This window comes from Macaca nemestrina, chromosome 7 (genome assembly GCF_043159975.1).
Source record: "Macaca nemestrina isolate mMacNem1 chromosome 7, mMacNem.hap1, whole genome shotgun sequence".
Classification (NCBI taxonomy): Eukaryota; Metazoa; Chordata; class Mammalia; order Primates; family Cercopithecidae; genus Macaca; species Macaca nemestrina.
In genome coordinates this window covers 106488360-106549307 of record NC_092131.1, presented here as the reverse complement: position 1 = coordinate 106549307, position 60948 = coordinate 106488360, and the positions used below count along the sequence as shown (strand labels likewise).

The window sequence follows — 60948 nt, the reverse complement described above, 5'->3', positions numbered from 1 at the left end:
TGCACCCCACAAGACTGCTCCCTATCCAGAACTCACTGTGATCATGTGCTGGGTTCAGATGCCCACACAGTCTCCTGGTGGGAGCACCAGGTGTGCTAACTGTAGGCCCAGGACGGCCTACAAAAGAGTCTGCCCTGCTCTGCCTTGCTATGGAACTACTCCTGTTCTGCCTTTGGGGAGAGGTGTTCATTTAAACGATGACTGGGCTGGCCCCCATGGCACAGCTACCACAGAGAGTCTGCTGCTATCTATGGCTGAGAGCTCCAGTTCTTCTCTGAAGCCACCAGGATGGATGAATGGCAGCTTCATCCTCTTGGCCGACTCAGTTGCCTTTCATCAGCTCATCTGCTCCTAGGATCCACTCTGCCTCTGGCTGGCACCTGATCTGAATCCCAGGCTCACAACTCTGCCCACAGGCCCAGCAGCTGCTTCACCTTCAACTCCCCCACCAAGCACTGCCCCTCACCAGCTACTGGGGTGCCACTAGTGCCCCTACATGGTGCTCCCTCTCCAGACCCTCGGGTCCAGCTGTAGCTTCCTTTTGGAAGCCACACCCCAAGACCCCAGCCCTGCTCTAGGGTCCTGTATCCCCAACTTCCTGCATCCTTCTCTCTCATTCTGGGAAGATGAACTTGCCCTGCCAGCCAGATAGCTCCTGGAGGGGAGAACACCAGGGCCTGGACCATGGTAGGGCCAGCAGTGTCTGCTGACAGTGATGCTGGAGCTGGTGCCCATGTCCACATGATGTCCATGGCACAGCGGCCACCTGAGGCTGGGGGCATCTGAGCGGTGGCTGCAGAGTGGGGCCCTTACCTCTGGCTGAGTGAAGTTCACCAGGTCCTCCCCTGTGCTGTCATGCTGGGCATGGAAGAGCCGACCTAGCTGGGGGCCCCGCACCACAAAGAGCAGAAGCTGGAGGTTGGTGCCTGCACTGGAGCTGGCTCTGAGGCTCTGGCTGCTGAGTGGCTGGACGGACCCTGCCAGAGGCAAAAGGGGCCATCAGCCTTTGTGATCCAGGCCCAGGCCTGTGGCTGCAGAGAGGCAGCGTTACCCTGGCATGCCACTCTCAGCTCTGCCCTAGCCCCCAGCACCCAGGAATGCCCACAATCAGCACACCCACCAAGACAGACAGTGTCCGGCTGCCCTCCAGCGAGAGGAGCACTTGCTTCTGGGCCGTCACTCAGAAGTGTCTAGAGGAAGTGTGCTCACCGTCAGAGAGGCCAAAGTGGATGCCTCTGTCCAGGGCTTCTGGCGACAGGGGCATTGGGTCTGACTGACCTGAGCTGGCTCCCCACCTCGGGGTGCTCCTGTGGGCAGCAGGAACCCGGGGCTTGGCCCTCAGCACCCACCTCTGTGTGAGAACAGCACAAGCCTGCCGTCCAGCTGGGCCTGCGTGAAGCTGCACACCTCGGTGCCTGGCACCGCCCATAGCACTACCCGCCCATTGCTGGGCTGCTCAATGGTCCAGACCAGGTCCTTGGGCCCAGAGTAACCATCCATGCTCCTCAGAGCCTCTGTTGGGATGGGAACAGTGGCCCCCTCCCACATCTGGGGACACAGGCCTGTGAAGGTTCTGCCCTGCCACACTCACCCACCCCTTCCTCCCCGGCCCTAGGCTGCCCTGCAGCTCAGGCCCTCGGGTGGCATCGAGTCTGGCACTGCTCTGGCTCCCCTGCACAAAAGGACCTCTCCGCATTCACCTTCCCTGTCACCCCAGGGAAGGCCACCCTCCAGGGCCAGCCTCCCTGCTCTTCATCTGCCCTAGTCCTGTGTGTCCCTCAAGACCAGCTTGTGTCCCCTACCCAGGAAGGCCCCAGTTCTTACCCTCACCAAGTTCTCACCCCCCAGAAACCCCCAACGCTGACCAACGGTGCTCCTTAATCAGTCTCACTCGTGGGACAGGGGTCTCCTTTCAGACCTTCCATGTATGCCTGGCAGGGGCTGGGCACAGGTGGGAATGGTGATTTAGAAATGGGCCCTCCTTCCAGCTGAGGGAGGGGTGGGAGGTGCAGAGAGTTGGGGGCTGATGGTTGACGCTGTCCCGTAGCACAGAAGCAGTGCTGGGATGGGCTTCCAGAGCAGTTACGGGCCCTCCTCGTGTTGGGCAAAGGGGACCCCTTTCCAGGCCTCCCACTTGCAAGCAGAGCAGGCGCCTGTTCCTGAGGTCCTGGTACCAGTCTTGCTGGGTCAATTACTTGTGGGAAGTGCTACAGGGGGACTCACATGCCCGGAAAACAGCCCTCTGCCATTCCTGGGCTTCCTCCCCCGGCCCTAGGGAACCCTCAGGCCAAGCCTTGGCAGGAGGGGCCCTAGTGTGGGAAGCAGGGCCCATCGCTGGGCTCCCGGAGCAAACACGGGGGATGGTCCCATCTGGTGGCCACGCTGCCACACAGCCATCCCACCCTGTGGTTCCACGACGCTGTGTCCCACTCTTCTGTGGCCTCCACATCATGAGGCCACCCCCTACAGGCACATCCTAGACCACCAAAGCCCCCCGCGGTGCCCCATGTCAGAGACAGCCCAAGTCAGCCCTCTTGTGGAACCTTCAGTGACTCCTGCTGACTGGGGAGGATGCACCCCAGAAGCTGGCGTTCAAAGCCCTGCCATGTGGGCTTAGTAAAGCCATGCCCTTTCTGTTCCACCAGAACTACTTCTGCAACCATGGAGAAGTCCCATCCCATGTCTGGGCCTCAACTTCCACCTCTGCCAAATGGGGGCCCTGCTCTGCTGTGGCACAAGAACAGGAGTTTGGGGAGCCAAGCCGTGGCCTTCACATGCTGGGGTGAAGGTGGGAAGCTTAATGGTCCCACCCTGACGTCTGCCCTTAAGGGCTTGTAAGTGATTCTGTCAGGTGTTCTGGTCCTAAGCCACAGGAGAAAGAACAGCAGAGCCACCCGTGGCTGCTCAGAAGTCCGCCTACCGTATTGCAAACGTCCAGTAACAAAACCTCCCACCGGTGTTCTATTCCAGCACAATCTCACACCTCTCCCTCCAACAACTGCGTGAGGCACACGGTAGTGGCCCCATTTTGCAGAGGAGGATACTGAGGCTCAGAATGGGGGAGATCTGCGGTAGGAAGTAGGGGACGCTGGCCTCTTTCTCAAAGCAGACATGGGGGGTGGTCCCAGGAATACGCTCACCTGCAGGCCTGAGTTTGTGGTGAGGTCGGGGGGTTGGCCATTGACAGGCAGGATGGTGACAGTGAAGGCCACAGGATGGCTCTGGCGGTCCATCTCCGAGACATTAGCCATCAGGACAAAACTGTCTGTCAGTGTCTCGCTCCCCTCGTGCACATAGCAGATCAGCTGCTCTTCCACCGAGGGGCAGGCCCAGGGCTGGCAGTCAGGACCCAGCAGCACCCTTCATGCCCTGCCTTTGGGTGCAGGAGGAGACTGACTTTCAGGGCTTCAGCTTCCATTGGTGGAAAACGGGGATCCTAAGTTCTGGCTCCCAGAAGAGTTGTGGGGAAGAAAGAAGATACAGTATTTATTTTATTTTATTTTTGAGACAGTCTCGCTCTGTTGCCCAGGCTGGAGTATAGTGGCGCGATTTCGGCTCACTGCAACCTCTGTCTCCCAGGTTCAAGTGATTCTCCTGCCTTAGCCTCCTGAGTAGCTGGGACTACAGGCGCGTGCCACCACACCCTGTAATTTTTTGTATTTTTAGTAGAGACAGGGTTTCATCATGATAGCCAGGATGGTCTTGATCTCCTGACCTCATGATCCACCCACCTCAGCCTCCCAAAGTGCTGGGATTACAGGCGTCAGCCACCGAGCCTGGCCTGAGATACAGTAGTGAAAGCATAGGTGCTTCTGAAATGTGATTCCCTGTCTCCTCTCTGTGTATAACCCCCTGGACTGGGAGTCCCTGGAGCTCCCTCCACTCTGCCCCCAGAGCTGGGCTGCAGCCCCTGGGCCTCTCTCACAGCCATACCTCTCTCCAGCAGAAGGCGCTGAGGGTCTTGGCATGAGGCCCATCTTCCTTCTGCAGGGCCCCATGCCAGGATGGCTCCAGAACCTGCAGGCCAAGGCCCGGGAGAGTGGGGAAGTAGGGCCCGGTGATGCAGAGCAGTGGAGGGACCAAGGTATGGCTGCCACCCTCGGGGACGTTGAAGTTTTGCACTCCCGGTGGGGATGACAGTGGGCAGCACCTCCAGCTCTACGATACGTCCTCAAAGGGAGCACCCAGGCTGAGGCCACAACCAGCAAGAAGGCATCGCTCCAGGCCTCAGGGCAGGAGTGCAGGTACAGGATCCTGTCTGCGTCCACTGCCTCTTGAGAGAAGCTCTGCATGGGGTCCAGGCTGGGTGGCTCACCTGCCAAGGCGCCAGGCGAAACCATCACCAGGTAGTTGGCACTCAGTGGGCTCTTCACTGAGAAAACGATGTCTGCCTTCTGGGCTGCCTCCTGGGCTGCCTGGTTAACAGAGGTCATGAGGACCAACAAGGGAACACAGATGGGTCTCAGAGGGGCCCACTGTGCCCCTAGGCAGCCAGAACAAGCTTGATCTTGCTCACCAGATACCACTGCTCATTTAGTCACACACACACACACACATGGGTTTACACACACAGCAGCCAGACATGCAGCTGTTCACATTTTTTGTTTTTTAAGACAGGGTCTCACTCTGTCACCGAGGCTGGAGTGCAGTGGTGCAATCACAGCTCCCTGCAGCCTCAACCTCCTAGGCTCAAGGGCTCCCACCTCAGCCTCCCAAGTAGCTGGGACCACAGGCATGAGCCACCATGCCCAGCTAATTAAAAACATTTTTTTTGTAGACACGGGGTTTCACTGGGTTGCCCCGGCTGCTGGACACGTTATACCCACCCCACACACGGTTCCAGGGGGTTGGTCACACAGCTTGAGATGCACTCCCTCGGGGAGGTGCATAATCACATGTCCCCAGACTCAGTGACACAGACACACGAGTTCATCAGACACTGACGCAGTCACACATGTCCACATGCGCGTGTGCACATGTACACACACAGGCCCCCCTGCTCAGGATCTGTTCAGGCCTGTGGCTGGTTTGCTGGCAGTGTCTTCCCCAACCCCTGCTATTACCACCCAGGATCATGCCCTGCCCCGCCCCACCCCTCCTAGAGGCACAGGTGCCCCCAACACAGGCCCTACAGAACTCATGCCCCAAAGGCCACATGGGCTCCCTCACCTGATGGGCCATCCACAAGAGGCTAAACCACCCCCAAACTCACATTCCTGTTCTGTGCCTTTGCCCGGAATGTTCCTTTTGCCTGGAATACCACTCCCCATTCTCTGCTCCCAATGGCCTGTGCTCTTCAGAGCCCGGCCCAAACATGGCCTCCTCCCATGAGGCCTTCCTGATGCCAGATCTGCTGGCTTGCCGTGGGCCCCAAGCTCCAGACATGCAGACAAGAAGGGTCCCCAAAACGAGCAGTGTAGGAGAATAAGGCTGAGAGCAGGCAAGAACTGGCCTGAGGTCACAGGGCATGTCAGTGAGCTCGCTGGAGGGCCCGTGGCTGCTCTGTGGGGTTCCTGGGTGGGCAGAAGCCCTTGACAGACCCTCCTAGTCCTGGTCTGGGCTCCGAGAAGAGAGCGGGATACATGGGGGTCTGAGGCGCAGTGGCCTGTCTCCACGGCCAGCCATCCCCAAAGTTCAGGACCCGTGATGCCCTCCCAGGGAACTGACTGCAATGCAGATTATCGGGCTCCACTTCAGAGATTCTGCAGGCCTGGGTGGGGTGCAGGAATCTGCATGCTCAGCCACGCCATGGACACGAGTGGACACAACCTCTAGAGGCACACACAACTCCCAGGAGGATGGGTGTACAGCAGGCTCCCCAAAAACTCTTGGGAACACAACATATACAGTAGCACATCTGAGACACATGCACACACACAATCTGGGACCACCACAGCCACAGTCCAAGTCACATGTGTACCTGGCATGGAGGCTGGGCGGGAGGCCCTCTACCTGGTCCACACCCCTGCTCACCACCTCCAGCTCCTCACCTCCAGCTGGTCTCTTCTGATCTCAGCTGCCTCTCCCTGGAAGATGTAGATCTTCTTGTGCCGGGCCAGCTTCAGTGGGGCTAGTGGGCCCTCTAGGGCAATAGTCACTTGTAGTGTGGCATCTGTGTGCACTGGCCCTGCTTCCATTGAGAAGGCCAGGGTGCTGCGGGGTCTGAGGCTGCCATTGTGGCCGTAGAGAATGGCCCCATGCAGCAAGTACTGCTGGGAGACAACTGTGGCTGGCTGAGTGGCCCGGAGCAATTGTCCCTAGCGAGGACACTCTGTGACGTGGTAGTGGACCTCATCCCCACTGCGGATGTCGAGGTTGGTGTCCAGGTGGAGCTCGGCCGTGTTGATGGTACCCTGGCCTCCTTAAGGGACAGTGAGGCCAGAGCCACTGGCTACACAGAGGTAGGGCTCCGAGGCCTGCACCTCCAGCAGAGTGATGGTTTGGTGCTGCCCATCAGACACCTGCAGCTGGATCCAGCGTGGTCAGCCCCAGTGCGCAAACAGGACTCACCTCTTCCTGAGGTCCCTCCTGGATGAAGCAGTAGATGGGCTGCATGGGCTCATCCACAGCCATGATACTGCCAAAGAGGAGGTCCTTGCGGGTCAGCACCAGCTGGGCATCAGCAAAGCCCGAATCAGCACTGCTGAAGGCCACGTCGACTGTAGTCAGCAGCCGCCACCTACCCCGGGCCACATGGAAGACGTGGCTGATGATCTGCATAGGGGCGTGGTCATTCACGGGCTGGATGGCCACTTGGAAGACACCCCGTACCTCCTCCCAGGCCATGTCACCACTGCTCTCATCCTGGCGGCTAGCAACAAATGGGGTATCACCTTCTGTGACCTCAGAATCATCATGCTGGTAGACCAGCCGGCCACACAACAGGTCTCCATTGGTGAAGGATGTCACCACAGTGGTCTTGTCCTGTGTCCCATGCCAAGTCAACCTCCCATGGCGGGGGCCACTCCATGACCTCATAGAGGTAGCCGGCACTGTTGAGACTCTGGAAGAGCTGGTCAGTAGACAGGACACCCTCATCATCCTCAGGCACCACGAGGACATTGGTGAGGACAGGCATGTCTGGGTCACCGCCAGTATGGATGGAGAACGTACAGAGCAGGCAGAAATATGGTGGAGCTGTGACACAGAAACAGAAGGTGTCCTCCACTGCCACTGAGGTGCGTGCCGTGGCCCCACAGGTCACCTGGCCAGCCTGTACATCATCCTGGGTGAAGCCCTGGCCGCCTGACAGCCTCGTGCCTTGTAGTTGAAGGCTGCCTTTCCTGGGAGCCTGAACCACCTCATAGTGGAAGGTTGGAGGGCTTGGGCCTGCCTCCTCCAGAGTGGCCTCCAGGTGGGCTGTGGTGAGGGTGTCATGCTGGGTGTCCTGAGTGTGCAGTGGCTCCAGCCGTAGCATCCACACTGTGGCTCTCTGGATGGTCACTGGGAAGGACAGATTGCTCAGGATTTCCCAGCCCACCTGCACCTCCAGATCCAGGTTCTCCACAGTGTCCTCAACGTGGTGCTGTGGGTCAGTGCTCGGGTACCTCACGCGGCCCTACTCCACGTCCGGCTGGTGGAATGCCTGTGTGGCCCACCACTCAGCACCCTCCACCCCACTAGCCCCCTGCTTCTGCAGCTCCCTGAACTGCAGGGCTCCAGCGATGCGGAACAGCACGCTCACATCCTGCCACACGGCGCTGGTCTCCACCGACAGGTTGGTGGGCAAGATGGGCATGGCAGAGCCCTGGGCCAGGCACAGTCCTGTGCTGTGGTGGATCTGTATGAGCAGCTGGACAGCCACCACCTTCAGCGTGGCCGAGGGGGGCGTGGCCTGCAGTCCATCGCTGATCCAGAAAGTCAAGTGCTGTGCAGGGCCACCGCGGTGGTCATAGACTAGGCTGCCGGCCTCCAACTCCCAGGAGGAGAATTCGGTCACCGGCTCCCCAGGCTGCTCCACGGTCTCAGTGCTCCATGGGGAGGCCAGAGGGGGCGCCAAGGAGCTAGAAGGCGAGGCCCTCACAGGCAGAGTCCGGGTCATAGGCCTGGAAAACCTCAGGCCCCAGTGGCTTCTGCATGTGTTCCAGGAACACCATGAGGCTGCCACGTGGGAAGATGATGCCACGTGGGTCACTGACAGGGTGAACCTGGAAGGGCAGAAGGTAATTTTGGCCCTTCCGTAAGCATGAGGGCATGGGCACCAGAGCCGTCACTGACACCTCTAGCACCAGCTGGTCAGAGGTGTCCTCAGGGCCATCGTGGATGAAGCAGGCCTTGCGGTTCACCATATCCAGGAGGGTGAACATATTTCATGCCTGGGCACCCGGGATGTCCAGTTCAACCTCGCCCTAGCATGCCCCTCAGGTCACGCTGAACAGCACCTGGGATGTGCGCAGCTCAGCCTCCATCAGGGCCAGCATGGGTTGCACGTGCTGCCACTCAAGCCAGGCTGTGCCACCCTCAGCCACCACCAGTGGGCAGACAGTCAACAGCTGGGTGAAATTAGCAGACAGGGTGCAGCCCTAGCTTAGGCACGCATGGCTCAGCTAGCTCCATGGCCAGCCAAGCCTTGGGGGCCAGCATGGAGAAAGCTTCATAACGGTCACAGGCATCGTCCTCATACTCCTCCACCTCCTCCACCCTCAGCCAGCCGCCATGTTGTGCGTCAACAAGGCTTCCCGCAGTCCCCGCCTCTGGCCATCGACACTGAGGTCTTCCATGCAGCCATCCCAGCAGGGAGGCATTGGTGGCTCCTCGTGTCAGGTCTGGGCGGTATTCCTGGAGGTGACAAGAGGCTTCTGCAACCAGCCCCCCAAGAAGGAGACTGCCACGTGGCTCCAGGTAGCTGAGGACTCCTCGGTTCGAAGTACACGTGGGGGTACTGGTCCATGGAGATTTCCAGCTGGTGAATGTTGATGTGGACACTGACCTTGTGGGGCTGCCTGTCAGCCACAGGCACACTGCTGAGGAGCAATGCAGTACCCTGGCCCTTCTCGACCATGGCCCACAGGTGGCCCTCAAATATGTCCACATGGATGAAGTCCCCATGTGGGCCCCCTGCCTGGAAGGCCAAGGGTGCCCGCTGGCTCTGTGTGGTGAGTGTCAACTCCAGGGTTCCTTCATCCTGAGTGCCCCAGGCAGGGATGGCAGCTAAAGAGTGGGGCCCAGAGAAGCCCAGTGCCACATCCTCACTGGCAGAAAACTCTTCAGCACAGCCCTCACGCACGTTGGGGGTCAGAGGCCGGAGGAGGCTGCAGTCATTGAGGGTGGCTGCATAGGGGCAATCTCTCAGGGCATAGCTGGTTCCCCTCAGGTAGGGCAGGCCAAGGCTCCCAATGCTCCCAACGAAGAGCCCACAGGGGACTTCTACGGGGCTCCCAGGACTGCAGAGGAGGCGTTCAGAAACCCATCAACTGACAATGTGGCCCAGCCCTCTGAGACAGTCAGCACCATAGTGTGGGGGATGGAGTCGCTCAGCAGCATTTCTGCTGGGGTCTGCAGCCTCAGCTCCTCCTGGCCCAGGACAAGTCTCACCTGAGGAGAGATGCGGAATGGGAGATGGGGGGCAGCACTTTGAATCCATCATTTCCCTTATAAAACGCACAGTGGGTTCCCCACAGTTGGGGCCCCAGAGCAGAAAACCTAGGACAAGGGCCTCTGGTGCCACTCCTCTTGCTTTCCTGCCATCTCTTTATTCATCCTCCAAACACTCACCAAAGGAAACTCTGGGCCAGGCCTGAATGGGCTCTGGGGACCCTGATGTGAATCAGATGTGCTCCTTGCCCACAAGGAACTGACATATAGCAAGATGCTCTTCTAGAAACCCAACCTGTATTTTTAAATTCTCCTTCTCTTTCCTTGAGGGAGAGGTGCCAGAAATACTGTCTTGGAATCTAGATTTCACCCCGGAATAATGGGTAACTAAGAATTCCTTGATCAGTCCCCCTAAGTTTGGCAAAGTTTTTCAAGGTCACTGAGGGAAGCCAGGCTAACTGCTCAGGGATAGGGAGCCCAGGCAGATGCTCTGTGTTCGGAAAGAAAAGCTCCCTGACCTGTGGTGGAGGGAGATCTCAGGGACAGATCAAGGACATAGTTCTGTCACCATGACAATGACACCAGAAATGGTTCTGGTATGGTGCTCCCAGATGCTAGAACAGGTGTGGCAGACTATGGGAACTGCAAAACCAGAACAATAAGAGCCATGATCTTGGAGTCCTGGTACAGTGCATCTCTGTAGGGGTGTGGCATCACTGTACCCGCAGAGCTCAGCAGCCATCAGTGCCAGACTGCACCACATTAGTGTTCAACAGTGACACCATGTGGCAGTGAGCAGCAATGACAGCAGCAGACTGACCAAGCTCTAGTCCTCTTCTCACTGGGGTGTGGAAGGAGATGGTTGCCCCAAATTTGACTTTTTGTTTTTTTCTTTCTAAAATAGAGATGGGGTCTCATTGTGTGACTCAGACCAGTCTTGAACTCCTAGGCTCAAGTGATCTTCCCATCTTGGCCTGCCAAAGTGGTGGGATTATAGGCATGAGTCACTGCACCCAGCCTGCCCCAAATTTGAACTAAGACCCTGGATTCTTAAACTCTTCATGGTATGGGGGAAGACTCAAGAAGGAGCCACAAGACTCCTTGATAATAAAGCTTGTGGTGTCTTGAAGGATGAAATGGAAAAATGAAGCTGAGGCAGTACTGGTGCTGTTACTGCTGTGGACAGACAGTGGTAGTGCAGAGAAATTGGTGCAGTGCCACAGGGATGCACAGGGGTCATGGGGGCTCAGGAGGGGGCCTCGCCCACGAGGAGGGGATGCTCACACTGAAACTTCAAGGACAGGCTAGAGTTAGGCAGGTGCAGGGAATGAGTGAGGCACGCACCTGGCAGAAGCAGTGTAGTGACCAAAGGCCTGGCAGCAAGTGACCATAAGATGGCCAGGAACTGAAAGCAGTTCAGTGCAGTCAGAGCACAAATGGCCAGGGAGGGCTTGTGGTGGGAAACATGGTTGGAGGGAGCTGGTGGGCAGAGCCAGTTCAGGAAGGATTTACCATTTCCGGGCTGCTGCTGCCCATCCCATGGTGGAGAACTTGAGGACCCAAGATAAAAGTGACTTACACAAGGTCACACAGCCAGCTGGGGTTCAAAGCTAGAGAAGGAATCTCACCCCCATCCCAGGGGGATATCACTCACCTGCAGGCATCCAGAGTAGAGCTGCAGCAGGAGGTGGTCAGCTGGGCCTGCTGCCAGGAGAAGGAGGGCTTCAGGTTGGGAGGTGCAGAACTGCAGCTGTAGGTCTATGTTGGTCAGAGCCGTGGCCACAGGCACCTCCAGGTGGTTCTCACCGAAGAAGGAAGCTGTGTGAGAGAGGGAGCTCTGGTCAAGGCTCAGATTCTTGCCTGGAGGAGGCGAGGTGCCATAGAGAGGGACGGGTGGGTTGCAGAAAGGGGTTCATGCTGGTGCACCCTCATGGTTCTGCTATATGGTGCTACCTCTGAGCACTGCCCAGATCCCAGCATTTCCTTGGTCCTGGCACCAGAAGGCACAGCCTCACCTTGTATCCAGTCCAGACCTTGACTCTGCAGGAGGTCAGACCCAGAAATTCCCAGCAACTCAGGTCTCCTCCTTAGAGATTCCTGGAGCCAGAGGCCTCCGCCAGCTCTGACTCACCTCCCCTGGGCCCCAGAGGAGTCTCCCTCCCAGGTCTGGCTCCCTGACCCAGCCCAAAGGGAAACATCACTGGCCTGATCACCTGGCTTGGTGGTCACAGCCCCGAGGAATGGAGTTTCTGGAGAATCACCCCCAGTCCAGACTGATTCCTGCTGATATTCCTTCTCCTAAGTGCCCTTGTGCTTGGGCTCCTGTGCAGCACCTGCCGTGCCATGCCCTGCCTCCATGGATTGGCTGGGGCCATGGCTGGGATCTGGGGATGGTTTCAGTGGAGCCCACCTATCCCCGCTCCTCTATCAGGTCATTCTTTCAGCTGCCATTGAGGGTGGGGGTGGGAGCTTATTGGCCTCAGTTTGCCAAGGAGCAAAGGCTCTGAGGCCAGATGGGGACCATATGCAGTGTCAAGCCAAAGTGGGCCCACACTTCCTCCATTAACCCTGCTACTGCTTTCTGCTGGAGAGCTATTCACAGTCCCTGCTGAGCAGTCAGATCCAGCCCCATGGTTTCCACCATGGCCAAGGAACCAGGAATGAGAACAGCTGAGCTCCCAACTGCCCCAGGCCACCACTCAGGCTGAGGCTGAAGACAGGGCCTAGGAGGAGCTGAGGGTCTGCAGGGCAGGCCAGAGAAGGCCTCACCAGACAGAAGGCCATGTCTGGGGTTGCCTGGGGTTAGTGGTTCCCATGCAAGGCCCGTTCTGTCCCACACTGGGACTCCTCCTCCAGGCAGTTTCCCCAAATCAGCCTCCCTGACTTCCAACCTGCTGCCATAATTTCTGGTCTATGCCTTTTGTGGTGATAAGAGCCAAATACAACTTTGACTTTGCCTGCAGATGTCCAGGGCTAGGGGGCAGAAAAACACAGGTTAAAAACCGTGATTCATCCCTGTTGAGTTTCCCTCAAACCCCAAGAACAAGCACAGGCTGATGGCCTTGATAGGGTGATCCAGTACTGGCCTCACATGTGCTGGTCCCTGGCCAGCCTGAGCCAGCTGTCATCTGTTCCAGGAAGTAGCTTCAGCCATTGGAGGAGCTGGAGATTTCTACGCCCTAAGGGCAGCCGACCCCACCTAGAGAGATGTCCAGGAAAGATCCCGTAAGAGCCCCTCGGGCTGAGTTAAATCCCCTGTAGTTATCCCCTCCTCCTGCCGGTGGGCACTGCTGGCAACACCACCATGTCTGGGAAGCTAAGGGAATCAAGTAAGCCCCGCAGACCATCTGCGTGGGGGCGGCGCAGCAGGCTCAGCAAGCACAGCACAGCTTGGTGCCAGCAAGAGACAGACCAGGGAACTGCAGGTGGCGGCCACCTACTGGGGTGCCTTATCTGCAAAGACATTGATTCCTCAGAGCAAAACACAGCACACTAAAGGGAGGGAGGCCATAGCACAAGGGGTGGGGGCACATGGCCCTGCAGGATGGAGCCACCACCGTCACCGGCTGGAATAGCTCACAGCAGCTGCCAGGAGCCGACTGTTGCATTTTCAGGAATTTTGAGAGCCAGGTGAGACTGCCCACAGTGGGAATATTTACACCAGGCAAAGAGGCAAATACTGAAAATCAGGGTTCCCTCTCCCCAAGAAAGCCCACTGCTAAACATTTACCTACCCAGCACCCATGGGGAAGGGGACACATCTCCCTGTGCCTACCCACCTGTGCTAGTCAGGGTTCCCTAGAGGGATAGAATAAGAGATATATAGATATAGGTATAGATATAGATAGATAGATAGATAGATAGAAAGGGGAGTTTATTAAATATTAACTTACACAATTACACAGTCCCACAATAGGCTGTCTGCAAGTTTGAGGAGCAAGAAGAGCCAGTCGGAGTCTCAAAACTCAAGAACTTGGAGTCCGATGTTAGAGGGCAGGAAGCATCCAGCAGGGGAGAAAGATGTAGGCTGGGAGGCTGGTCCAGTCTTGCCTTTTCACATTTTTCTGCCTGCTTTATATTCACTGGCAGCTCATTAGATGGTGCCCACCAGTATTAAGGGTGGGTTTGCCTTCCCCAGCCCACTGACTCAAATGTTAGTCTCCTTTTACAACACCCTCACAGACACACCCAAGGGATCAATACTTTGCAGCCTTCAACCCAATCAAGTTGACACTCAGTATTAACCATCACACCACCCTTGCACTAAAGGTATATGTACACCCACTAGGGCATGGTCAACGTCAGGAATCTGGGCCAAACAGGAACTGAAGGAGGTGGTTGGCTCTAACCACTGAACCATCTGCCTGCAGCCCCCTCCCAGCAGAAGAGAGAAGAGCCTGTTTGGCCAGAGTGGAACGGTGGCAAGAAACAGAGGTACTTTCCAGAGCGCTGGGGTCTGAATGGGTCCACTGAGGGGCTGGGCCCTGCTGCTTCCTGTGGGGCTGAGCGGGAGGGGCTCAGAGGCTGCCTTGTGCTGCTGGATTGCGTAGCCAGTCAGGACCCCACCCCAACAGAGGCCTCTGAGGCCTTGCTGGCCAGGGCTTTGGAAACTCTGACAGCGCCACTTTCCCCACCTTCTGATCTCCTTTGTCTGCCCCTCTTACACTCTCTGAGGGGCTGCAGTTGCAAGAACCCAGAATCTGTGTCTTGGAGGTGGTGAGGGGCGGGGGCAGTTGAAGAGGGGCTTTGAATAGAGAGGGTCTGCAGGATAAAGATTTAATAAGCTAGGAGTCAATCCAGAAGACTTCCTGGAGGAGGTGATGGTGGTGTAGAGTCACAGAGAGGGAGGAATAGGCAGTCTCAGAGGACAGCAGCAAGTCCAAGTGAGAGACTGGCAGAGGTGTACAGGACCCCACTGGGTGGGGTGAGGAGGGTTTCTGCTCCCTCACCCCCTAGAGCCTCTGGCTTATCACAGGATAAGAGCCAGCTAAGCTCCAGGGCTTTCCAGGAAAAGTGTCACTTGGAAAGGGTGTGACCTTTTCACTGCTCCCAACAGCACCCTAGAAATGGTTTGGCCTTTCCCCTCCCGAGTTCCACAGAGAACACAGCCAGCAGAGGACACATTATCTGTCATCCAGAAATGGATCTGATTCTCAATCAAGGGACAGCAGGACTGGTAGAGACTGTCAGGCCACACGGCTGCCTGCACAGCACCCCCATGCTTGGTGAGAGGTGAGGGGGATGGCGGGGCTGGCTGTCCACAGGCCAGACATGACAGGGAGGCTCACCAGAGGTGGCGCACTTTGGAGGGACAAAGTCAGGGGAGCGCTTCCTCTTGTTGGGCCACAAGACTCCACAAGGACAGCACGGTGACTGATTCCCAGCGCTAGAGGCGAGGCAATCGGCCACGTGTAGGTGGATATCTATGTGTGTGTGTGTGTATATGTGTATTTATTTATTTATTTAGATGGAGTCTTGCTCTGTCCCCCAGGCTGGAGTGCAGTGGCGCGATCTCGGCAAACTGAAATCTCTGCCTCCTGGGTTCAAGCGATGCTCCTGCCCCAGCCTGCCAAGTAGCTGGGACTACAGGCACCCGCCACCACTACCGGTTGCTTTTTGTATTTTTAGTAGAGATGAGGTTTTACCATATTGGCGAGGCTGGTCTCAAACTCCTGACCTTGTGATCTGCCTGCCTCGGCCTCCCAAAGTGCTAGGATTACAGGCGTGAGCCACAGCACCCGGCTATTTATAGAATATGACCTCAACTATTTAAAAATATCTGTAAGGGTATATGTACTTTGATAACAAAAAACAAAATACATACTGATAGAAACTAGCCATCATGTCAACAGTGGTTATATTAGGTAGAGAAATTATGTGAGATTTTAATTTTTTTATATTTTACTACTGGTCTCAATAATGGTTCTTTACAAGTTTTATAATCAAGAAAAAAAAGGTTTCTAAAGTTTTTGCAAAATGGGAAGTTATACTTCTTTATATACTAAAGATAAAAACAAAACTTCCTATTTGAATACCTTTGACTTTTACTGCAGACTTACAGACCCTTGAAAGAAAAGGCAATTCCCTCCCACTAGTTCTGGTGTCATTCTCCCCATCTCTGCCTTCATTTCACTTGAACCCGGGAGGCGGAGGTTGCAGTGAGCTGTGATCACGCCATTGCACTCCAGCCTGGGAGACAAGAACAAGACTTCATCTCAAAAAAAAAAGGAAAAAAAAGTTCCCATACAATATAATTTCTTCCATCTCTGGAAACAAATTCAGCAATGAGAATTGAAAGTCACCACGTGGAAGGTTTCAAGGATTTAGGTCTACCTATTGATGTCTAAAGCATTAGTTAAGTTAGAAAAAAATACGCGCACACACGCGCACGCACACACACACATACCCCTATGTATTCAGTACCAGGAAACATGACTGACTGCATGGTACAGTCATCCAACAGAAAGCACACAATAACTGAAGCCAATGTAGAGAAGCAAGTTATGACGTGGATCTACAATATTGTTGAGTGAAAAAGCAGATTACAAACAAAAATCTGATTTTTAAGGGAGAGGAAACATACACAAGCATAGGAGAAAAGAGATGAGCAGATGACTTGGAAAGATACAAATTTCTGATAGTGGCACCTTCTGAGTGGTAGAATTATATAGGTAATATTTTCTAGTTTTGCCTAAAAAATTGCTGAATTTCTTAAGAAGGTTTTGCTTTCCATATTATAAAATAGCCATCACCCCGGGAAATTTAGCCTTCAGCACAAACTCTACACAGTGTTCAAAATTTGTTAAGTTTAAGAGTCAACCTATTTTGAAAGACATTTAAAATGATGACCAATATTTAAACCTATGCATTAATATTTTTCAATCACATGCTTTAAATTTTGTAATTTTGATAAGGTTAAGCTTTAGATCCATCTTGAAAAGATAAGTGTTCTATTTGTCTTTAAAATATGACCTACAATATGCCAGCTTTTAAACAGTGAATGGTGCTCAAAAATCGCAATATAAATTCAGGCAGTATTCCTTACATAGAATGTGTAATTGCTTCTAATACTGCTTTTTCTTCACCAGTTATGAAAACAGAACAATTATCTAAGCATCTAATTATTCAGGTCCTTTGTTTCTCCTCCATTCTGTTAGTTTTATAGTAATTTTAAGGCCTGTGAGGATGAAGTTGTCTGTGACAGTTACCACAAAGGTTACTATAAGCAGACAAATTTCAAACAAGTTTATCACCTCTACCATCCCCACCATAAAACTGTCTTAATCAAGGGCAACACAATTCAAGGTTAGCCAAGACAACCTCTTTACCTGTCACTGTTTAAGAAAAGGATTTTTGGGTCTTATTTAGAAGTAACTTTCTGTATCTATTTTTCTCCATAAATCCACTGAGATCAATGTGTGGCTCTATCTCGAGCATCAGCAAGCAAAACTGCCTGCTAGAATGTTCAGTTTTTGTATCTTTCCAAATATAGGACACAGCTATCTTCAGGGATTTCGTATTATTTGAAAACTGATGCACAAACTTCTTGAAAGTTCAGAGATAAAGCAGTTATGATTCTTCTGAAGGCTGGTTATGGGACACATTACTTTTAAACTTTGCTGTTCAATAAACGTGGGGTGGAGAATCAAGTAAACTGACAGAATTTCCATATAAAATTCTAAGTGCTCTGACAACAAAATCAACTTAAAATACATACACACACACACACACACACACACACACACACACACACACGTTTTTCCCTGCTAACCATTTTACAACTAAACAACCAAGTTGCTGACCCAGAGCCCACAAAAGGAGGGTCAAAGTTCTAACACTTGGTAAAATTAAAATGCATACATACCTGTGTGAGCTAAAAAAAAAAAAAGCTTAAGTATTCAAAGACAGACAGCAATTACAGCTACTGAGAACATCATTGGAAGCAAACTGAGGCAGAGAAAACCAACATGCTGAAGAGGATTTGAACCACCTAAGCTGCAGAAACCCGCTGGATGGTTTCCTAGGTTCCGAGCTGGCATTATCTTTCGGGATGATCTTCTAGAAGAGATCACATAACACTGTTACAAAGGCTCTAGAGAAAGGGACCCTGGCTTCATCACTCTGGCTCTCTAGGCATGCTTTACATTTGGCAGTGACTATCTCCAGTCAACTCAATTCCCTACCCCTCAACTAGCTGACATTTATCAAATACTGCCCTTTATCAAGTCTAAGTAAGTTTAACTGTGCCCCCCACACTAAGAAAAAAATCAAGATACTAAGGGATATACTATTCACAAAAGGGAAACATGTATCTTCTTCATATATATGTTCCTTTCAAGGAAGGGTACAAAAATGGGGATGAGGGAGGATAGACAACCACTATGAATTTGACCCTATATTATAAATCGGTCAGATAAATGAAAACGATTCCTCTGGACTGAAATTGACATGGCTCTGATGACTGGAGAAACATCAGGGTCCTTGGGCTCACATCAGTTAAACAACATGGATGCAGAGGAGTGGTTTTAAGGAGCAGAAAGTTTAATAGGCAAGAAAGAAGAAAGGCTCCCCCCTGTACAGAGAAAGCGGGGCTCCGAACAGAGAAAAAGCCCCGTGTGCAGCAGAAAAGTACTTGGTTATATTGGGAGGCTGGAGGAGGTGGTGTCTGATTTGCATTGGGCCCAGGGAATCGGTTTGACCAGGCATGTCATTCATGTAGCCCAAGAAAAACGTGGCCCTCCCACTCTAGCCTTTTAATTTGCAAATGTAGGTCACCATATTGTCCTGCACACAGGGTCTTCTGGAGGTGTCACCTTGAGGCGGTGACTAGAAGAAGAGGGCGGGAATTTTCATGTTGAATGGACTCAGTTTCCAAGTGCTGACATTTGCATATTAAAGCTCGGCAGCCTGCAGTCCCAGCTACTCAGGAGGCTGAGGCAGGAGATGCAACTATAACTGGGAGGAGGAGGTTGCAGTGAGCCGAGATCACATCACTGCACTAAAGCCTGGTCTACAGAGTGAGACTCCGTCTCCAAAAAAAAGAAAAGAAAAGAAATGTTTCAGGAGTTGTTTCTATTAAAAGGGAAAGCCTTACTGAGGACTCCTTTCCCTCTCTATCTGCCTAATATAATTTCTGAGTAACTCCTCTACTAAAAGTACCACTTAGGTGCTTCATATGACAGTTCTGATATTTCCCAATGCTCCTCCACAAATTAAATTTGGAAAGGTAATCCGTCCCAGGAGGGCAAACCAAAGAAAAAGTCCTAGGCTCCTGAGTCAAGGTTTGTTCATTCCTTTCTACAGGTTTGACTGGACTACTTTTTAATCACAGTAAAAATGACAAAAATGCAAGATGAAGTTAACAGCATAGATTTATTTCCCATGAAAAGCTGTTATAAAGCATTCTCAAAATAAAGTGTTATTCAGCCACAAATGACATCATCACTTTTTTATTCATAGGGCACAGTATCGTTGCCAAAGAGCTTTCCTCTATATGTTCTCCTGCAGGGCAAAAAATATCTATTTTATACAGAAACACAGTAAAAAAAAGTGATTTACTTAAGGTCCTAACTACTAAATAAAAGCTAAACTATTCACTTCCTCCTAGATTCAGAGAGAGCTCCAACATTTTCTAAATTTTAGTATCTTGTCATTGGGGTAGGCACTTTTTGGCAAAAATGAATAGACATTTAATTAGCCAACCAAAAAAAAACCTTATTAGGTACAGTAAGTTCTTCAAAAGTTTAACTTGTTCAACTTCCTTGTTCTTTGTTCCTAAGAACAATTTCCCTGTACCTTCTCGGCCCTACTTACCTGATTAGTTATCTGCTCAGTTACCTGCCTGGTAAACAACTCTTCCCATCAGTATCAACCTGTAACTCACATTCCCTCTCCCTTCCTTATTAGGGAAAATACTCGCGATAGCAAATCAGGTCCGATTAGATCGTGAGGTCCGACCCCAGCCCATGGGGGAATGACACAGAAGTAGGGACTGCGTTAGGGATAAAAAACCCCTGCTCTAGAGAGAACCCACTCGGTGTGCTCTTGCAATTGTGACTAACCCAAGCAGCACTCTTTTGCAGAAGTTGTCTTGCTGAGAAAACCGTTTTTGCCTGAGTGCTGGTTCTTCCTTGTGGCACTGATCATTTGTTTCTAACAATATGGGGGCTTGTCCGGGATTCCCATTCTCCTCTAGGGAAAGGGTCTCTGGTCAACTCTAGTGAGGAGAGGTGTCCCACTGCCTCATTGAGGTGGCCTTATGGTGAGTGATCAGGACTCACCCAGTGTGACGAATAAACCCGGACTCTCAGCAATGTGGAAAGGAACAGACCAACAACTTAGAGAAAAGAATCCTCACATACCACGGAGACCAGGTAACCATGTGCACAGACCAAAGTAAGAAACTTCACAAGAGCAACAAAATATTTCCTTGGTGGTTGGGATATCTTGGAGATTGAAAGTGTGTGTTGAAATTCACAACTGAGTGAGAAGCAAGTGTTCAGTCCAGATCTGCGGTTCTGTGGACATCTTATACTGCTTAAGGTGGCCCTTCCGTAAAGCAGTCCGGGTCAGGGGTTTCTACTAAACCTGCCATTGCTAAGAGGAACCCAATGTTCCCACAAGGGAAGCAGCCAGGGAAGGACAAAGTGAAACGAGAAAAGTGCAAGAAACCTCCAGCAGGGGGGTTGAGCCTCTAGGAAAGGAAAGGAAAGGTGAGAAATCTCCAGTAGGGGAGGTTGAGCCACACACAAACCTCTGGTAACTGGGAAGGCAAGAAATTTCTAATAGGAGAAATGAAGCCTCATCCCAAACCCTTTTTAAGATGGGAAATACCCCAAGTAAGGTAGGGGACAAAAAGAATAAAGCTAGCAACACTAACATTCCTCCTGATACTCCCCTAGGGCTTATGCTAAAATACTGGAAAGAGAATGAAAGGACTAAAAAAGCAGCCAATGATAAAATACTGTTGCTTCATTTGGACTCAGGAACCAATCCTCAAGCCCTCAGTCTTGTGGCCAAAGTTTGGGTCAGATGAGGATTGGATTTGTCAGCTTTTAATAGGACATGTTAATGACAAGAGCGCATAGTCTATTTCCAGGAGGAAACAGACTATTCTCTATGTTGGTGACAAGGACCTGTCCTTCTTTACCCTCTAAAGATTGGAGGGAGCAAGTCAGAAATTAACTCCTCTGAGAAAGATAAGGTCCCTATTCCTAGACAGCTCACCAACACATGGAACCTCCTCTACCACCTTCCCCCGTCCAATACCCCTAACCCTAACCTCCCTCCCCCTCAAGTAGAGGCAGTTGTCATAGACCCTTCTCCTACCCACATCATTCCCCCTACTTATAACCCTGCCTCTTGGGAATTGTCCCAAGAGCCTGCTCACTGCCAGCCTAAGTACCCTTCCCTGAAAGGACTTCAACATGAGATAGAGCAATGTAAAAAGGCTATTCAGGACTTCCCCTTCCTCTCTAACTTGGAAGAATCAGCTCCATCTCTCTTCCCCTTAAGAGAGGTATCCCTAGGAGGAGAAGCCAGCATTGGCTTTGTAAATGCCCCTTTAACCAGCTCAGAGGTCCGAAACCTAAAAACAGAGCTCAAGCCACACTATTAGATGACTCATATGGAGTAGCAGATCAAATTAACCAATTTCTAGGACCACAGTTATATACTTGGGCTGAGTTAATGTCCATCCTAGGCATCCTCCTCTCAGGGGAAGAAAGAAACATGATCCGTAGAGTTGCTATGGTAGCCTGGGAACATGAACACCCTCCGGGCAAAAAAGTTCATGCAGCAGATCAAAAATTCCCCAACCAAGACCCCGGTGGGACAACAGTAATGCAGCTCACTGAGAGGATATGCAAGAACTTAGGGAAATGACAAAAAAAAAAAATGGGATTCGGGAGTCAGTACTCCAAACCCAAAATCTTACTCGAGCATTCGACATACAACAAAGGAAAAGATGAAGGGCCTATGGAATTTTTAGACAGATTGAAAGAACAGGTGCTGACGAGTTGATGGGTGCAGCACACCAACATGGCACAAGTATACATATGTAACAAACCTGCACGTTATGCACATGTACCCTACAACTTAAAGTATAATAATAATAATAAATAAATAATAAAAAAAATCAAAAAAAAAAAAAAAAAAGAACAAATGAGAAAATACACTGACCAAGATTTAGAAGATCCTCTAGGGCAGGGAATGTTAAAGCTTCATTTCATTACTAACAGCCAGATAGCACAAGGAAATTACAAAAATAGAAAACTGGAAGGACCGTCCCATGAACGAAATTTCTCAGAGAAGCTCACAAAGTGTGTGTAAGGAGGAACAAGGAGAAGCAAAGACAAAAAATGAAAATGATGTTATCCACCTTCCAACAGGGGGCCCCAAAGGATAAACACACCGGTATTACTCTCCGTTGCCAGGAGACCCATACACTCCCAAACAAAGCCTCCCAAGAGCCAAAACCTATAGAGATCCTAGGCCCCCACTTCCTAAGCCATATGAAGAACATAAGGAGGCAAAGTGAAGAAACACAAAAATAGAGAGAGGAGAGAGAATGAATGCTTCAATTGTGAGAAAGTAGGCCACTTCAAGAGGTACTGTCACGAATTAAAACCAGAAAGAGAAGTTGTCCCACTTATGACCTTTGAGGAGGAATGGGGGGTTAGGGGCTCTGTCTCTTTTACCTTGAATCCCACCAAGAGCCCTTGATAAATTTAGAGGTGGGACCCAAATCTGAACTTATGACCTTTTTAGTAGACTCAGGAGCAACCGCTCCTCTGTCTGTTACCTTCCCCTACAATATAGCCTGATCCTCAAAGGAACTTGTAGTCTCAGGGGTAAAAGGAGAGGGAATCAAAGTAAAAAGTTTAGAAGAAACAGAAATTAGATGTAAAAACCGCTCAGCTAATGTTAAATTTTTGTTAATTCCAGAGGCAGGAACTACTCTATTCAGAAGAGACTTAATGTTAAAATTAGGTATAGGTTTACATGTTGGCTCAGAAGGATTCTGCACTTCATTAAACCTGCTCATCACTGCAGACGAAACATACATTCATCCTGATGTTTGAGCAAGGGAAGAAAATTGGGGAAAACTCCTAAATCCTCCTATACATATAAAGTTAAAAAATCCTGGAGAAATAGTAAGAAGAAAGCAATATCCTATTCCTTTAGAAGGCAGTATAGGCCTAAAACCTGTCATTGAAAGCCTCATCAAGGGTGGGCTCCATGAACCCTGTATGTCCCCTTATAACACCCCAATACTGCCTGTGAAGAAACCAGATAGGTCATATCAACTAACACAAGACCTCTGGGCCATCAACCAGACAGTCCAGACTACCCACCCTCTTGTCCCTAATCCTTAAACCATTCTCAGTAAAATTCCACATGAACATCAATGGTTCACAGTAATAGATTTAAAAGATGCCTTTTGAGCATGCTCCTTAGCTGAGGACAGCTGAGACATTTCTGCTTTTGAATGGGAAGATCCCCATTCTGGATGAAAGCAACAGTATCGATAGACAGTTCTACCCCAAGGCTTCACAGATTCCCCTAATCTTTTTGGTCAAATTCTGGAACAAGTGTTAGAACAAGTTTATAACAAAATGTATACGTCTGCTCCAGTACGTAGATGACCTATTAATATCTGGTTAGGCTGTAGAAAAGGTATCTGCTTTCTCCATCCATATCCTTAACCATTTGCAAGGAGACGGGCTATGGGTTTCAAAGGGAAAGCTTCAATTTGTAGAGCCTGAAGTTAAATACCTAGGACACTTAATAAGTAAGGGCAAACGAAAGATAGGCGCCAAGAGAGTAGAAGGGATTGTATCCATACCTTTGCCTAAGACTAAACAAGAACTCAGAAAATTCCTAGGGATAGTTGGATATTGCCGTTTATGGATTGACTCATATGCACTAGTCACAAAGCCTCTCTACCTAAAACCTACCCAAGAAAAGTCTGACCCTCGCCGGTGGACTTCTGAAGAAATCCACCAGGTTGAGGAGCTAAAACATCTGCTTATAACTGCCCCTGTTTTAGCTTGCCTTCCCTAGAGAAGCCATTTCACCTTTCTGTTAACATAAACAAGGGGTAGCTTGTTTAGGGGTCCTTACCCAAGAACACGGAGGTCACCAGCAACCCATGGCTTTCCTATCAAAAGTTTTAGATCCTGTAACCTGTGGATGGCCTGAATGTTTCAATCCATTGCAGCTACCACCTTGTGAACTGAAAAAAGCAGAAAACTAACCTTTGGGGGGAAAGTTAGTTGTAAGGATGCCCCATCAGGTTATAACGACCTTAAATCAAAAGGCAAGAAAACGGCTTACTGACTTGGGAATTTTAAAGTGTGAAGCTATCCTGTTAGAAAGAGATGATTTAACACTAACACTGATAATTCACTTAACCCAGCAGGTTTCCTGACTGGAGATCCAAATCTAAAGAGACCTGAGCACTAGTGCTTGGATTTAATTGATTATCATACAAAAGTTAGGCCTGATTTAAGAGAAACCCCTTACAAAACGGGGCAGCACTTATTTGTAGATGGCTCTTCCCAAGTAATTGAAGGAAAAAGGCATAATACATACTCAGTAGTCGATGGGGAGGCACTTGAAGAAGTCGAGTTAGGAAGACTGCCCAATACTTGGTCTGCCCAAACATGAATTGTTTGCATTATATCAAGCCTTAAAGCACTTGCAAAACCAAGAAGGGACTATTTATACTGATTCCAAGTACACCTTTGGGGTAGCTCACACCTTCGGAAAAATTTGGACTGAACGAGGTCTTATTAACAGCAAAGGCCAAGACCTGGTCCACAAAGAATTAATCACCCAAGTATTAGATAACCTCCAGCTGCCAAAAGAAATAGCTATTGTCCATGCTCCAGGACATCAGAAATGTGTTTCTTTTCAAAGCGGAAGGAATAACCTAGCAGATCAAATAGCCAAACAAGCTGCCGTTTCCTCTGAAAACACCTGTTTTTCACTTAGGCCCTTGCCTTCCTCCCCTGGCTGCAGTTCCCATCTTTTCTCCCGCTGACAAGGAAAAATTAATAAAAAGAGGAGGCAAAGAAAATTCAGAAGGGAAATGGGTGTCACCAGACCAAAAAGAAATATTATCCAAACCGCGTGTGAGGGAAATTCTCTCTCATCTGCATCAAGGGACTCCTTAGGGACTTCAAGCTATGTGTGATGCAGTCCTCGGGGTCTACAGATGTATAGGAATTTACACTTTCGCAAGGCAAGTTACAGATAGTTGCCTAGTATGTAAGAAGACTAATAAGCAGACCCTCAGAAAACCACCTGTTGGAGGGAGAAATCCAGGATTAAGGCTGTTCCAAAGTGTCCAAATTGATTACACCAAAATGCCCCCAATCAGTCACTTAAAATACTTACTAGTGATAGATCACCTTACTCATTGGGTAGAAGCTACTACCTTTTCAAGTGCAACTGCTAGTAATGTAGTCAAGCCACTAACTGAAAATATTATACCCAGGTTTGGATTAATAGAAGATGTTGATTCAGACAACGGGACTCATTTCACTGTACCTGTTGTTAAGAAACTAGCCCAAGTTCTAGATATAACATGGGACTACCATAACCCCTGGCACCCACCTTCATCAGCAAGAGGAGAAAGAATGAATCAGACTCTGAAAACTCACCTAAGCAAATTAGTCCTAGAGACTCAGTTGCCATGGACTAAATGCCTCCCCATGGCCTTGTAAAGATTCCAAACTGCCCCTCAGAAAGATGTCGGCTTATCTCCTTATGAAATGCTGTGTGGGTTGCCCTATCCACCCTCTGCTGACATTCCTCATTCAGAACAAAAGATCTGTTTCTCAAGAACAATATACTTGGTCTATCCTCCACTTTCTCTTTCCTTTGGACTAAAGGCCTCTTGGCACAGATACCACCCCTTGAATTTCAGTTCATCACCACCAGCCCAGAGAAAGACGACACTTTCATCAAAGGTTAGAAGAAGGGAGGCTCAAGCTTCCCGGAGGCTGAAGGAGAAGGATCACTTGAGCCTGGGAGGTCAAGGCTACACTAAGCTGTGACTGTGCCACTGCACTTCAGTCTGGACAAAAGAGTGACACTCTGTCTCAAAACAAAAACAAACAAACAAAAAAGATGTAACACATTATAACTGTCAGACCATTTGTTGCAACCTGGGCTACAATTTTTTTCTTTAAACCCAAAAGAACTTCTGACCAGGTAAATATAGTCTTTTTTTCTCTTTTAATGAAGAATCTACTTTATAAAGTACCTTCCCTTATCAGTGAGAAAGAGAAGGAAAATACAAAAGAGCTGAGTCAAATTTGGAGTCAATAAAGGTTTGCAGCTCTTCAGACAAGAACCCTTTCCACGAATTCTAAAAGTAAATAACAGGCATGTTAAAAAAAGATTTCATTTTATGAAAGATTCTGCATCAAAACCTTTTACAAAAATAGTATACAAAACCCACTAAACATCCTGTTCCATCTTCCACTCTGAAATCACTACTTGGTCTAAATTCACAGTTCCATTAATAAAAATGAACACAGTAAAACAGTACTCTATGCCTCCATCCCACCCAAACAATTATCTTCAAATGATGTCCAGATTTCTGTACACTATTTGCGAATCCTACCTAGGTCTTAAAAAAAAATCTCAGCTTTAGAGGAAAATCACTGGTTAATTAAAATGTCATTTAAGGTTGTATTTGTTTTCTATGAAGGGATAATAATGGGATATTTTATTTTCATTTATTACTAAAACAACACCTTTCATTGTTAGAAATATACTCCCATTTCAAGATATGTTTCAAAGCAAATTATATTCTTCAACTAGCCACTTTCATAGGTGTTTTGAATGCAATATTTTATTATAAAGCCTTGGCTGGCCTCCAGAGTTAATTAGCACCAAGATGGGTTTATTTTCAAAAGACACGACATTCTTTTCGGCCTTCAAAATGTTTTCATCAAAAATTACTATGTATCATACAAATAATATGCTCACTGTAAACATTTAAACGATTCAAAGATAAAGTAGAAAGTCAGTCTCCACCTACCTGCCCTCTAAGATGTCACTACTTATGCTTAACATATTTTATTTTTAAAAAGGAGGGGAAACCACATCATAACTACTTTAAAAGGCCTTTACAACTTCTTTGTAATTACACACACACAGAGACACACACACACACAGAGTGGGGAAGGAGAGGGCGGGGTCGGGGGAAAGAGGGAAGGACAGACAGACACATACACTAACCATTGATAATTTACTTATTATAATAAGTCAATGTAAGACTTATTATTAAACATACCAAAAAAGTGAGAAAACAGAGACGGGTGGGAGATGGGCCTGCAATTTCAACATCCGAGGTCAAAACAACTTATTAGGAGATAATTTAGAATGTCTTCTTGTCAACCCTATTTGGGGAAAATATTGCTTTGATAAAAGGTTACAGACTAACATCAAAAAGGAGCTGCCTTTTGAAGGTCAATCAATCCTTTGGTTTTAGGAAAAACTAAAATATTACAAAACACTGACAGTAAAACATACAGAGAACTCAAACTGATCTAACTGCACTTATCCTCTCCTTGCCAATTATCCTTTATCACTAATTTTCCCAAACTACTATTCTATTAGTTTCATATTGCTGTTACAACAAATTATCACAAACTCAGCGGCTTAAGACAACACAAATGTATTATCATATTATCATTTCTGGAAGTCAGAAGTCTGAAATGACTTTCATTTGTTTAAAATTCAAGGCGCTGGCAGGGCTGTGTTCCTTCTAGAGTCTCTGTGGAAAAAGTATTCTATTGCCATTTCCAGCTTCTAGAGCTGCATTCCGTGGCTCATGGCCTCCTTCTTCCATGTTCTAAGCCAGCAGTGTAGCATCCTCAAATCTCTGACTCTGACCACTGACTCTCCTGATACTCCCTCTCTCACTCATGAGAACCCCTGTAATTACACTGGGACACTCAGATATTTCAGAATAACCTCCCATCTTGAGATCCTTAACTTAATCAAGTATGAAAAGTTCCTTTTGCCATGTAAGGTAAATAGTCACAGGTTCCAGGGATTAAGAAGTGAATAAATTTGGGGGAGCCATCCTTCTGCATAACACAACTACTTGTTTACAACAGTTCCCTAATCAAAAATCTTTAATAACCAAAACCAGACAAAGACATCACAAGAAAACTACACAATATATCTCTCTGTATAGACACAAAAGTCCTCAAAATACTATCAAGACGAATACAGCAACATATAAAAAAGATTGTGCAGCATGATCAAATGATACTTATCTCAGGAATGCCAGGTTGGCTTAACATTCAACCAAGGTAGCCTGGCAACAGAGCAAGACCTTATCTCTAAAAATAAAGATAGGCCAGGCATGAAGGCTCATACTGTAATCCCGGCACTGTGGGAGGCCGAGCTGGAAGAATAACTTGAGCCCAGCCTGGGCAGCATAGTCAGATCTCGTATCTACAAAAAATAAATAAAAAATAGCTGGGCATGGGTGCACATGCCTGTGGTTCCAGCTACTCAGAAGGCTGAGGTGGGAAGATCACTTGAGCCTAGGAGATCGCAGCTACAGGGAGTCATGGAATACCCTGTCTCAATAAATACATAAATAAATAGCCAGGCATGGTGGCTCACACCTGTAGTCCTGGCTGCTCAGGAGGCTGAGGTGGGATGATCCCTTAAGCCCAGGAGTTTCACAATGCCGTGACCTATGATCATGTCACTGCACTCCAGCCTGGGTGACACAGCAAGGCCCCATCTCTTTAAATAAATAAAAACTATTTAATTCAGTCAATGTTAATATATCACATTAATGAAAGGAAAAAAACCCACATGGCCATCTCAACACAGAAAGATCACCTGACAAAATCCAACATGTTTTCATCATAAAAATAGTCAAACTAGGAATAGAAGGGAACGTCCTCATCTAACAAAAGGTACCTGCGAAAAACCCACACCTAACAACATCATACTTAATGGTGAAACTTGGATGCTTTCTCTTTAAAATCAGTAACAAGACAAGGACGTTTGCGCTCACCACTTCTATTCAATGTTATACCGGAGATGATTCCCAAGGCAATTTTAGGCAAGAAAAAGAAATAAAAGATCCAGATTGAAAAGGAAGAAAACAATCTCCAATTACTTGATCCTGTACATAGAAAATCCTAAGGCATCCACTTAAGTAAACAAACAAGCCAGATCATAGTTTATAATTGACCTCTGAAACAAGGCTATAGTTTCAGAGATCAGTATGCAAAATCAATGGTATTTCTGTATCAATGAACAATCAAAAACTGAACAATTAAGATAACAAAATTAACAATCGCATCAAAATGAATAAAATCATAAGCAACAAATTTCAAGAAAATACCAAGTTTATACATGAAAACTACAAAACACATTGAAAGAAATCAAAGACAATCTAAACGAAAGGAATTGAATTCAGAGTCCAGAAAAAATTCCTCACATTTATGATCAGTTTCAACAAGGATGCCCAAGACAATTCAATTGGGGAAAGAATAGTCTTTTCAACAAACGGTGCTGGAACAACTGGAGATCCACATGTAAAAGAAAAAAGTTGGACTCCTCCCTTACAAAATACACAAACATGAACTCTCACATTACATACCTAAATGTAAGAGCTAAACCTATAAAATTCCTAGATGAAAACATAGGAGTAAATCTCTGCAACTTTGGGTTATGCAAAGAATTGTTCTTAGATATGATGCCAAAAAAAACAAGCAACAACAGAACATTATCAAAATTGAAAATTTTGCTTGAAAGGATACCATCAAGGAAGTGAAATGACAACCCAGAGAATGAGAGATAATTTTTGCAAATCACGTATCTGATAAGGGACCTGTAGTCAGAATACACAAAGAATCCTTACAATTCAATAAGACAACCAAATTTTAAAATGGGCAAAGGATCTGTACAGACGCTTCTCCAAAGGTACAGAAAAACGGCCAATAAGCACATAAAAAGATGCTAAAAATCATTCGTCATTGGGAAATGCAATCAAAACCACAATGAGGTATCACCTCACGCCCATTAGGGTGCCTATACATCAGAAAGTCAGATAACTTGTGTTGGCAAGCACATGGAAACAATGAAGTCCTTATACACTGCCGGTAGGAATGTAAAATGGTGCAGCCACTGTGGAAAACAGTTTTCCAATTTCTCAAAATGTTAAATACAGTTATCATACACCCAAGCAATTCCACTCTTAGGTATATGCCCAAGAGAAGTGAAAACATATGTCTTCACCAGAACTTGCTGTTCACAGCAGCATTATGCATAATAGACCAAAAGTGGAAACAACTCAATTGCCCATCAAATGGTGAATGGATAAGTAAAATGTGATATATCCAGGCATTGAACTGTCATTCATTAATAAAAAGAACAAGGTACTGATCCATGCTCTAACATGGATGAATCTTGAAAACATTATGCTAAATTAAAGAAGCCAGTCACAAAAGGCCATGTATTGTATGATTTTATATATACATGAACTTTATATATATATACATGAACTTTCCAGAATAGGTATGTCAATAAAGACAGGAAGTATATAAGTGGTTGTCACAGGCTGAGAGGATCAGGGAATGGCAACTGACTGCTAATGGGTATGGCACTTTATTTGGGGGTGATGAAAATGTACTGGTCAGACAATGGTGATTGCAAAACTGTATACACACGAAAAACCAAAGAATCACACGCTTCTAAAGGGAAAATTTAGCTCGGCATGGTGGCATGCACCTGTACTCCCAGTTACTCGGGAGGCTGAAGCAGGACTGCTTGAGCCCAGGACTTCAAGGCTGCAGCGAGCTATGATCACTGCAGCGAGCTATGATCGCTCCACCGCACTCCAATGAGGATGACAGCACAAGACCCGTTCTCTCAAAAAAAATAAAAATAAATAACCCAAGGTACTCAGTTCATATGCAAACCCGCTGGTAAACATAAACTATCTCCAAGTAGTCTAGAAAGAAAATGAGCACATAAGACAACTTCTAAAAACACATATATATTTCTAGACATGTTATATTTAACATAAAAATCAGCTATGCAGAAGTTACATTAACATTTTATGTTGGAAAGGTAAATGACTATTATTAATACAGCAGTATAATTATGTATTTATGTATAAATGCATAAAAGGAAAAGCATCCTCAAAATAAACACCATCAATGGCTCCTAGGTGGTCACAAAACGAAATCCTCACACTTTTGTCTTCCTTCACAATTGAGCTTCATCCATCTTTTCAGGCGTATCTCCCATCATTACCTGACACAAACTTGGGTGGGCCAGAGTTTCCACTGACCATCCCCTCACTATTCATCCAACACTATGTTCACTGCCTCCCATTCCTGACCATTTACCTTTTGTCTTCAACTAATTCTGGGGACGTTGTGTCCAACTAAATGATCCATATTCTTCAAGGCCGGAATCAAGTCCTATTACAAAGATATTCTCTCACCCTCTCCAGAGCATAGCAACCCAGCAACTAATGGCCTCTCATAGCCCTAACCATCCACAACCCGAAGCTGGCTTCTCATCAAACGGGCACTTTTCATCACCCAAATTCAACTAATTCACTCTTACCATAATAAAGAATAGTCACCTACAGCCTACCTTTTCCAGCCTTGATTCAATCATTCATCAATTTTATCTTTAAAGTCCCTCACTTTAGGGAGATGATATATCAGCTTTCACCCAGAGTCTAAAGAAAACAGTACTCTTGCCAATGACATAGTGCCATCTAGTTGCAACAAAAGGTAAATCACAGTGGCAGTAGGAGGATCTCCACACTACTTTTACAGGAATGCACTGCAGGTAAAAAATAAGAAACTACAGTACTGTTTTGCAGGACAATTTGCTTCATATGTGCATACTATCGCCCTGACTAAATTAACTCTCAAGTCTTACAGGTATTATTTGTTTTCAGTTCCATGCACAGATTAGCCATTTAGTATTTACTAAATCAAACTCAATTTCTGAAGTGTCTTACATCAATGTATTCATGCATATATGGTTAAAATTTTCCTTGAGAATCTATCACGTGAGAGTGTGGCTTATTATAACAAGTAAACAGAACAGATAAATACAAAACGAAAAGAAATCTCATGATTTGCTCACATATAAGGGAGCTTGTTGTGGATTAAGTTTCATGACCCAAGACACTGAAACAGGAATGGAATAAATGAGAATAAAATCAAAAGTTGTCATCAAAAATACATGAGCCACCTAAAGTCCAAGGTGTCAAGCATAGCTCTATGAGTACAATCCCATCCCCGAGCTTACCATATGCCCAGCTGTATGCCATACACTAAGAGATTCAGGAAGGAAGTGGGGTCAGGGATTGATCCCAAACTCAATCTTTTCAAGTGGGGCAGAAAGATCTTCCAATTGAAAAATAAGGACAAAAGGTTTCACTGTCACAGAAGTTTCAACAACCAACAGGATATTTAAAAGTTATCAAAGGAAAACCACTGTATGTTCACTTACGTTTTTACCTAGTCCCTCAAACTCACAAAACGCTGTTTACTCAGGGACTTCTTCCAGTCTTACTAGGGAGCCTGGAAAGTGAGGCGAGGATTGCAAGGGCCACCAGAACTCTCTTCCTCAATTCCCCTTCTCTAAGAAGGGAGGCTACAGCTTGCCTCTCTAACCACTAAAAGGCGTGACCCTCCTCAGAGTTAATAGCTGGATTCCCTGATTGTTGTTATTTTCACTAAATGAATTCTCATAAAAATCCCATTAAGATTTAGAGAAGGCTTCCAGGGTTGACTTCCTGAACATTAAGAATAGCATGTTCTTAAAAGTTGAACTTGGAGATTGGGCCAGGACTTCATCTAGGCTATAAATGCTCACAATGGTAGGTCCTTTACCAAACACCCTGAATTAGAGTATAAAGTGATCCCATCCTCTTAAGAGTCAGAGAAACAGAACCAAGTGTGACTGTTTCTATAGTCACTTGGTTCTGTTTCTATAATTTGATCTGAGGAAGTTTCTTACTCACAATAGGTAAATGAAGGCACAAACTAACCAGCAATATAAGCGACAGTATAAAGTGTCATTCATACATGCAAAAAACAGACAAAATCCCAAACTCTGTGTTCTAACAAATCACAAAAGCCTCATTAACAATAAATTGAAATGACCAAATGTTTGGACTGAAAAGCAATGCCTTGGTAGCCTAGCTATGCCTAACTCAAATAACAGAACCCTCTCGATATTAAAATCCTCACAGATCTGCCACAGATCAAGCTGTGTATGTCTCAGATCAAGACTTTGCCAAAAAGCAGTTAACACACACTTAAGAGGGAAAAAATCTACATCAGCCTCCTAAATACAATCACCTCCACACCTGTTGCAGGTCCCAAGCTTCAATGTGTTCTGCTGGACAACGCAGTAGAAAGCTGACAAGCAGGTGGCTTTCCCACACTGACTGAACCACCTCCATGCTCATGCCCATTCATTCTCTGGTCCACCCCATGCTTTATAACAGACCTCGTGGCTCAGGGTACTCTTTCCTTCCTGACTGCCTTCACTTAATGACTTTGTAACTTTAGGTGTAAAAATTATCTGCAGAAATCCACACTGAAAACCAAGCTTGCGAAAGGCAGCAATAACCAACCAACATTTTTACAAGAAGAACAGTCAATTTCAAGCCCATCAGATTCAAATAGCAAGCATGGATGAAAATGAAAGATTGAAAGGTTTGAGGACCTTATCAATGTATTAAATATCCATTTAATTTACAATTAAGCTCACTGTGCTCACTGGCCTTTTAATCAGCTTTCCAGGTCCTGCTCAGACTTGCCTGGGACATGGGAATGAAAGAACCCATAAATGTATGGACCAATCTACCTTAACTAACTTGTCAAGTGTTCCTGCATCAAGCAGAAGAAATATCAGTGAAACTGATACAGGAATTAACACCTTGTTAATCCATAAAAATTAAAGGAGCGGTATCCAATCTTCTGGCTTCCCTGGGCCACACTGGAAGAACTGTCTTGCACCACACATAAAATACACTAACACTAATAATAGCCGCTAAGCTTTAAAAAAAAAAATTGCAAAAAAAGAAAATCTCACAATTTTTTGTTTGTTTGTTTGGAAATGGAGTCTCACTCTGTCACCCAGGCTGGAGTGCAGTGGCATGATCCTGGCTCACTGCAACCTCTGCCTCCTGGGTTCAAGCGATTCTCCTGCCTCAGCCTCCCAAGTAGCTGGGATTATAGGCGCATGCCACCACGCCCAGCTAATTTTTGTATTTTTAGTAGAGATGCTGGCCAGGCTGGTCTCGAACTCCTGCCTCAGGTGATCCACCCGCCTCGGCCTCCTAAAGTGCTAGGATTACAGGCGTGAGCCACCATGCCCGGCCAATGTTTTAAGAAAGTTTGTGAATTTGTGTTGGGCCACATTCAAAGCCTTCACAGGCTGCATGCAGCCTGCAGGACGCAGTTGGACAAGCTTGGATTAGAGAAATCTACAAAGACAAACTAGTGACCTAGCAGCCCTCTGATCTTTCGTGATTTGCAAGAAACTTAGGATGACTATGCATAAAGACAACAAACATCAATTTAACTGAATGGTTCCCACCACATTGGAATGAGGAAGCTGAGCAAACTCAGAGGACTATAAGAAAGGGCTGATGTCATCTGAACTGTTTGAAATTATAAACTCCTCTAAATATATTTCAAAGCCAGAACTCATAAGAGTTGTTCTGACACACGGATTAAAAAAGGGATGACAAAGTGTCTGTCCCCCACACTGGTCAAAGGGACAGGACATTGTTATGCTGGCAACACAAGCTGCTGAAAAGAATGTATCTGTCAAAAGGAATCAAAGTAATGACCCCAGAAGGCTCCAGAAACAGACTGGTAAATGCAGGTTGCTTTTAGACTTCCACAATGCTGGCACACAAGGAGAAAGACAAAACTAACATTCACAGAGCATTATATTTTATATTACATTTAATCCCCATTAAAAAGATACTATTTCCGCTACTTCGCCACTGAAAAAACTGATCTTTCAAAGGTTAAATTATTTAACACCAAGGTCAAAGGGTAAGTTGGAGAGATGAGATTCAAACCCAGTCTAACGTTAAAACATGTTTCCCGCCCCCATCATAAGAGGCTCTCTTGCTAATGACCTCGAATCTAAAAACTGACTTGCCCTACACCTCCAGCCCCATCCTACAAACTCTCCCTGATGTTGTTAATTCAGCTGCCATTGTGCACCCACAATGTGCCAGACACCATGCTCCTCAAAATTCTGTAGGTACAGAAGGAATAGACAAAAATCACTACCTTCATAGATATTATTCTAGGGGTAACACAGGTAAATAAAACATTAAAATAAATAGTTTTCACATAGTAACAAATTCTATAGAGAAAAATAAAACAGAAGAAGGAATAGCAAATGAGGGAGATGCCATTCTAAACATGGTGCTGAGGGAAGGCCTCCCTGAGAAAGATATCATTTACCCCAAAAATACAAAAGCAAGTAACAGAAAAAACAGGTAAAAGGTGTTCTAGACACTTAAACCTGCCACAACATTGAGAACTCAGGGTTCTGATGCAAAACCTCACTGCATATAATGCATTAACTTATTTTATACATTTAAAGAAACTCTACTTAAGAACCGTTTTCTAAAGGAAGGAGCATATTACAGGAAGGCAGTTTTCAGTCAGAGTAAACACACTTAAAAACTAAATCTATTGAAAGACCAAGACCCACTGAAAGTCTTTGCTTTGTCAGATTTTTGACCAAAAGGAAAATTAAAGAAACACACCATGCCCATCCAACGATTTTACCAAGGAATTTTAAGAGAGAAAATCCTACTTCTTCCTCACCCAGTAGCCAGTGAAATGACTGAGCAAATTCACAAGTTCACTGGGGCTGCTTTCGTGTAACACAGGGACAACACATGACAGAGACAGTGGAACCCTACAGGTTGCCTAGTATTTGAAAGACTGTGAAGAGGAGGAAATATCAAAATTCAAAGTCTTAAATGATGTGGTTTTAAGTATGTTCATCAATTTCACCACTCAGGAGTAAAGCCAGCTATAGTTGTAAGGAATTAGAAATATGAAGGGTGTGAAATAAGCAGAAGCACACTAGTTAAGGACTTGTATTCTTCCCACATTTTCCACTTTATTTTATAATGTTGAGAAAAAAACACATTTAATAGTTTTCTGCTGTATAAAAGAGACACATTCACTTTATGTCAAAATAAGAGTCACTCGATTTTAATACAACTATCTCAATTTATAAATTAACATTCTCCCCCACTGCCCACACATAGTAAGTCTTTTGCAGTGTTGATTAGAGAAGCAAAAGTTGCTGCTACAATTCTCTTCCTGCATTTTAATATAAACAATCATCAGTCTTTTCTTCATAGAGTGCAGTGTGGACACCATCAGAATGTACCAGCGCTGGGTATGCAAAGTTCACAAAGATTAGCAATAGCAAAAGTTTGGAGATTTTTGAAATGTACGCTGCCTGCAAAGAACTATGTAAAAACTCAATCTCTATAGGGGACCACACAGAAACTCAGGCATGAAGTTACATGGTTGTGTGATTGGTTGGGAGAAGGAACAGAAAGCACTTCCACCAACCCATATGTCTGAGCAAATGACTGCAAAACCTTGGAAGCTACAAAACAGTTTATATACCTAAAATTGGTGTCCACAGCAGTGGTCAGCAAAGTGCCTGTGAAGCGCAAATGGGTAAATATTTTAGGCTCTGCAGGTCATATGGTCTCTGTTAAACAATATGTAAATGAATGGGTGTGGCTGTGTTCCAATAAAGATTTATTTATAAAAAGAGGCAGCATGTTAAATCCAGTCAGCAAGCTATAATGTACCAACCCCTGCTCTAACACTAACCAAATACCTCTTAATAAGCCAAGAAACAGTGTGTCCTCTTGGGCCAGAAGCAGTGGCTCACGCCTGTAATCCCAGCATTTTGGGAGGCTGAGGCGGGCAGATCACCTGAGGTCAGGAGTTTGAGACCATCCTGGCCAACATGGTGAAACCCTGTTTCTACTAAAAATACAAAAATTAGCCAGGCGTGGTAGCAGGCGCCTGTAATCCCAGCTAATGGGGAGGCTGAAGCACGAGAATCACTTGAACCCAGGAGGCAGAGGTTGCAGTGAGATGAGATCACGCCATTGCACTCCAGCCTGGGCAACAAGAGAGAAACTGCGTCTCAGAAAAAAAAAAAAAAGAAAGAAAATAAAAGTATACATAGTGAAAATGAAGAAATTAAACTGCCCTTAAATTTGGCAGTGACATTACTGTCCATGCACAAAATTCCAAAAATTTACAAAAAAGCTTCTAGCACTAAAAATGAGTTTAGCAAGGTTGTAGAATCCAAGGTCAGCATGTAACATAAAATCATCTTCCTATAGCCTAGCAACGACCAACTGGAAATTGAAAAGTATCATTCACAACAGCATCACAACCCATGAAATAAATATATAAGATTACAAAATACATGCAAGATCCAATTGCTAAAAACTACAAAATACTGATGAAAAATCTAAAAAGGTCTAAATAAATAGATATACCATGCTCATGGCTCGTTATTAAAACGTCAATTGCCTCCTGATTTCCAGCTTCAATGCAATGCCAATCAAAAACCCCAGCAGGCTGAGCATGGTGGCTCACACCTGTAAGCCCTACACTTTGGGAGTTCACGGTGAGAGGATCACTTCATCCAAGGAGTTTAAGAGCAGCCTGGGCAACATAGAGAGATCCTCTCTCTACAAAAACAAAAAAATTAGCCAGGCATGGTGGTGCATGCATGTGAGCCCAGTTACTTGGGAGGCTGAGGTGGGATAATCACTTGGGTCAAGGCTGCAGTGAGCAGTGATCCTGCCACTGCGTTTCAGCCTGGGCAACTGAGTGGGACCCTATCTTTCTTTCTTCTTTTTTGAGACGAGGTCTTGCGCTGTCCACCAGGCTGAAGAAAAGTGGTGCCATCTCAGCTCACTGCAACCTCCACTGACCGGGTTCAAGTAATTCTCCTGCCTCAGCCTCCCAAGCAGCTGAGATTACAGGTGACCGCCACCATGCCCAGCTAATTTTTCTATTTTTAGTAGAGACGGGGTTTCGCCATGTTGGCCAGGCTGGTCTTGAACTCCTGAACTCAAGTGACCCACCCACCTCGGCCTCCCAAAGTGCTGGGATTACAGGCATCAGCCACCACGCCAGGCTATGAAACAAACTTTCTTCCACCCACAGCTTTCTCTTCTCTCCCCATTTACAGCAGTAAGACAGCCTAACCTGGGAAAGACAGAGAGAGAGGAAAGCTACTTCCAAATGGATGTCTGTCCCCATCAGTAATAACCAAGTCTATTCAAGTGCTAGATGTTAACTTTAAAAGAAGGGAACATCAAAAGTCCAAGTTTCAGACAGGCGCGGTGGCTCATGCCTGTAATCCCAGCACTTTCGGAGGCCAAGGCGGGGGGATCACGAGGTCAGGAGTTCGAGACCATCCTGGCCAATATGGTGAAACCCCAGCTCTACTAAAAATACAAAAGTTAGCAAGACATGGTGGTGTGTGCCTATAGTCCCAGCTACTCGGCAGAGGCAGAAGATTCGCTTGAACCCGGGAGGCAGAGGTTGCAGTGAACCAAGATCACACCACTGCACTCCAGCCTGGGTGACAGAGTGAGATTCCTTCTCAAAAAAAAAAAAAAAACAAATTCCAAGTCTCTTTGCCTAGCTTTGTCAGGAATGTTTTTACCCTAACTCTGTATAAGTGTCACCAAATATAATTTTTAAAGGTTTAACCTCAATCTATAAGTTTGATCAAACATAATGTTTAAAGGTTTACTATAATCTCTTCATAAGAAAACTATTGGAAAGATGGAATAAAATATACAGAAAATGTCCTTAACAGGTAAATATTTTTTTTTTTTTTTATTATACTTTAAGTTCTGGCGTACATGTGCAGAACGTGCAGGTTTGTTGCATAGGTACACACGTGCCACAGTGGTTTGCTGCACCCATCAACTTGTCATCTACACTAGGTATTTCTCCTAATGCTATCCCGCCCCTAGCCCCACACCCCGCAACAGGCCCCAGTGTGTGATGTTCCCCTCTGTGTCCATGTGTTCTCACTGTTCAACTCCCACTACAGGTAAATATTTCTAGAATGTAACTACTCCATCGGGTGCTGTAAGTATTCTAAACTGTGCTGGTATAGCCACTTTAAATCACTGCTTTCTTCTGTAAATGGTGGCAGGTTTAAAGTGTTATCTTGAAGGGGAAGTGAGTGATTTGCTCATGTCTCTGTACTGAACCAACACTGTTAACACCCAGTCCAGTTCTACCTTAAACAAGTCTGAGAAATACAGACATAATCCACGCTTGTTATTTGTCAAGACTAAGGTAAAATAAAGAAAGTTGGAAGTACCTCATAGCCTCTTAGGACTGATGTACCGAAAACAATCCATCTCTCACCATTTCCTAAATACCATAGTCACAAAGAGCTCTACCCCACCAAGCACTCTGCGAGTCCCACTCTCAAAGGAAGACTCACAGGTGACTGAGAAGATAAATTCGCTATTGTTTCCATTATCCTTCAGTTTACATGACCTAAGAAATGCATTCCTATAAGACTCACAAGTCTCAGGGCCCCTTCTTTATGAAAGAAATAGCTAAGCCTCTATACTCAGAAGCATCAGACTTTTAAGAAACCTTAAGTCATGTAAAAACGTATCAAAATTATTATCATTACAGCTACCAGGAAATAGCTACCTACTTCATGTTAAATACTGAAGTTAAGTACCTCACAGTTTCATTCATCCCTAAAAACTCTGCAAAGCATGTTACTAACCTTTATGGAGTAGGAAACTGAAGCTCTGAGAGACTGTGCAACTAGTCAATGGAAATGTGGGGATCTGAACTCTACCTAGCTCCAAAGAGTGTACGTTTTTCTAAAATGTCTAATTTTTTTCCAATTTCACAATGGAGGGAGAGTTGTCACTACAATTTTAATAATTTCACCAGCTGGGTGGGATGGCTCAGGCCTGTAATTCCAACACTGTGGGAGGCTGAGGTGGGAGGACGGGTTGGGTTCCCGGCAGACAACTGGGAAACAGTGAGATTCCGACTCTAAAAAAATAATAGTTTCACCAAAAGGGGGGGACGGATTTCTAAATCGGAATCTCTTGTTGAAATCCTTTGAGCACCAGTTAAGCCCCACTTCTTTAAATAAGTAATAACCGACAGATTTTTTTTTTAAGTTAGAAATCCTTTTAAAGTAAATTTCATCACAGATCTGCAAGTGAACTGTCATTTTGGACAAGTCTCCAGAGTTAGTGGCTCTTTCCTGTGCACACTAGCTACCACTAGGCAGTAAAAATAATTTACCCAATTCAAACACATACCGTGCCTGCACTGTTAAGACTACTGGCAAAGAGGGTACAAAGCTAAGTAAGGTCTATCACAGCACTCAAGGAGTTAAGGACTAGAGGAGGAGTCCATTTATAGTACAGTATGTGTGTAGTTACCATTTAGTCAAGGCAAACGAAGTGTGAGAAATCCTAAAACAATAGTACCTACAGGGTAACATGCCATCACCGCCCAGAGAAGGAAAGCAACTGGTGCACTCGTCACGTTATGTTGTCAGCAGTACTTGCTTACATTGTGTCCCTCCCTGACAATCCCTTCCAACCTGTCAACCAACCTCCTTCCCCACAATGACACACACACAACCACACAACCAGGAAGGGAAGCCATCGAGCGAGTATTGTGAATCCTAAAACTGGCTCTGTAGTTTTAAAGTGCAACGCCTGTGCCTGAAGAAAATTTGTCTTTAGCTTCATCAGGTGAAGAAAATCGGTTTTATAACACAAGGCCCACCAAACCAGAAAAGCCCAGGAACGCTTCTCCACATGACTCACTTGGCATGAGAAATCACTCACAGCAAACTGACATACACAGTTATTTCTCAAATTTTTCTTTTTCATTTAGCAGATGGTAAAGGAACACAACTGAAGTTAACAGTAAATGACACTCTGGCTATTTTGTTCATTTGTCACTATGAATGACAGACATTTAAGCTAGTTCCATCTGGGGAACTGAAACAGAATCATGTTCATATAATAAGCCACACGAACCAAATTCAGTGGAATACGTGCACGCAAAACTGGACCAGACTTGTACTTAATGCAGCCTGCAAATCCCCGAGTCCACGACGGAATACAAGAACAGTAACAATGATTTATCTCAACTGATCTTAGCTTCTTCACAAACTTGCCAATAACCACCTTTCAAGAACTGCACCGTTTGTCCTCATCTGGGCAATCCAATGGTTTAGAAAAACTGAAACAACTGCTTCTTCGAAAATTAAAACAATGCGGGGGGTGGGGGGGGAAGTAGTAACAAACAAACAAACAAAAAAGGCACACTGGTTTTTACTCTACTGAAGCAATAAACTCTCCAAATACCTTCATTACTGAGTGTCAGCAAAGAATGAACACCAAAATACCGCTCAATCCAACTTCCATCGTGAATTCCTGAGTTCACAGTAGGAGCATTAAATGTGACGGTATCACTCTGCTATAAGAACCATTTCCAAAACAAACCTATCTACCCCCTTTCTTGAGTTTAAAAAAGAAAGAGAGAGAGAGGAGAGAAAGTAAGTTTGTCTGAGGGTTTTTCCTTTTTCAATTTCACATACCGGTTTGCCTTTACAAAAAAAAAAAAATAAGATTAGTCTCAAAGTATAGCTGCAAGTTGGACCGACCGCACAGGTCTCCTGGGTCATTCGACTCGGAGCGGCGGGGTTTCAGCCGGGCCGCGTCCGGGAGAAGCAGCGGAGACCCCAGCAGGCGGGCGCCGTCGGACAGATTTACCGTCTGCGTCGGCCCCCGGGGAGCCGCTCCCCCGCTCCCGCAGCACTTGTTCCGGGCGCGGACTCCAAACGGAGGCCGCCGGCCCCAGGGGAGGAGTGAGCCCGCCCCAGCAGCGCCACCCAGAGGACCCGGGGCAGGGTTCGGGGCCATCCGCGGCCGGGCGCGCCCCCCACCCGGAAAGCGGCGACGGCCCCAAGTTGGGCTGCGGAGTGGGAGGCGCGCCGAGCCCCAAGCAGACAATGCGGGAGAAGGGTGATGCGCAGAGAGGAGGGGTCCGCAAAGCTGAGGTCCCCGCGCCGCCCGGCTACCCGTCCGTCCCGCCTGCCCCGGAAGCCCCGCGCAGCTCCGGGGCCCGCCCCACCTAGCAGCCGCAGGGGACGGGCCGCGCTCCGCACCCCCACCCCTCCTCAAATTACAAAACTTGCCCCAACTCCGCCAACTAAGTTGCGCTCTCACAGTGAAGCTCCCGGGGCTCCCCCGCCGGCCGAGACAGCTCCTCACCTTCGCCGCACAGAAAAACAATAGGCGGCCGCTCCCCCGGCAGAGGCGGCGGTGGCTAAAGAGTCGGCGACCGAGGCGAGCAACCGGCATGGCAGTCTCCGCCCAGCCCAGGCGCTTCACCGCTACTGCTCGGGCTACGCGCTGGCCCTGCACACAGCCCCGCCTGCGCACCAGCTACAAGCGCCCGAGGGTGGGCGGGGCACGCAGGAGGGCGGTAACGCCTGCGAGTCCTCCCGTGAGTACACGCGGAGCAAGGGCTGCGAGCTAGGATTGCACGGCAGAGCTGCCCATCCCGCCCCACGAGACCAATAGTAAGGCACCTGGGCGGGGCACTCAGGTTGCTAAGGGAGGCTGAGGTTGACCGCCACTGCTGCTTTGTGGCAAAGTGATCAAATTAGAGTGGCTGGCAGAGACTTCTCTTACCGTCTCCTCTCCGCCCTGTCTCCAGAAACCGCCCTTTCTCTGTGTGCCAGTGGTTACCTGAGCTGCAGCACTTAACCACACATCGTGAAATGATTTACTCCTCTATTTCCCCCACTTCAACTCAGGAAGTGAGGTTTAGTCTTCTGTGTGCACAGCCTAGGACAGTCTGAGGTATTAGGTATTAAACAAGTGTTGGATGGATGCACGGCGGTATAGCGGAATCACAATTGTGACAGTGCATTCCGTGAACTTTTGGCTACTCGATCACCACAAAGTCATTCCGTGTTCGAGCTGCAAACGACCTCAGAAATCATCTGGTTGCTTTGAGAAACAAAATGTGGTCCGTGTACCAACGGTGGCCGAGGAGAATATATTAGTTGATACACAAAGATACTTCTTTTTTCAAATAGTTAAGTGTTTTAGTGCGCATTAGGAGGGAAATGCCTATCACGTCAAACCATTGTTTCATTAATGGTATTTCTTAGGTCAAATAAAAAGTGGCAAAAAACAAGTGTACTTCAAGAAAAATGGTAAGTAAAAATTGAGACACTTTATATGCAGTTCAAGAACGTGCAAAACTAGTTGACAGTGACTGAAGTAAGGACAGTGGTTAGGTAGGAGGGGACGATTATTGACTGGGAAGGAAGAGGAGGGAACCTCTGGTTGCTGGTTCTGTATTTTGACCTGGGTGATGGATAACAAAAGTGTATACATGAAAAAAAAAATACATCCAGTGCACTTAAGATTAGTGCACTTTACACATTTTAAACGTATTTTTAATGTCAATTTTTTTAAATATAGTATGGGATATGCCCCCACCCCACCCCCAAAAATAATGCAAAGATGCAAATAACTGTCATTTGGGAAACACTGATCCAGGCAGGCTCACTAGCAGTGACCAAACACCTGAGAAAGGGTATTGTGAATACCTGATGTATGTACCAGGAACTTCCATTGCTGAATAGCTCCAAATCTCAGAAATGCTCCTAAGCTAATGTTGAGCTCTGGTGCGTACATATATTCTCTTCTTCTTTTTTTTTTTTTTTTTTGGAAGCGGAGTTTCACTCGTTGCCCAGGCTGGAGTGCAATGGTCCGATATCAGCTCACTGCAACCTCCACCTCCCAGGTTCAAGCGATTCTCCTGCCTCAGCTGCCCGAGTAGCTGGAATTACAAGCACACGCCACCATGCCCGGCTAATGTATTGTATTTTTAGTAGAAATGGGGTTTCACCATGTTGACTAGGCTGGTCTCGAACTCCTGACTTCAGGTGATCCACCTGCCTCGGCCTCCCAAAGTGCTAGGATTACACATGTGAGCCACTGCGCCTGACCCTATTTTCTTAATTAACCCTCACAGAATGGCGTCGTTGTTGTTGCTGTTGTTGTTGAGACATAGTCTCGCTCTGTCACCCAGGCTAGAGTGCAGTGGCGCGATCTCAGCTCACTGTAACCTCCGCCTCCTGGGTTCAAACAATTCTCCTGCCTCAGCCTCCTGAGTAGCTGGGATTACGTGCGCCCACCACCATGCCCAGCTAATTTTTGTATTTTTAGTAGAGATGGGGTTTCACCAGCTTCGGCCTCCCAAAGTGCTGGGATTACAGGCATGAGCCCCTGTGCCCAGCCCAGAATGGCTTTTTTTTTTAAAAAAAAAAAAAAAAAAAAGGTCAAGCATGCCCAGTTCTTCATGTGAAATTATTTCTGTATCACCTTATCATGCTGCTCACCCTCTTCCACTGTTCTCTAATCTGTCCTTGTTGATATTTAAAAGCTGGCACAAGGCCAGGCACAGCAGCTCACACCTGTAATCCCAGCACTTTGGGAGGCTGAGGAGGATAAATCACTCGAGTCCAGGAGTTCGAGACCAGCCTGGGCTACAGGGGAAACCCCGTCTGTACTAAAAGATACAAAAATTAGCCAAGCATGGTAGCCCAAATCCCAGCTACTTGGGAGGCCGAGGTAGAAGGATCACTTGAGCCGGTGAGGCAGAGGTTGCAGTGAGCCAAATCAGCAGGGCAGTTGCAGAGTACTACGCAAGATCTTCAACCCAGAGACTCCCTAGGCCCCACTTGCTCCAGCTCAAGAGAGCCTGGTTCTGAGGTATGCCAGGACTGGGGCTTAGCGCTGCCCATGGAAACAGTCATGCCAGGGAAGAAAATCATAACCATATATTTGTAGTCACCTCTCTCCTCCCTTCTGGAAAGGGAGGTTCCCTGGTTTGTGGGCTCTTTGCCTCCTGGACATTATTGTGTAGTGAAGGAAGAAAGGTTGAGATGCAGAGTTGGAGAAACTAAGAGAGGCCAAACTGCTCCATTTGAGGAAAGATCAGGGATCCCAGGAGGGAAGAAGGGGACACCCTGGGGAATCAGGGGGCTTCCCAGGTGGTCCAAGAAGGGGAGGGCAGGATACAGAAAGTCAGAGCATGGTTTTGAGTTTTGGAGACAACAAGAGAAAAGAGGGGGGGATTTGGACAACTATGGAGAAGACCGGGCTGGGGAGAGAAATGTTTAGAGATTTGGAAGATAGTGTGTTGAGCGATCTATTGTGAAAACACCTTCTTCACATCCCTAAAAAACCACCGCCGATGATTCATGATACAATTCAGTACTTTTGCAGAGGGATTGGTGCCTTTTTCAAATGATAAGAATGCATTGGCTTGGCTCCATTTGTGTTAGTAGACAGACATCTTGAGCAGGTTTTATCAGTGTTCCATTAGCTAAATATTAGGTTTCCTATTTTGTGGCTTGCCTTAAACCACTTTGGAGGCCCTTCCACACTGGAAGCCACCTCAGAAATCACCTCTCTGGCCTGCAGCTCCATGTCCCCAAACTCTGGGCTTTCCTAAATGAGTGGCCTCATTCAGAAGATAATACAGCATCCCTCATCCGAAAATCCAAAATCTGAAATGCTTCAAAATCCAAAACTGTTTGAGCGCCGATATGATGTTCGAAGGCCAGGTTCAAAGGAAATGCTCATTGGAGCATTTTGGATTTCAGATTTTCGAATTCCAAAATCTGTAAAAAATCTGAAATCTGAAATACTTCTGTAATTTAACCTGTAATAGACATTGGGTCCTGACCTTCCAGCTGACGCAGCAAGCAGTCAACAGAGGCTCACCATGCACCCCTCCTGCCCCTCACCCTCCCACAGGCTTGTGCATCACCCCCCGGCCTCCCTTGCACTCGCTGGGAAGGGGACACGATGCTTCTGCCCTGCCTTCTTGGATCTTGGGCCACTGTGACAATTGCAGGATTCCAGCCAGGGAAAGTGCTACAGGTAGAAGTACTCAGTACTCTCCATAGAGCAGATTCCAGCAATGGCACAGCAGCCCCGGGAAGTGTGCTGACACACCCAGCTAATTTTTAAAACTTTTTGTAGAGATGTGAACTCACTATGCTGCCCAGACTGGTCTCGAACTCCTGACTTCAAGTAATCCTCCCACCTTGGCTTGCCAAAGTGCTGGGATTACGGCATGAACTAGTGCTCCCGGCCAAGAGTTTACTTTCGATTGCTAGTGGTGTTCTTGGTATCTTTTCATATTTGAGGCTTTGGGGCTAATGGTGAAGTATTACACTCACCATCTGAGGTTTACAGGACTTTTGTTTTAATCTTGAACAGATGGAACTGTTTAGGTCTGCATCTTTGCAACTATACAAAATGTGAGTCTGCTTTATAGCCATTGAAAAGCAAGAAGTAATATAGTAAAATTTTGCCTGGCTAGAGGCTTTGGAAGGCTGGAGTATTTTGGCTTAATTCTACTGGAAGATGAAGGTGAAAAAAATTCAAAACTTAAATTTCCTGTTGAATGCAATTTGAAAATATAACCAATGATTCCAGTTTTCTTCTCCAGTAATTTTGGACATTCTGATCTACTTGGTGTTTTATTACAGAACTCCTAGTATGCCTGAGTCTTACATTGTGAAGATCCTTTTCTAAAATTTACACATAAGAGGATATAAATGATATTGGATGAGATCAGGCTGGATGAGAACTGATACCTGTAAATATACGTTTTAGATTAAATCTCTGATTGCCACTCATTTTCTTATTTAACTCATAAAAATAAAACACATTGGATGGAGGGTGGGAGTAGGAGATATACGTCTTTTAATTGCATGTCATTTTCTCATATTGAGACAGAACATATAGTATCCCTGGCTTTGGACCTACAGAAGGAAATACATTTTACTACCTGCTATATGCCAGAGGTTCTTGAACACCTGGAGGGACTACTGCAGCACAGATTGCTGAGTCCTAGTCCAGAGTTTCTGATTCATCAGGTCCTGGGTGGGGCCTGAGAATTTGCATTTATAAGAAGTTCCCAGGTGCTGCTAGAGCTGCTGGTCCAGAGACTACATGTTTGAAAACCACTCTTATATACTAACTGTAAATTGCAGAACTCTAGAAAAAAGCTTAGTTTGGTCTGGGATAAGAAGCATACAGGTTATGGAGCAAATCATGAAAGATTCAACCCTTGATCCCAGCCTAGTGTGGAATTCAGGTTACAAGCAATACACGGTGACATAACACAATTCTTGGTTTTCATGATTGCAAGTCATAGCCAGGTATTGAGTGAGAAATTCAGTTTCATTCACAGGGCTTAGAGAGGCCAGGTGATTCTAGAAAAATAGGATTTAGTCATTAACCTCATGAGAGTAGGAGTTACTTATGTCCTTTTTCTCTCCCGCATCACTTAGCATTTAGCCTTACTTTACAAGGGGCTTGTATTTATTTTAAACCGATAAAGGGCTTTGAGTGCTTATTAAATGGAAAGCATTGTGTAATTATTTAATGATTTATTTAGAGACTGAGTCTTATTCTGTTGCTCAGGCTGAAATGCAGTGGCACAATTTGGCTCACTGCAACCTCCTCCTCCCTGGTTCAAGCGATTCCCCTGCCTCAGGCTCCCAAGTGACTGGGATTACAGGTGTCTGCCACCATGCCCAGCTAGTTTTTGTATTTTTAGTAGAGACAGGGTTTCATGATGTTGGCCAGCTGGTCTTGAACTCCTGAGCTCAGGTGATCCACCCGCCTCAGCCTCTCAAAGTGCTGGGATTGTAGGCAATAACCATCAGGCCTGGCTTGGTTTTTCTCCCAAAGGCTCAGGTTCATGCAATACAAATCCTTACATGTGAGAAAACTCAGCTGCAGACAGCACTGTACTACACCCAGCATGCTGCCAGGCAGTTTGAAGGTGGGAATCTGGGCACCCCGTCATCCTTCAACTTGACACATTGACAGACCTTTAGGGGAAGTTCTTTGGGCCCCATCTCAACCTCTCTCATTCCAGAAGAGGCCAAGGATCTGGCCGGCCGCCTGCAGTATTTCCAACGGCGTGTGGGAGTGTTGGAGCAGGAGTAGAAGAAGGCGAATAGGGTGAGTCAACCGTCTAACCATACCCTGGCAGCCCAGCTTTCCAGATGGAGGAGTGAGCCTAAAGGTCCCTTCTGCAGGAAGGCATGTCCCACCCAGAAGGCAGCATGGGCCATTTCTCACTGCTTTTGTGTGTGGTCATTAGAGGCAGCCTGGGGCTGTGTCTGCTGCTGTGGGTAGGTTGGGGGACACTGTGGGGAGCAAGCACTGGACACGGAGCTTGGAGGCCAAATGCCTGCCCTGCCCTTACCTGGCTGTGGCATTGATCAAGTCCTAGGTTGGGGTTAGGATACTTGTACCATGAAGATACAAAAGAGTATCTTTAGTATATTACCATTTGTGTAGAGAGTGGGAACACGTGTGTGTGTGTGTCTGTGTGTGTGTGTATGTGTGTACTATGATAATACACATAAAATATGTCTGCAAGGATTCGTAAAAAACTCAAGAGAGAGGAACAGGGTGACTGGGAGATATTTCCCTTCTGTATTTTCTGAGTTTTGGACCATGCAAATGTACTCTTCAAAAAGTGAACACTGGATGTCCTCCACCCCCAGCTGTTAAAGGTAGAGGACATCCAGGTTCTTGGCATCTTGAACAAAGAATTGGACAAAACGCACAAACAAAGCAAGGAAGGAATGAAGGGATTTATCGAAAATGAAAGCACACTCCACAGTGTGGGAGCGCGTCCGAGCACAGGGGCTCAAAGGCCCCGTTACAAAATTTTGGGGGGGGTTAATGATCCCTTAGAGGATTCCATTGGTTACTTCGGGTACGCCCTATGTAACTGGGGAGGATGAAGTAAAGTTACAAAGTCATTTACGCGTACGCCCTATGGAGAGGATATTTCCTGTTATAGCTGAAGTGTGAACCGGCCTTATGTTCCCTGCCTCCAGACCCTATTTTCCTGCCTCACAGTGAAAACAGGGGCATGGACAATCAGATATACCTGGATGTTTAGATCCCAGCTCTGTCTGAGTGACCTTGGGCAAGCACTTAACCTCTAATACCCCATGTTTTTCATCTACACAATAGAGGTGATAATAGTAACTGTCTCCTATGGTGGTTGTGAGGATTAAATGGGGTTGTTAGCATGATGCCTGGTGAAGCACTCAATAAAGGTTCAAACAGGGGTAGTCATAACGGTAAGAACGATAGCAATATTCTCTGATCTCTCTGGGCCTCTCTGCTAGCCAGCTATAAATTAGATCTCTTTTCCTGTCCCTTCCACCCTTACTGAGTTATTTTAGAAACAAATGAGACCATGGGCTTGGAAATGCCTTGAAAACATGTCAGGCACGATTGAGAGTGACGAAGTGTTACTTTGGAATAGTCACTGTAGCTGTTGTTCCTGCTCAGCCAGCTGCTCCTCTGCCTGCTGTATCCTGACTTCACCTTTCTGTATTTGCAGGACAACAACCAGTTAAGCAGAGACAGAGATGCCCTCAGGCTGCAGGTGGACAAGAACACCTAGGATGGGGGAAGGTGGAACGGGAGGTCTGGGGCCCTTAGCATGGGTGGCGTGGGCGAGGTGGGAGGGGTGCAGGTGAGCATGGTGAGGTGGTCGTACAGGTCTGCATGCGTGCACCGCTAAGCTCTAATGCCATCCATGCCCCTCACTCATGCTGTAGATTCGGGCAACTCATGACATTTGATTCCTGGGGTCTCTTCCAGTGCCACAGTTCTGTGGTTGTGGGGCGAGGGTAGAGGGTTGATCACCAAAACAATCCTTTCTATTCTTCGTTCATTCCTTTCTCTGCTGCCTCTGGCCATAGCAACAGTAATAAGGAACTGAAGCAGGAGAACTCAGCTTAGGCAGAGCAGCTTCCAGTTGCGCTGACCCACAAGGCAGGGGTGCAGCATGACTTGGAGGAGCTGAAAAACAAACTGGAGATTGCCGACCTCATGCTTCAGCAGGCAAGAGGCTGTAGCTCCAGGGCAGTGGGAGCCCCATCCAGCTGGGGCCATGGTCTAGGGATCATGCTGGATATGGGGAGGCTCCAGCCAAGAGCTGGAAAATTTGAGTCCTTGTTCTGCTTCTGCCATAGAATCCTCTAGAGACTGCTAAAAATCTACAAACTGAGACCCTGTCATAGGCCTGGGGAATCAGAATCTCAAGGTTAGGGCTTAAATTTTTTTTTCTTAAAGCATCATGGATGAAAGCCATTATTTTATAGATTACATTTATATGGCTAGCTCATGAGTCTGTGTATTTCCTTCTGAGGTTCAAGTCAACACTTTCACTATTCCGTGGTAATAAGAGAGAGTTGTGATCATCTTTTTTCTTTTTTTTTTTTTTTTTTTTTTTTTTTTTTTTTTTTTTTGAGATAAGGTCTCGCTCTGTGATCCAGGCTGGAGTGTGGTAGTGCTATCTTGGCTCACTGCAACTTCCACCTCCCAGGCTGAAGCCTCAGCCTCTCAAATAACTGGGACTACAGGTGCATGCCACTGCACCTGGCTAATTTGTATTTGTAGAGATGAGGCTTCGCCATGTTGCCCAGGCCGGTCTGGAACTCCTGAGCTCAAGGAATCCACCCGCTTCAGCCTCCCAAAGTTTTGGGATTACAGACATGAGCCACCATGCCTGGCCTGAGAGTTCTTTAAAATTATTTAATTTTTTGTTTCTAAAGCAAAGCAACTTGACAGAGATCTTTATTGACTGAGTCGTACATTGAGCCTAGCCCTAGCCCATTTAAAGGCACTATGTGGAATGGCCTGTGCTCCCCAGATCGAAACCTCTCCCACTTCACCATCCAGTTGTCTAGCTGCTGTGAAGCCCTGGATGCTAACCAGCAGTTACAGCAGGCCATGGAAGAGCGGGCACAGCTGGAAGCATACCTGGGGCCCGTGAGACTTTGCAGAAGGAGGGACGTGGAAGGATGATGACGCCAGGTGGCCAGGAGTAGGTGAGGACCAGTGACAGCCCTTCCTAACTTCCGTGTCAGTTCTCGCAGTTGATAGAGTGGCTGTAGTATCTACAAATGGAGAGACCAGTGCGCTGAGTATCTCCATGGAGAGCATGCCGTGTGTGGCAGAGGATGCAGGAGATGTCAGAGCAGGTGAGACCTGACCCTTCAGTCCCCGCCTAAGAGAGGTCGCTTGATCGTTCTGAGCATCTATGCAATGGGAGGAACACAGCCAGAAGTGGTCATGGGTCTGGGCTTTGTGGAGGTGGGGGCAGAGAGGGAGATGGTAGCCTGCCCAGCTACCAGCCCCTCTTCTCCAGGGCCCTTTCCCCCTGTGCTTTGGGCAGGTTTGCACATTGAAGGAGGAGAAGAAGCATGACCTGCATCAGGTACAGGAGCTGGAGACAAGCTTGACCAAACTGAAGAACCAGATGGGTGAGCTGGGGCTGGGGTGACCTCAAAGCAGGACTGGCATTGGAGGGCTGTGGGGGTCGCTTAGAATGCCCCAGGGAGGTGGGTGCATGGAAGGGCTTTGAGGCAGAGGGAAAGAGGTCTGTGCCAGGAGATGGCAAGTCTTGTCATCTCCATGAGCCTCAGTGTCCCCATCAACAAAGAGGGAGGAGTGCCGATTGTCAGCACCCACAGTGCTCTCTATCTGAAAGGGGCTTGGAAGATAGGCTACCATCGGGTACAAGGAATCATTAGCAGGGAGGCCAAGTTTGCAGAGCCTGAGAGGAGCTGTGCACCAAGAGGAGGGTTTTTTGAGAATCCAGAGGCCCTTATTGTCTGCTTCCTTTCTCAGCTGAACCCCTACACCTGGAGCCCCCAGCAGGACCCTCAGAGGTGGAGCAGCAGCTATAAGCTGAGGTCAAGCACCTGTGAAAGGAGCTGGAGAGTCTGGCAGGACAGCTCCAAGCCCAGGTGGAAGCCAATGAGGGCTTGAGTCGCCTGAACCGGGAGCAGTAGAGGCCGCAGGAGCGGAAAGCAGAACTCTGGGAGGAGCAGGGAGAGGCGCGCAGGTCCTCTGTGCAGAACAACCACACCACCATCAGCCGTGCGCTCTCCCAGAATCGCCAGTTCTAGGAGCAGCTGGCCAAGCCGAAGCAGATAGCAACCCCTGCCCCATCCAATAAGGGCTAGGAGGCGGGCACCAGTCTCTGGGGAAGGGAGGTGCGAGGCCAGAGGCAGCTCCAGCCTGGGGGACAGGTGACCCCAGCAGCCTCCAGGGCAGTGCTGTGACTGTTTCTTGCTTCTTGCCCTCCGAATTTTAGAGGTGGGTAGCCCTGGATTCCTCCCAGGTCTGAACGTCATCATCCCAGCTAGAGGCGTGGAGCTCCCCAGTCATAAGGAAAGAGACAGTATTATAAGAGCCTCCTTAGATTCAACCTGAATTCCAACCTCGGCTCCACTGCTCACCATTGAACTACCTTGCATCTCTAAGTCTTGGTTTCTTTCACTTAAAAAGGAAGTGAGCTTTTTCCTTGCAGAGGGTTTGAGGATTAAATGAGATAATAGGTGGAAACATTAGGCATGTAGCACACTCAGCAGATGGTGGTCGGCTCCCTCTGCTTTTCCACCAGTCTGTGGCCTACAGTTTAAATGGTGAGAAGAGGATGTGAGATTTGAGGCTGAGGAAAGAGGCATGGGGTTCCAGGCAAGGGAGGCAGTCACTTAGGCCTGTAATCCTAGCACTTTGGGAGACCAAAGCAGGAAGATTGCTTGAAGCCAGGAGTTCAAGACCAGCCTGGGCAACATGGCAAGACTCCCGTCTCTATAAAACTAGGCCAGGTGCAGTGGCTCACACCTGTAATGACAGCAGTTTGGGAGGCCAAGGTGGGAGGATCACTTGAGTCCAGGAGTTTGAGACCAGCCTGAGCAACATGGCGAGACTCTGTCTCTATAAAAATAGGCTAGGCATGGGCCGGGCACAGTGGCTCATGCCTGTAATCCCAGCACTTTGGGAGGCCAAGGTGGGCAGATCACGAGGTCAGGAGATCAAGACCATCCTGGCTAACATGGTGAAACCCTATCTCTACTAAAAATACAAAAAATTAGCCGGGCGTGGTGGTGGGTGCCTGTAGTCCCAGCCACTTGGAAGGCTGAGGCACAAGAGTGGGGTGAACCCGGAGGCAGAGCTTGCAGTGAGCCGAGATCATGCCACTGCACTCCAGCCTGGGCAACAGAGAAAGACTCCATCTCAATTAAAAAAAAAAAAAAAAAAAAAGGGACAGGCATGGTGACCCACACCTGTAATTCCAACATTTTGGGAGGCCAAGACCACCATGGGCAACATAGTGAAACCCTGTCTCTACAAAAAATACAAAAATTAGCCAGGCATGGCAGCACGGCTGTAGTCCCAGCTACTTGGGAGACTGAGGTGGGAGGATCACTTGAGCCTGGGAGGCAAAGGCTGCAGTGAGCCAAGATTGGGCCACAGCACTCCAGCCTGAGGGACAGAGCTAGACCCTGTCTCTAAATAAATAAGTAATTAATTAATTAAAAACAAATTTTAATACTTTTTTTCTTTTAAAAAATTTTTATGGGAACATAGTAGGTACGTATTTTTATGGGGTACATGAGATATTTTGATACAACCATGCAATGTAAAATAACACATCATGGAGAATGGGGTATCCATCCCCTTAGGCATTTATCCTTCGTGTTACAAACGACCCAATCTCACTCTTTGAGTTATTTTAAAATGTACGATGTACTCCATGGAGCACTTAGTAGGTGTGAGTCACCCTATTTACCATGTTATATGCACTTTTATTTTAATTTTCAGAAAAGCCCGATGAGTTAACTATTATTAACACACCTTATTTTTATATGAGAAAAGTGAAGCTTAAAAAGGTGGGCGATTTGTCTAGGGTCACTCAACTCAAAATTAGTAGTGTCAGAACCAACTCTAAGATTTTGTAGACAATTTTTTACTGGGAGAAATGGTGTAGTGACTTCAGAAAGGATAGAATTCAATTGATATTACAAAGAGGCATAAAATGTTTACATAGAGACATTTTACTATTTGATTTGAACATTGCATGTCAGAGGTAAATATCTGATGTTTGCTGTTGGTTACCCAGCAAATGACATCGATGGGACATGAGATTCTGGATACCACCCCACTTATTTAATTCTAAGGAAGCGATTAGGAAACAAAGTACAGCAATTTCTTCTCAAAAAACCATTGTCATGAGAGGCCAACACAGACTCAAGTGCTAGGTAGCAGTGTCATGGTGACCTGTGTTAGACCGCAAATTTTTGTAGGTCAAGAGAGGTTGGATATTGGCAATTTCATAGTTTCCCATTTAATACAACTAGATCTTCTTATTGAAAGGTAACTGATATGGTTTGCATCTGTGTTCCCACCAAATCTCATGTTCAGTTATAATCCCCAGTGTTACAGGTGGGGGCTGGTGGGAGGTGACGGAATCATGGGGGCAGTTTCTCATGGTTTGGCACTATCCCCCTTTGGTGCTGCATAGTGAGTGAGTTCTCATGAGATCTGTTTATTTAAAAGTGTGTAGCATGCCCCCCGCCTTCCTCCTGCTCTGGCCACATAAAGGTATTTCTTCATAGCAGTGCCAGACGGACTAATACAGTAGCCTCGGCAAAGTGTGCAGAATGAAGGCGAAATGGAAAAAGAAACCAAGTTAGAACTTTTGTGGTGCTACAGGCAAGGAGTTTTTGTAATAGCAGCGTTTACAAGGAATGGTTGAGTAGGTTCCTGAATCATTTCCAAACTAAAATGACGGATTACCAAGTGGACATGAGAGGCGAGAACGTGAGAATCACCAGGAAGACGCTGTGGTTTGCAATAAAAGACACCGAGAGCATTCCATGAGGTTCAACTTCTTCCAATGTCAAGAATTTTGAAAAAGGAAGAGTTTCTTTACACTTCTATACACTTTATTCTATATGCCAGAATTGGGTGCATGCTCATTCAAAAAAATGCATTTCTGTTTTAAAAACAAATGCTCGGCTGGGCAAGGTGGCTCACGCCTGTAATCCTAGCACTTTGGGAGGCCGAGGAGGGCAGATTACTAGGTCAGGAGATGGAGACCATCCTGGCCAACAAGGTGAAACCCCGTCTCTACTAAAAATATAAAAATTAGCTCGGTGTGGTGGCGCATGCCTGTAATCCCAGCTACTCGGGAGGCTGAGGCAGGAGAATCACCTGAACCAGGGAGTTGGAGGTTGCAGAAAACACCTTTCTGGAACATCAAGCCAAAGGAAAGTAATTTATTTTGGGGATTGCGTGTTACATAATTAGTTTTTGGGAGTTCCTTGGGTAATTACAATCTGTAACATTTGTAATTGATTTGGTCAGATTAAAAATGGATGCGTTGGTGCATCTGTGAAACTAGCAAGAGGCCAAGGAGGAGTGGGAGGGGAAATGTCTCACTGAAGGAGACCAAGAGCAACATGGACTCAGGCCAAGCCCCAGATGACACCATTTCTGGAGCCAAATTACAGCAGGCCTCTAAGATATACACTCAGCAGATAAGTTTTTTCCCAGAAAAAGACCACATTGGGAGGCCTAACATCTGAATGGCTCTTCATAACCATCAGAGGAGCTGCTGCCCCCTAGGGGCTTGTGAAGTCAGACAACTCACCTTAGCCCTGCATTGACCCGGGTATGTCAACTAGATTGGCATAAATGAAAATCAGTCATTTTGCAAAACAGGAGGAAGGAGTCCTTCTCTTGGAACAGATGAGGGCCAAAGAGAGGATGACTGGGGCAAGAGTATAGAAAGGAAGCTGCCACCTGCCAGACGTCCTCTTGGGTGGACACCTCTGATCCCAGCCCTGTGAAAGGCTTTCTGCCTTCTGGGACCTTCATCGAAAGGCTCTTGCACCCTCTTGGTCTGACTCATGCTCCTGCCAGGGCTCCTTTGTTCTCCTGTCACAACCAAGTGTGCTGTGAACTGGAACAGCAGCTCTCTCTTCAGGCAGGGACCAGCTGCTGAGGGTTCTTAGACTCAGAGAATCCCATCCAAGTGGCTGTTCCTCCAATACTGAGAGCTCCAAACAGAGAGGAGGAGCTACTCCTGAAACACAGCTGCTGTGGAGGTTATGAGGGGAAGACCAGGCATTCAGGAAAAGGAGTAAACTATCCCAGTTGAGCAGGCTTATAAGCTAACATTGACTGAGCACCTACTGCCTATAAGGCATTGTGGAAAAACTACAAACTCTCAGAAACAGAGCCTTAAGGAAGTCCAGTAGAGGACAGATCTGTAGTGCAGATGATTACATTACAATGTGGTGGGCAAGTGCTTTACAAGAAAAACAGAAAGAGATTGAAGATATAGAAGAGAGAAACAAAAAAGAAGCAGAGAAAGAAAAGCAAAGGAGAAAGGAGGAAAATGGAAGTATCGAGGAGCACCCACATTGGGCCGTAAACAAGAGGCCTGATGGATAGGAGGGATGGCCTTGTGGAGAAAAGAGTATTTTTCTCCAGAACAGGTGTCAGCCAACTACATTCTGCAAGACAAATCTGGCCCACTGCCTGTTTTTGTAAATAAAGCTTTTGTTTTGGCGGCGTGGGAAATGCAGCCATGCCCGTTTTTTACATATTGTCTGTGGCTGCTTCCGTGCTACAAGGGCAGAGTTGAATGATAGCAAGATAGAGCCTATGACATGCAAAGATTAAAATATTTACTACTCTTGGCCAGGCATGGTGGCTCACGCCTGTAATCTCAGCACTTTGGAAGGCTGAGGCAGGCAGATTACTTGAGGCCAGGAGTTAGAGACCAGCCTGGCCAACATGGTGAAACCCCGTTTCTACTAAAAATACAAAAAATTAGTAGGGCATGGTGTTGTGCACCTGTAATCCCAGCTACTAGGGAGGCTGAGGCAGGAGAATCATTTGAACCTGGGAGGCAAAGGCTGCAGTGAGCTAAGATCACACCACTGCACTCCAGCCTGGGCAAGAGAGCAAAACTCTGTCTCTACATAAACATATATATAAAAATATTTACCACTCTTTGCAGAAGAACTTTGCCAAGCCCAGCTCAGGAACAAAGCCCTAATCAGGCTGGTCAGCCACAGACAATCTCCCTCTGACCTGGAACCCATGGCAGCCACCATTCCCAAGAGGAACTTGTTCCCACAGGAGAGGGAGTTCCTGAGGAGTCAGTCTTCTTGTATCGGGAGCACCTACCATCGAGGAGTCCGCAGCGGCATCACCTCCGGTCCCCTGGCTACTGATTCTGAGTGCACTCTGTCGGCACAGCTTTCCTTCCACCCAGCCTCTGGTTTCTAAGGCCCTCTCTATTTATGGGTCTGGAGTCCTGCCCTGAAGCACAGACCAGGTTACCGGGTTGTGATCTTCCCACTCAACCCCGGCCTTCCCTTGTGGTTGAGACTCTTTGTTCTCATCTGCTTAGAGTGGCCTCCTGGGCTGGGGCTTCAGAGTCCCTGGTATCCAAGATGGCAGCTGACTAGAAACTGAATTTAAATTCTCCACCCTTCAATATTTTGAGCATGAATATTGGCCTGGATCAAACTGGAGGTGGCTACACTCTCTTATTCTTAGTGAAAAAAGGACCCCAGCATTTGTGATAAACGAAATTCTGCCACCTGCCTGACAAAGCTGTTTGGATGTTTAAGAGTTAAGGGATCACTTTGTTTCCTTCTTTACCAAGTACCTGCTAGTCCATATGGATTACCTGATGCTTGAGGATTGAGCAATGGGGAGGAAGTCGGGTCTCACATTGAGGTGAGCTGATATCTCAGCCTTAGTCCCTTAGCCCAGCTTTCGCTGATCTCTACCCTATTCTTAATGGTAACCCCCTTAGGGGCCTCTTTGTAATCTTTATCTTTAATCCAGCCTCTGAACATGGAGACCAGAAAGTTGGAGGAAAGCCAGGGCTTCAATATCCTATGCAAGCATTAATTTATTTCTTATAGAAAACAATCTATATGTCAGTGCTGTGCTAACATCGCATCTTCAATATTATGGCTATAGCTTTAGGCCAGTAAGCATTAATAAAACAGACCTACTTGAACAGATGCAAGTCAGACACTAAAGAGAAAGTTATGAGGTTCAACGCCGATCCCAATAGCTCACTCATCTGTTCCTCTTCTATGGAATCTTCTGTTAAAAAGTTTTTTAAAAAACTCCAATTACACGGCAGCATTAATATGCTGTGTGTCTAAGCGAAACTGGCACATTTGTCAAGCACGCTCTGGATAGTGAGATGTGATTTGGCTCTGGGCTTGTCCCATGTAGCAGACATGTTTGTAGGACCTAGATCTTATTTCTGGCGACTTATCTATGGTTACTGACAGCGGCATGCTGGAAGAATTTATTTCTCTCTCATAAGAACTTGGTCAGTTTTTTCCTACTCTTAAGATACCATCTTGCCCCCCCACCCCCACCAAAAGAAGAAAAAGAACCCCCTGGGAGTCATTCCTACATGTAGTTGTTTGGACTATTTGGTTGTCCAGGGTTGCTGATTGGGAAATAAATCCTCATCAATGGTACAGATGGGGCTAAGCATGGTGGCTCACACCTGTAATGCCAGCACTTTGGGAGGCCGAGGTGGGTGGATCATGAGGTCAGGAGACTGAGACCATCCTGGCCAACATGGTGAAACTCCATCTCTACTAAAAATACAAAAATTAGCCAGGCCTGGTGGCACATGCCTGTAGTCCCAGCTGCTTGGGAGGCTGAGGCAGAAGAATTGCTTGAACCCAGGAGGTGGAGGGTGCAGTGAGCTGAGATTGCGCCATTGCACTCCAGCCTGAGCAACAGAGTGAGACTCCATCTAAAGAAAAAAAGAATGTTGACAGATAGATATGCTTCTGCCTGCCCTCTGACCAACCTGCTGAGGAGATACCGGGTCTAGAGATAGATTGCCTGTGCAAATACAAACAGGAAGTTCCAGGATGCCTGATCTGAAGCTCGACCTTCTCTCTGAGTGGACTCCAAACGACCTCTCTTTCTTGCCATTTTCACTGCTGGAGTTGGAAAGTGACTCTGAGGACATTAAATATGACATTTTTCCGGAATCGTTGATTTGAGTCATTCTACCCGTGGTAGAAAGGATCAACTGACCGTCAAAGACAAGTGATCCCTTCCGCGGCGCACAGTCGATGTGGGAAGGGGCTGCCCAGCCCCAGTTCTAGGCAGGACTAGTTCTTACCAAGGAAATGATGCTGTGCTCTTGTCTCCTGTGGGTCAAAGTGACTAAGAAACATGTGTGTCTTCCACACAATCGCTCTCCCTGACCCATCTGCTGAATGAAAAGAACTCTGGGGACAGAGCAGAGGGCAGAGCCACAGGATGGAGGCACCTGGGCTCTGAGTAGCCATACTGAACACTTCCCGACCAGTATGAACCAGGAAACTAAGGAAATATGTTTGTTCACTGAGATGTGGTGTTAATCTGCTGCAGCAGCTAACATCACCCAATTAATACAGAAAACATATGCAGCTAAAATAGACATGAATATATATTTGGAAAAATCTGAATTCTTCCCTTCCATAAAGAAGTATACATATTTGCAATTCCCACATTCATAGATGCAGGATCCAAGGACCAACTGTCTTGAAAAGCCAACAGGTTGGCCAGGCCCGGTGGCTCACGCCTGTAATCCCAGCACTTTGAGAGGCTGAGGCGGGTGGATCACAAGGTCAGGAGATCAAGACCATCCTGGCTATGGTGAAACCCTGTCTCTACTAAAAATATAAAAAATTAGCCGGGCGTGATGGCGGGAGCCTATAGTCCCAGCTACTCGGGAGGCTGAGGCAGGAGAATGGTGTGAACCCGGGAGGCAGAGCTTGCAGTGAGCCAAGATCACACCACTGCACTCCAGCCTGGGCAACAAAGTGCGATTCTGTCTCAAAAATACAAAATAAAAATAAAAAATATATTAAAAAATAAAAAAGAAAAGACAGCAGCTTTGAATTTGCTCTTAAACCCTCTTGGACATAGGCTTCTGAGTCATGAAGGCTATAAAGTCACTGGCCCAGTGCTCAGTACTAATTGGTATCAATTAAATGTCAATTTCCATCATCTCCTCAGTTTTTAATCTCTAACTGAATAGAGGGATGCTACTCATACACTCTACATTGCGGAGGCATAATCAAATATAAAGAATATAGCCACTAGCCACTTGATCAAAAGCAAAAACAGAAAAAGGAAGCCTACATGAAAGGAAGGCATAGAAACCTTTCTTGGCCACAAGTAGACAGAAACACCAACTGCTCTTGCCTGATACTGCTGTTGTCCTTCATGTATGGTTATTGTCAGACTTTGATACAGATGTTTTGTTTTGTTTGAGACAGGGTCTTGCTTTGTCACTCAGACTGGAGTGTACTGACACAATCTCGGCTCACTGCAGCTTGGACCTCCCAGGCTTCAAGTGATCCTCCTGCCTCAGCCTCCCAAGTGGCTGGGATTACAGGCATGCAAAACCATGCCCAGCTGATTTTTAAAATTTTTATATAGATGGGGTTCCACTATGTTGCCCAGGCTGGTCTCAAACTCCTGGGCTCAAGCAATCCTCCTGCCTTGGCTTCCCAAAGTGCTGAGATTACAGGCGTGAGCCACTGCACCTGGCCCTTGAAATTGTTTTGATCTCTTTAGAAATCATTTTAAGGAAGAAAAGGCCAGTTCACAATATAGTTTACATCACCTTATGAATTTTGTTTTGTGCTCCTTTAAAAAATAATTTTGTCCCAGCTATTCAGGAGGCTGGGGCAGGAGAATTGCTTGAACTCGGGAGGTGGAGTTGCAGTGAGCCGAGATTGCACCACTGCACTCTAGGCTGGGTCACAGAGTGAAACTCAGTCTCAAAAATAAATTTCAAAATATTAAAATAATTTTGATTCTGGATTATGTAACACTAGAAGTGAATAATTTTGATGCTTTTTCAATTTTTCTGACAGCCATCCTAATAAAGACATCACATTATCCCCCTGCTTTTTTCTTTCAATTGAAGCCTCTATTTCCAACCAACTTGCCAGCAGAATACGGTCGTTTTTAAAATCTTTATCATTTTTTACTATATGTAAAATGAATTCATACTCTTTATAACTGTACATTAAATTCAGACAATAGAGAAGTGCAAAAGAAAAAACAGGGAAATGGGATCATGTTATACATCTAGTTTGCCAATTTGTTTTCCCGATTAAACCATTTATCTTGGGTATCTCTTCATGTCCCTCCTTCCCATGGCAAACGCCCTCAATACATTTAAAGTCCTGAGGTTTGCCTTAAGAGGTGAAAGCGAACAAGTGATGTTAACTCCAACATTCCCTCAGCACTGACAGCTTTTTAATTCCAGCCCAGGTCTCATGAGTGTG

General features: G+C 46.8%; 1 long non-coding RNA gene and 1 pseudogene across 1 annotated transcript; one reads left to right on the top strand and one right to left on the bottom strand.

The window, feature by feature from the left end:
• Positions 1 to 613: 613 nt before the first annotated feature.
• On the bottom strand, positions 614 to 45178 carry LOC105488378 (chondroitin sulfate proteoglycan 4-like; annotated as a pseudogene).
• Positions 45179 to 50220: 5042 nt separating this feature from the next.
• Positions 50221 to 53053, top strand: LOC105488368 (uncharacterized). Its single transcript, XR_011625411.1, has 3 exons — positions 50221 to 50787; positions 50982 to 51069; positions 51437 to 53053. It is a non-coding gene; the product is annotated as an uncharacterized lncRNA (long non-coding RNA).
• The last annotated feature ends 7895 nt before the right edge of the window (positions 53054 to 60948 follow it).